Source organism: Nicotiana sylvestris, chromosome 5 (assembly GCF_000393655.2).
Source record: "Nicotiana sylvestris chromosome 5, ASM39365v2, whole genome shotgun sequence".
Lineage (NCBI taxonomy): Eukaryota > Viridiplantae > Streptophyta > Magnoliopsida > Solanales > Solanaceae > Nicotiana > Nicotiana sylvestris.
In genome coordinates, this window is record NC_091061.1 from 8,457,255 (window position 1) to 8,529,343 (window position 72,089).

At 37.0% G+C, this 72,089-nt stretch overlaps 4 protein-coding genes across 4 annotated transcripts in view; all 4 read right to left on the reverse strand.

Annotated features, from left to right (window-relative positions):
- Window positions 1–17,737: 17,737 nt before the first annotated feature.
- LOC104214370 (glycerol-3-phosphate acyltransferase 5-like) lies at window positions 17,738–19,596 on the reverse strand. Its single transcript, XM_009764027.2, has 2 exons — window positions 19,216–19,596; window positions 17,738–18,173 (listed from the first exon to the last, which is right to left on the reverse strand). Exons 1-2 carry the CDS (start codon window positions 19,593–19,595, stop codon window positions 17,816–17,818), a joined length of 738 nt encoding a protein of 245 aa, XP_009762329.1. The 5' UTR covers window position 19,596; the 3' UTR covers window positions 17,738–17,815.
- Window positions 19,597–20,087: 491 nt separating this feature from the next.
- On the reverse strand, window positions 20,088–22,469 carry LOC104214368 (glycerol-3-phosphate acyltransferase 5-like). The gene is made up of 2 exons (XM_009764024.2): window positions 21,731–22,469; window positions 20,088–21,249 (listed from the first exon to the last, which is right to left on the reverse strand). The coding sequence occupies exons 1-2, from the start codon at window positions 22,277–22,279 to the stop codon at window positions 20,296–20,298; spliced, it is 1,503 nt and encodes a 500-aa protein (XP_009762326.1). The 5' UTR covers window positions 22,280–22,469; the 3' UTR covers window positions 20,088–20,295.
- Window positions 22,470–35,251: 12,782 nt separating this feature from the next.
- LOC104214369 (thaumatin-like protein) lies at window positions 35,252–36,394 on the reverse strand. The gene is made up of 2 exons (XM_009764025.2): window positions 36,205–36,394; window positions 35,252–36,099 (listed from the first exon to the last, which is right to left on the reverse strand). The coding sequence occupies exons 1-2, from the start codon at window positions 36,389–36,391 to the stop codon at window positions 35,426–35,428; spliced, it is 861 nt and encodes a 286-aa protein (XP_009762327.1). The 5' UTR covers window positions 36,392–36,394; the 3' UTR covers window positions 35,252–35,425.
- A 33,505-nt stretch (window positions 36,395–69,899) lies between these two features.
- LOC104229734 (L-type lectin-domain containing receptor kinase S.4-like) overlaps window positions 69,900–72,089 on the reverse strand; it is a 2,498-nt gene continuing 308 nt past the window's right edge. Inside the window, exon 1 of the mRNA XM_009782423.2 lies at window positions 69,900–72,089. This exon is cut by the window's right edge and continues 308 nt beyond it. Coding sequence (XP_009780725.1) covers window positions 70,172–72,089 — 1,918 coding nt within the window. The 3' untranslated portion in view covers window positions 69,900–70,171.

Consider the following 72,089-nt stretch of genomic DNA (forward strand, 5'->3'; position numbering starts at 1 on the left):
TCACATATTTGCACGTTAAGAAAGCGATAAATACAGCAGTTTCATAATTTAATGTAGCAATAAAGGAAGGAAACAAAGAAGATAAGTCAGTTTCGCATCTTGAAAAAGAAAGTAAATGCTTAAAGAAATCTAAACAAGTAATTGCACATAAGGGAGACACAAATTCACAATAACAATTTGAAATGGTAAAAGCCTAAATATCCCCGGCGGAGTCGTCATGCTATCGCGCCCACTTTTTCCCTCTTCGCATCGGAAAATCGGGTTTATGAAATTTTTGGTATAGGACAACTCATTCCTTTTGGGAACTGGGTTTTGCATTTGAAGAGTCGTCATCTAATGATTTAAGATGCATTAGGACACCTATAGGGTTCATTTCTAAGTTTGCTTGATAACCAAAGATAGGGTAAGGGCTTGAAATTATCCCAAGGGGAAGGTGTTAGGCACCCCTCAGGATCCACTAGTGTGGTTCCCGGCCAGACAGTTTTGTAAATTTTGTACAATTAGCAAATAGACAAGTATAGGCTCAAGTAGTAGGGGATTTGAGTTTGAACACATAAGAGTTTGAAAATAATTAAAAGGAAAATTTTGAAAAAGATGAGTTATAGTTCTACAAATACTTGAGAAAATAAAAGGAAAGGAGGGGGGGGGGTCCTAGGTTTATTTATAATATGGATCACATCAATGCGATATCCAGTATGACACTCCTCAGAAGAGGGGATACACGTGGTATTAGCGTACCGGTCATCATATCTATATCTACCCTTCCCACCCCGTTAAGGTATTAAAGCATGGATTGGTCTCGAACTCTATTGCATGCTATTATCTGTCCCATTCCTATTAGTACCGGAGGAATTTATGACTAATATTCCTATAAGAGGGAGGATTTTAGGCTGACTCTTGAGTTTTTAAAGGTAAAAAGACTAAGGTGACATTCAAAACACATAGGATTGCATATTAGGGGAAACATATAAACAACTAAGAGGCTCATATATACCTTATCAAGTAAAGCATATAAATAGCATGACTTAAACACATTTAGGGTCAGAATTTAAAGTACTAAGGCAGGGTCGTTTTAATTGTTGAAGTAGAACAATTTATTACATAACTCAAATAAGAAGTCTGAATCAGGTCTGCCTGCTGGTTGTAGAAGTTGCTAATTAAACAAAGGCGGATTCAGTTTTATCATTATTACTTAAGGCTTGCCTGAGTGTGTATTGGTGATGTCCTATAATCATGATGTCTATTACTGATTAGGAATGCAGTAAAGCAGTTAAGTTTAAACAGGCGATTTGGAACCTATAGGCATGATATCTAAACCGTATTAGCAAAAGGAGCAGGTTGTTTAAACTGATTCAGAATAGTACGAGTCAAACTGATTTTAATTAAACTAAAATGGTCTCAGATCTTATAGACATGCTCTCTATTATAGCTGATTTTAATTCCTATAGACATGGTATCTACGTATTAAAAGCTGATTTTGGTCCTATAAGCATGATATCTAATTGAGCATGAAGTGAAGTATGGCATGATTTATTTGGTTAAAGCAAAATTCCTACTGGCAGGATTTCTATTAAAAATACTAATTTCAATTTTATAGACATGATGTATGATTATAGCCATTTAGACCCTATAGGCATGTTATCTAAGTGTAGAATTAAAATATGCAGAATTTTAAAAAAACAGATCCTATAGGCATGTTATCTAAGTATGAAAGTAAAACATGCAAAATTTAAAAACAGATCCTATAGGCATGGTATCTAAGTGTGGAAGTAAAACATGCAGAATTATTAAAAAATAGATCCTATAAGCATGGTATCTACCCTCCTAATAGCTAAAACATGCATAATTATACCATCCTTCGTCACTAACCAACCCCAATAATTGTTACAAATCATTACAGACCAAAAATGAATGAATTACACCAGAAAAGCAAAATAAGAAGTTACAACCATAAGAAGCATGATTCTGACTTCCTCTTTGAGTTATGGAATAAACCACCTCAAGTACCACTTGTTCAAAGCCTTTCTTAGACCTGAGTGTGTCAAATTTTCCTAAGGGTCTCAAGGGACCCCAAGCAGTGCTTACACCTAGGTTGCATAACCAGACAGAGATGAGTGCAGTGTGGAAGGGCCAGCCCTTATGTGTCCAAGTTCAGAGGGAGCTCAAGGGTCCTAAGGCAAGGCTCACACAAGAGGGGTAGAACTTAGGTTCTAAGAATATAGTGGAAGTCCAGAATATAAAGATTATTTAAAACTGGGTTGAAAATAGTAAGTGATAAGGGTGATTTGAAAACAGTAGCAATAAAACTCAAACTACACAAAATCAGCAGTTACACAAAGGGGTCAGGGGTTTTGGGATTACATTGCATGAAGCATATGATCCCAGAAAGGGTCAGGTTTGGTCATGCACAATAATAGATGATGCTGGCATGCCCATAAACCAGCCAAAGAATGCAAACACATAAAGGGGATGTGGGGTTTGGGATTCATACACATAGGAGGGCATTAATTTAAAAGGGGCAAGAAACATATTTCACATGTTAGTAATATAACTTGATTGCAGAAACATAAGCAAAAGTAGACAAGAATGAGAGAAGTTGGAACAATTAAAGAAACATGTTGTTGTTGGTGCTTCAAAATTAACTAGGACATACCAGTAAGAAGCAAAGTGCAGAAAGGAAAAGTAAGCAAATTTTCACAGCCTAGTCTTGGCTTTCAGTCGGCTAGACAAAGTAGTAGCACAAGTGGTAGTAGAGAAAAGAGAGAGTTTTAAGTGAAGTGTGTGTTCTGAACTCAGATGGTTCGTTTCTTTGAAAGAAATGAGGGTGGGTATTTATAGTTTTGAAAAAAGGTGAAGAATAAGGTAATAGGTAAAGTCTTAACACAAACATGGAAACAATCACAAGTCAGAATCAATTACCACAAGTGATTCCCTTTAATTAAGGAATCATTATTTAACGGGTAGCAACAGGTCTAATTAAGGAAAGAAAATCTGTTTGGGGACAGATTGATTGTTGCCATAAAAGGGGCAGTAAAAGCATGAAGCAAACAATCAAGTCTAAGTACGAAATATATGCTTATTTTGGAAAAGATTCAGCAAGGTAAAACATCACAGTAAAGGGAAAGGAATCAATTAATTTAAATAAGCGAATGAAATTAGGGCTCATAAAAGAGAAGCTTTTGCAATCAGTCACAAGATCAAAATCAATCAAGGAAGAAACATAATTCTGCACTTCAATATATAAATAGAGTGTATAGAAGCATCAGACATGCGAAGCCAAACATATTGGCAAAAGAGATAACACAATCATACAGTAGTGGTAGAAACAAGCTAGGATTCAGTAGTAAGAAAGATATTCGAAGCACAGTAGTCAAGTATGTCAAGTAGTCACATAGAATCAACAGTGAAGAAAACATAGCAACAGGTAAAGAGAATTAGAAACAAGTAAAGGTCTCACAGTATCAAGTGAGGAAAACCTTTTAAGAAATTAGGGCTTTGATAGTAGTCGAGTTTTTAGTGATGATAAGAACTCAAAATCAAACAATTCAAACAAAGAAAAGAGAGTCAGAAACAAAGAACAAGTATACATTTAGGCAAACAATTTCAGAATTCGGATAGGACCAAAATGGGACTAGGGTTTTAACATGCTGAAACAGATAGAAGAACGACATGAGCAAAACATAGCAAAATCACAAACACATTAAAATTAGAGAAGAGATCTTTTGAAATAACTTAAAGGAAAACCCTAATCGTCGAAAAAAATGAATATTCGTTTTAAAAGAAAAGTTGAAGAACCTTCGAGAAAACACTTAAGAAATTCATAGTAAGCATAGATCTATGGTAGATCTGAAAGAAAACCAAAAGATCTTAAAGATTAGGGTTTCGAAAGACCTAGAAAATGTTAGAAAGACCTTGAAAGTTACCGATCTAACCAAGAGAGTCAAGGATCTGACTCGAATGACCATGGCTGGCCGGAGAAAGGTCATGGATGACCGGAGAAAAGCCATGAACAGAAGTCGAGGAAGGACTGGACCAGATTACCTCGAGGTCTGGCCAATGAACCCACAGAAATAACCACCCAGGAGCCATAGGAGGCCACTACACATATCCAATTGCCATGGGAAACCATGGATTAGGCAGGGTTTAGGGTGGATTAGAGTGGGATTAGATGGCGGCGACTAGGGTTCATGAGGGTTTCAGAAAGAATTGAGAGGGAAAGGGAATTCAATGGCGGCATTTGGTGAAGAATGAGGTAGGGTAAGGGGCCGTTTAAGGTTAAAAAAAGGTAAGGGGGAACGGTGGCCGTTAATCTAAATGATCAACGTCCTAGATTTAAAAGGGTAGGTGGGGAATCCGGGTTTGGGTCGGTTTAATTGGGTTGGGGGTCGGGTTTAAAACGGGATTGGGCTGGGAAATTAGGTTTAAATTGGGGTCAGATTTAGGCTATAATTGAAATATAATTGGGTTGTTATTTAAATAGCCAATTTTTACCTTTCAAATTTATAAAAATAGTAAATTAATTTTTGGAAATAAATTGAAAGCACTAAAATGATTTATGACATATAGTTAACAATTTAAAAATATAGGACTCAATTTTATGAGTATAAAATACAATTGAATCTTAAAAGGGCTAATATTGCAATTATATGCAATTAAGCTTAAAAAATACTAAATAAATTTCTAAAGATATGCAAAAATTAAATTAGCTATATTTTAGCATAAATATAAAAGTCCAACAAATGAATTACCAAAATAATGAATTTGGAAATAATTATTGGATTTTTATTGATAAAAGGGGGAAATAAATTGATTTAAAAACCTTTAAAAATTATGAAAATAATAATAAAACATTTGAACATGCTTATATATATGCCATTTTGAAGGTACTTTATGTATTGAAAAATATATAGGACAAAATTGGGTATCAACAGGTATTAGAGCACTATGTTACATAGGTCTCACGAGTCATGAGCAGGTTTAGTAGAGTCTTGCAAATCGGTACGGAGATGTATGTACTTATCTTCAAGAGGCTGCAGAACCCTTTAGGAAATTCCACATTCTTGAATTCTTATCATGCGACATTGATTAAACTTGAAGCGTAATTCCTTGAATTCCTTCCACGCATCGTGTGCACACATGAGCACTCGGTATCTGCTGTGCATCGACAGCTTGTGATTCCCAGGATGAGGTGCGAGATGTGATTTATGTGTGTGATATTGGGCCAGTTTGGAGGACTTGAGGCCAGGTTTTGTCTGTGGCTTGAGTATTGAGATTTTGATTGTGTGAGCACGTGTATTTGGGACTTATATGTCCGTTTGTGTCCTTACTGGTAGGATTTGTGACTGGATGACTAGGGGTGAGTATGATTGCGAGATGTGTTCAAATTTTTTGAATGTGACGGGAAGAGTTTGCTGAGGATGTAGCAAGGATTATTGGGTGTTTGACTTCTGTCTTGAGTTGGCATATGGCCTCGAGCTATGGGTGTATTGAAGGACCTCTCGTGTAGTTTAATTGTGGAGCAAAGTAAATCTTCATGTTGTGTTATGAGTTCAGGCTCAGAGGGGGGTTAAATGATTATGTAATAGTTATAATTATGGAAGAGTATAGAGAGATACCAGTTTGAGGCTAAGCAAGTGGATTATCTCCTGCGGGATGTTTTGAAGTTTGTGTGATCCTTCTGTTGTTGGTTGGCAGTCCTCTTTTACCAGTAAAATATACGTGTTGCAATTTGAGTTTGGATCGGTTATAATAATGGGCTTGACTATTACGAGAGTGAATGCGAGATTTGCAAATGGTTTGAGGAATTAGATGGGTTATGTTGCATGAGCTTATGAAGGATTTAGCTTAATCTCATCTAGTTGGGGCAGCTCAACCAGTTATTGCGACATAGGCCGATGACAGGCCTGCCTTGTCTTTTGAGGCTTTGCTGAGATTGGATAAGTTTACCTAGCTATTTCCAGTCCATTTCAGTGGTACACCTTCTAAGGACCCGTGGGATTTTTTGAACTGCTTCTATGAAGTATTGCAGAATATGAGAATAGTTGAAAGCAATAGAGGTTGATTTTACTGTGTTTCAGATGACGGGTTCTACCAAGAGGTGGTGCAAAAAATTAGGTATTTACTAGACCCGTTATAGTTCCATCTGAAGATGCGAACGTATTGCGAATATCACCTAGTGAATCATGTAGGGGTGTAACGGACCTTGACGTGTGGTTGATTTATATGAGTTACAAATGTCAACATTGTGGATTATCGAACGTTGTGACCCATAACTTTGCGCCAAATGGGGATGTCTACTATCAATGAATGGATCGAATGGTCATGTGTTATATCAATTTTGACCTGAAATGCATATATATATATATATATATATATATATATATATATATACATTTACACATATGGTACTGAAAGGCTCCCCAATAATTTACACATATTTAAGGCCTGAGACATGTAGCAGATAAGGTTGGGACTTGCGGTATGTCTGCCTTTTTAATTATCAAATACTTCAGTATCAAAGGAGTTAGAAAAAAAACCTTAAATTTATTGAAGGTCCGCTTAGTGTGGAAGTCAAGGTTGCAGATTTTCGGATGCTTCAAAGGAAGTAAAGTGGTTGACGATCTTCTGGACTATGTAGTTTGTTCCAAGATTTATCTTGATGGAGCTATACTTTTGTGATTATTGTGCATAATTAGGGGAAAAAGTTACCCCAAAGAAGAATCGAAGAGTATATGAATAAATAGGTTAGCTCAGCAGTGTTGAGTCAACATAGCAAAAGAAGAAATTAGCTGCCGATGTTTGTGGCAAGCTTATGAAGAGGGCAGACTAGCCAATGCAACACCACCTACTCAGCTCCGTTCTCAGAAATGTTTTTGAAGGAGTTTGTCTCCCGGATTCTCTGTAATATGTGGTATATGTGGTCTGAACGGTTGTTTCAGGTCACCATGACAGTGTCAGAATATGTCAGCAGGTTCAATAAGTTAGCCGTAATACTCCTACTTTGGTTCCTAAGCTAGAGAGCGAGTCCACAGACTCATTAAAGGACTCAATTATGATCTTGAAATTTAGTAAAACCCGGGAAGCTACAGGATGATGCTTCATTTCGGCTAGTGGTAGAAATTTCCAAAATGTTAGAATATGTTCTGGACGAGGAAAAGAAGAAGCTAAGAAGACCAAGAGGTATCGAGGTTTCAAAAGATTCAGCGGATTCTACTCTACAACTACAAATCATTATGATAGGGGCTCGGGCAGCCCAGTCAATATATTTGATTACTCGGGGTGCTCCAGTAAGTTCTTTTAATGCACTACCAATACGAGGTTCATATAATGGTTATTCTAGTTATCTATCATAAACTCAGTATGAGCAGCTGAACCCTCAAAGGGATTGTTATGAATGTGGTAGTACTACGCACATCATGGGAAAATTGTCCTAGACTTGGGAGAAACATAATTTTTAAAAGCACTCAGGCTACGCGCCCCATTGTAGTTACTACTCCACTTAAATGACTAGTCAGAGGTAGGGATCAGGATGTTAGAGGTGGAGGTGAGACTCCTAGATGTGGAGATCCAGCCCGTTGATATATTTTTCTATTGTATGCCTGAGGTCGCAACACTAGATGGTATCGTTACAAGTATGGTCTTGAATTATTATAAGGTAATAATTTTCTTAACTTGATTCGGTTATGAGTATCGAGGCAAGTCCTCCTATTGTGCTCCCCTTATGAGTGAGCTTCGTAATTCTGAAATCTGCTTATGTGAATACTCCTGTTGGGAGATTCGATTGAGATAGCTATGTCCATCATTATGTGTTGTGATTTTGTTAAACAAAAAATATTTGAAAGAAGAAAATGAAATATTTCGCTTGGCACGAGGTGCATAATACTTGTGATTCAGAACTAAGGACGAGACCCTCACATTTTAATATATGAAAAATATTTAAACTGGGCTACAAGCTGCGGTAGATATTATATAAAGACGAGGTCCTTGTGGTGAAAAAGAAATTATGTGTTGAAATTCTCCCTTTGTGAAATTAAAATTTGTACTATAGTACTTATAGTGAGTCGTATTGAAAATTCGACTTATTTTCCAGATTTATAGTACTATTAGACTTATTTGAAAATTCTTGTATGAATATCTTTGTGCATAATTTGCCAGATTTATATTGTAATTATTGAGTTTTAGACTACGAGGTGAGTGCCCGGGAGATGTAAATTGTTACTCGTTAATCCGGATAAGTAATTATGAGATCCTCATGCCTAGTTGTTAGTAAACTGGAGGTTTGAAATGATATTTTATTAATATGAGGTTAATTGGCGATGTTATAATCTATTATGAACAACTATTAAGACTACAAATGTGGTTATGGTCATACATATAATGCGTTTTATGTCAAGATATCATTGTGATAATGTCATGCTTGTAATGCGCAGGTTAGTGTTATTGTTATATACCTTGTGGTGATTTGTTGGGTTGCGTACATGTTGTTAGGAGTTGTTTTGGTGTTACTCTGACAGATGGATAGGCCCAATTACAGGGGAGACTCTGCCAAAATTTCTGAAAAATTTGGGAGTAAGAAAATTTTGGGATATTGAGATGTGCAAAGAAAGAGATAAGTTACATTATGTGTTTGAAGACGGACTCTACTTCTCATTTGAGGACGAATGACCCTAAGCAGGGGAGAATGTAATACCCCATATTTGATGGGTGCATAGGCACGAGTTGCTATAGCCAGTCGAGACTAATATCATGTGTTGACGTGAAAATCAGACCTTTCTTGAAATGATTGGAGTGTAAGAAATTTGGTCTTCAAGTTTACAAATATGGATAAAGGAAATAATCTCAATTGAAATGGTATTGTCAGACTTATGTCGAATGCCGTAATGTGGGATCAATCACAAATATTTGTATAAAAGTAAAATCATCAATTTGGTAACCTGAGAATAATTCTTAGTACGTTCGACGATGAACGTTTGTTTTAGAGGTGGAGAATGTGATGACCTAAAATGTTATCTTTAAATTAAATAATCATCTCAGTGTTTTAAGACCTTGAAAAGCGCTATTAATTATTTTTCGATTTGCGTGCGCAGTCCGTATAATTTTCTGGAAGGTTTTTATGTGAAAAATGGATTAAGTTGTGAATTAGAGCTTTAAAACTCAACTGAGTTGACTTCGGTCAACATTTTGAGTAAATGACTCCGAATTGGAATTTTGATGATTCTAATAGCTTCGTATGGTGATTTCGGACTTAGGCGCATCTTCGAATTTAGATTTGTAAGTCTGTAGGATAATTCAGCTTGGAAAGTTTGACCGAGGGTTGACTTTTTGATATCGGGGTCGGAATCCAGTTCTGAAAATTTATAGCTTCGTTATGTCATTTATGACTTGTGTGCAATATTTGAAGTCAATCGGATTTTATTTGATAGGTTTTTTACATCGAATATAGAAGTTGGACATTCCTAATTTCATTAGGCTTGAATTGGGGTGCGATTCACAGTTTTAGCATTATTTGATGTGATTTAAGGTTTCGACTAAGTTCATATGATGTTTTAGGATTGGTTGATATATTTTGCTGAGGTCTCGAGGGCCTCGGGTGGATTTCGGAAGGTTAACGGATCAATTCAGACTTGTATTTATCTGCTGAAATTTTCTGGGCACTTTCTGCATTTTTCGCACGTGTGAATAGTGACCGCACCTGCGTGAATAGTAGCCATGTATAGTATCCATGAACAATAACACGCGTGAATAGTACCGCGAAAAATTCTGGACAATGCATAATGAGCAGTCCGAGTTTTCTTTTATTTTTGGACTCCCAAGCTTGGTTTGGGCGATTTTCATAAGCAAAGTTCACCACAAAACTTGGGGTAAGTGTTCTTGACTCCCTTGTGATTATATTTCATGAATAAATCTTCATCTTTGGTGTTAGATTATTGATATTTAAAGAGAAATGGAGGAATTTTCTAAAATTCCATAAAGATGATTTTTAAGATTTGAAAGCCAATCCGATGTTGGATTTTGGTAAAATTTATATGGTTGGACTCGTGGTTGGATGGAGGTTCATATTCCGTGACTTTTGTCGGGTTCCGAGACATGGGCCCCACAGGCGAATGTTTAGTGCAATTTTGGATTTTTAATGAAAAATGCAGAATTTCATATGGAATTAATTCCTATAATTTTTATTGACTGGATCGAATTATTGTGGCTAGATTCGAGGCATTAGGAAGTCGATTTGAGAGGAAAAGGCATTGTGGAGTAGGATTTTGCTCGGATTGAGGTAAGTAACGGTTATAAATCTGATCCTGAGGGTATGACACCCCGGACATTGTGTCGTATGACTATTTTGGAGGTGATGCACATGCTAGGTGACGGGCGTGTGGGCGTGCACAGTAGGGATTGTGACTTGGTCCGTCCCACGAGATTGTGGAATCATAGAAATTGATTGTACTTCATGTTAGAAATCATGTTTAGGCCTTATGTGATCACTGTTGAGACCTGAGAGGTCGTGTACTTGCTGAATTAGCTGCTAAATTACTGTTTGTACTTAGTCATAGCTTTTCTTGCTTATTATGCCTTTGTCTCTTACTGTTTATTGTTGACACATGATATTACTTCTGTTTGGGTTGTTTATATGATTTCTGAGAGTCCGAGAGACTAGAGAGATTGATGACTGAGTAAGGCCGAGGGCCTAGTTGTGAGATATTGATACTATAGCACGTGAGTTGTCCGTGCAACACGTGAGTTGCCCGTACGAATCCAGATATTGATACTATAGCACATGAGTTATCCGTGCAGATCCAAATATTGATACTATAGCACGTGAGTTGTTCGTGCAGCACGTGAGTTGTTTGTGCGGATCCAGATATTATATTATAGCACATGAGTTGTCCATGCAACACGTGAGTTATCCATGCAGATTATAGCGTTTGGGCTGAAGGAGCCCCTCTAGGAGTCTGCACACCCCCAATGAGTGCAGGTATATGATAGCACGTGAGTTGTCCGTGCAGCACATGAGTTGTCAGTGCAGTTTATAGCGTTTGGGCTAAAAGAGCCCCTCCGGAGTCTGTACACCCCCAGTGAACACATGTACCTATTGAGTATAATTATTGAGGGTTGAGAGCTGAGTGATTACGCTGTTGAGATGAGCTGAGTGACTGTTGCCTTGAGATGCCATATTTGTTTTTAGTTAATTGCTACACTTAGTTGGTATTTGTCCCTGTCGTACATATTTCTGGAATATTTGATATCTGGTTTATTTGAGTATACATTGATGAGACTTAAACTGTTAAATCGAAACTATGACTATTCTTATTTGAAAGTTATTGAAATAACTGTATTTGCATAGCTCGTCACTACTTCTCAATTCCTTATTTATTTCTGTTACTTACTGAGTTGGTGTACTCACGTTACCCCATGTACCTCGTGTACAGATCCAGACACTTCTGGTCATGGCGGTTGCTGATTGAGGAGTTAGACTTAGGAGACTATTGACGTAGCTGCATGGCATTTACTGACCTTGACTCTCTTTTCCTTTCATGTTGTATTGTTCTATATTTTCAGACAGTGTTAAATCAGTCGGATGTTGTTATCATTTAGATGCTCATGCACTCAGTGACACCGAGTTTTGGGGATGGATTTTATAGTAATTTTGGAGTTATATTCTATTTTTAAAAGGATTTCTTTAATATTAACTGCTTTCGCTTTTATTTAAAAGTTCTACTGTTTTGAGATGTCAAGTTGAGGCTTGCCTAGTTCCACGATAGGCACCATCACGACAAGTGAGATTTTGGGTCATGATAGAAAATTTCAACAATTGGTGATATGCTGAAGGCACAACTTTCATCTCATGTAACTATGGCCTTCCTAGGATAATATGTACCCCATGTCTCCGTCTACAACTTCAAAGAGAGTTGTCTTCATTACTACTTCAGCATTTGTGAGCATCAAAATCTCTCCCAAGGTTGTCTTCATTACTACTTCAGCATTTGTTGTCAAAATAATGCTTCCGATGAGTTTGATTTGCTCTAGTACTCCTTATTGTATAATATTAGCTGAACTTCCTGGATTCACTAGAACATGTTTAATCTTAAAATCTAATACATTTAAAGAAATTACCAATGCATCATTGTGTGGAAGCAACAATCCATCTGCATCTTCCTCCATGAAAGTGATATCATCTTCCCTGAGCCTTTTACTATGAGTTATTGAAACTTTCGTCTTCTTCGCTGCCGAAAAGGTGACCCCATTAATCTCATTCCCCCTGAAGATCATATTAATCATTTGGCGTGGGGGTTCTTCTCCTACTTTCGAGGGTTCTGCATTGACTTTGTTCCGACCATCGTTTTTTGGCTCGGTCACTCAAGAATTCTCTGAGGTGACCATTCTTTAATAACGTTCCACTTCTTCCCGAAGGTGTCGGCAGTCCCCTGTCTGGTGACCGTTTGTCCCATGGTATTCACACTATAAATTGGGATCCCTTTGTTCGGGATCGAACCTCATTGGTTTTGGGAACCGTGCCTCTTTGATGAATCTAATTGCCGACACGAATTCCACTATGCTGATATTGAAGTTGTGTTCTGATAACCTGGGGTAAGAAAGCTCTCGTGACCCTAATGTTTCTTTCTCCTGCAGCGATCTGTTATTCCGACCACGATCGGTCCTTCTATCAACGTTGAACTTATCTACTATTCGTAGGTTTCTACTATGGCCTTCAGTCTACTTGTAGGGAAAAAACTGGCCCCTCGAAGTCCGTTTGTCATAGTCATCTTTTGATTTTCCTCTATCCTTCTCTCGTCCTTTGGCCGACGACGGAAAGCCAACTTTGATCATCTTCGATTCTTATCTTTAACTCATACCGGTTGTGGACATCTGCCCAAATCGTAGCCTGAAACTCAAGAAAGTTTTCCTTCAACTTTCGGGAAATGTATGAACTTCTCGGATTCAGTCCTTTACTGAATGCTTCAGCCGCCAATTCATCCAGGATAGCCAGGAGCAACATTCTTTCCTTCTGGAAATGAGTGACGAATTCGCGTAGAAACTCGGACTTTCCTTGTGTAATTCTGAATATGTCGGACCTTTGGGCCTATACCTTCTTGGCCCCAGCATGACGCTTGATAAAAGAATCCGCGAGCATTTCAAAAAAGTCAATTGAATGCTCGGGTAATAATGAATACCACGTTAGAGGTCCTCTCGTGAGAGTTTCTCCAAATTTCTTTAACAACACATATTCAATTTCGTGAGGAGCTAGATCATTTCCTTTTTTCGTTGTTGTGTAAGTGGTAATATGCTCCTGAGAGTCTGAAGTTCCGTCATATTTTTTTGGCACTTCAGGCATTTTGAACTGTTTAGGGATCAACTCTGATGCAACGCTCAGCTTGTACGACAATTGAGTATACTTCTTCGAATTTGGCCTTTCAATATTGGTGGAGCGCGCGGGATTTTGTCCATGCGGGAGTTTACCTCCCTCATAAACTGTAAAAGTCACTCTTGAAATGATCGTTCTCATTTGTCATGACCTGGTTCGCCCTCCGTGAACCATCGCGACGGCACCTAGTCTCTACGATTAGGTAAGCCTAAAATGCGGAAAGATAAACCAATTTGCGGAAGAAAAAAATTAAAAACAAAATAGTGAAGTAAAAACAGCGTTTAAAAGTGCCGCTCGACATACACAATATCAACTCTCAAAACTAATACATTTTCCTAAAACCCGGAATCTCACGAACACAAGCCTTTGAATATATACCAGTAGATAACTCCAGAATATCTAACAAGGAGAGAAAAATACAGAAGGCCTAATACTTAAAAGGGAGAGTAGAAAGGGACTCTTCGGTCTGCGGACGCGGAAGATATACCTAGGAGTCTCTACAAAATGCCTCGTCTCAAGCGTGGAAAGTCTGAATGGAGGTACCTGGATCTGCACATGAAAACATGCATAGAAAAGGGCATGAGTACACCACAGCGGTACTCAGTAAGTGCCAAGCCTAACCTCGGTCGGGCAGTGACGAGGAAGGTCAGGGCCATACTGAGATTAAATAAAATATAAGGGATGACAGAATAAGATGAGCAGTACAGTTGAAAGCAGACAATAAGAATTGAATACAGGATGCTAAGGAAATACAATAACGGGAACAGAGATGAAAACAATCCCAAGGAAATACCACTCTTCGCAAGGATAATAACCGAGGATCTCTCAGTATCACGAAGATCTCTTAATACTCTCAATATATGCCAGAGATCTCTTGGTATCCTCAATATATGCTAGGGATCTTTTGGTATTCCAAAGATCTCTTGGTATCCTCAATATACGTGCCAGGGATCTCTCAGTATCCCGTACCTCAGCTCAAACCATAAATATGTACAGGGGATCTCCCGGGATGTCGTCCCGTAGTCCCAAAGTAAAACACACAGCCACAACACAAAGAATACTCAATTAAGCTCAATTTCGTACCAAGTAAAACATGTAATTCTAACCTAACATGCATCATATAATACAATTAAGGAAGTTTAAGCAAATAAACAATTAAGTCAATTAAACATGCTTTTTCTAAGCTAACAACAGGCTTAAATTGCAAGTAGTATTTAACAGGAAAAAGGAACACAATTGAAATTACTTAAGGAAAATCAAATTTTCAACAATTAGCTCAAGTACGCACTCGTCACCTCACGTACAAAGCATTTCAATTATCAAATATACCAAATCCTAAGGGGAAGTTCCCCCCACAAGGTTAGACAAGTCACTTACCTCGAACCAGCTCAAAATCAACCTGAAACCACGTCTTTGTCACGAGTACTCGACTTCAAATGGCCCAAATCTATTCAATTAAATTTCATAATGTAAATAACACTTCAAGTAACTAATTCTACAATTAAATTCTAAGTTAATACGCGAAATTAGGTAAAATAACCAAAACATCCCTTAGGCCCACATCTCGGAATCGGGTGAAATTTATATTTTCAGATCCTCATACTCTCACGAGTCTATACATAACAAGAACACTGAAATCAGAGTTCAATTGACCCCTCAAGTACCCATTTTAAGGTCTCTTAGTCTCAAGCCCTAATTACCCATTTTCTCGAATTTTTCACCACTAATTAGGTCTTTAATCACATATAAATGAGTTTTAAAGTCAAAAATATTACTTCCAAGTGATTCCCCTTTGGTTCCCTCAAAAATCACCCTCAAAAGCTTCAATCCCGTTCAAAAATGGTGAAAACATGAAGAAGGGTCGCAGATGGTCTATTTAAATACTACCCAGATATTCCTTCTTCGCGAACGCGGAAGGCCCCTCGCGTTCGCGAAGCACAATTTCACTTGGGCCCAATTTCTTCATCGCGAACGTGATGCCCAGGTCGCGAACGCGATTCAAAACTTCCTCCTCCTACGCAAACACGGGAAAACCATCGCGAACGCGTAGGTATAGAACTCCCAGCTTCGCGAACGAGAAGCATAAATTCCTAACCAGCCCCAGCTCCTCTTTCTGAACGCGAGACCCCACTCGCGAACGCGAAGAATTAAACCAGAACTGATGCTGCAACATTTTCTGCAATTTTCTAAGTTCCAAAAATGATCCGTTGAGCATCCGAAACACATCCGAGGCCCCCGGGACCTCAACCAAACCTACCAACATATCCCATATCATCATTCAAATTTGTTCTAACCTTTGAAATGCTCAAAACACCATCAAAACACCAATTTAGCATCGGATTCAAGCCTAAGAACTTCAAAAACTCTAAAAATACGCTTTCGATAAAAAAGTCTATCAAACATCGTTCGAATGACCTGAAATTTTGCAAACACGTCACATTCAACAAGACGGAGCTACTCCAACTTCTGGAATTCCATTCTGATCCTCGGATAAAAATCTCACTATCGAACCGGAAACTTCAAAAATTCAACTTTTGGCATTTCAAGCCTAAATTAGCTATGGACCTCCAAAACACAATCCGAACACGCTCCTAAACCCGAAATCACCCAACGGAGCTAACTGAATCATCAGAATTCCATTCCAAGTACGTCTTCATACTGTTCCGACTACGGTCAAATTTTCAAAACTTAAGCTCTCATTTATGGACTAAGTGTCCCAAAACTCCAAATAAACACTCCCGACAACTCACAATAGTAGAAACAAATACGGAAAAGGCAGTTAATAGGGTATCAGAACGTTAATTTTTAAGACGACCGGCCGGGTCATCACATCGTTATTGAGACCGGACCTGCTCCCCCAGCCCTGTCGGAACCAACCTCACTCCTAGGAATGTTGTTACCGACCCTCTGCGTTGTTTGATTTTAGGGGGGAGGGGGTTTACCAGGAGGAATTGGATCTCATCTGTTTGCATTGTTTGAAGCACCTGATAGTGCTTGCTTTAACTCCGTCATAACTTTATCCTGCCGCATGAGATGGCCTAAGATGATCTCTTATTGCTGTTGTAAAAACCTTACCGCGTCAACAACATATTCCTCATCAACATTATCGGGAGTTGCCTCCCGAACTTGTCGAGGATACTGCCTATTATGAACTAGTGTGGCATTATTCTCCTCATTACGAATGTCACTAATTGAGTCCTCAAAGTGAGGCTGATCTCCTTAAATCTCGGGGTTGTGTGTGTTATTGATGGTGTTATCTACCATTTTTATGGTTTTTCCTTAAGACAAAAAATCAAATTACGTTAGTAAAAAAGACAAGGATCAATTTAATTGCACGGCTGTCTAGGTCCCACGGTGGGCGCCAAACTATTTACCCATAAAATTGTACAGTTAAATTTATACGTGATTTCTAGAAAAATGGACTAATTTGATCGAGAAATAATAAAGTAATTGGAGAAATAATATGATACTTAGCCTCAGAATGTAGATAAAATAGCATAAATAATGATTCCGGGAGCAAGACTTCCGGTTAAAGCAACGATGAGATCAAAAAGCAAGAAAGTAAATGATATTAAGCTTTGTATAAAATGTAGTATAAGTTTACCAGAAAATTTATGTCCTTACAATGATAACTGAGCTCTCTATTTATAGCTATGTCTTGGGAAGGAGGTCGTAGGATTGTGCCATCCTTTAATGTCAATTTTGAGAGTCATTGATGAAGGTGTAACAATGAAAATAAATGCCAAATTCCTTGTAACGGGTTGTCATTCTTAATACTGCAGATTATTCTCTATTAAATACTACCGGACGCAAAGCATTTAATACACCTTTATGAACATTCTCTCCCGATGACAAGCGGAAGAGCTGTTATAATGATCATCTCTGTCTTGGATTCCACGTATCCTTCCTTTAGGTGACCACATGTCATATCATATTTTCTCTATACAGTGTTGTTGTTAGTGCTCGAAATATTACAGTGCGAACTATTAAAAAAAGAAAAGAAAAAGAAACCTTCAATAAAAGAAATATTAAATCAAATATATATTACTTGAACGGATTATTACAGTGGATACTAGCTAGGTTGATACATAATAAATTCGTTGATTACTTTAATCTGACTTATATTATTAGATCAAATTGCAAGATGGCGAAGCTTAATTAATTAGGGAACAAAAACTTATTAATGAAAAAATAACATCAATTAGTCAAAAAAGAAAAACATTACAAAAATCTCTCTCTTAATGAAAATAGTTAAAATAATTACACACTAGCAGTAGCAATAATGTACATTATTCAACACTTGGGGGGGGGGGGATAATTGAAATAATAAAACTTAAATCTTACAAAGTAAAATATATATCACTAAAACAAGCTCATAATCATCTTCTTTCTTGTGCTCGCCACATGTAGAAACGTGCTTAACAATTTCTTAATCCCATATTTAGTGCTGGAATTTTGTCATACAATTCCATCATTACCAGCAAGAATTCTGTACGTATCTTTCCTTGTAAAATTTGTACACTCAAACCCTAATGATGCAGCCAAAATCCTTTGAACATAATTTGCAACATCATGTGGACTTTTCCCAGATGAACACGTGGCTTCCATTGGCAACTGATTTAAGAATGTTACCTCATAAACTAGTGTAGGGTTCATAAAAGAGAAAATTAGGTCCATTAATATTGCTTTCCATCCTCTAGCTGTTGTTGCATGAAAAAAATGAACTCTATAATTCATAGCCACTGACACTATACGATCAGTTAATTCTGCAAAAAGTGCACTAAATCTTAATGGAAGTGGTTCCCTACATGTTGTTCTTTAGGACAAACGGCTAATAATGACGGTTGGTGGTAGTAGTTGTGACTGAGAAAGGTGGTGGGTGAGTGATGGTAGGTTATAATAATGGGCAGTGTCGGTTGTGGTTGTTGATGGTGATGGGCTGGTCAGTTGTAGTAATTGAGGTGGATGAGTATTGATTGTGGGTGAGAATGATATATGGTGGTCGGAGTGGTGCGGATAGTGGATGGTAATGGTCGATAATAGTGGCGGTTATGATTGGGGATGATGATGGCGTAGTGGTGGTGGAGGTGGTGGTGGTGGGGATGCTGGTGGTGGTTGAGTATGGTAGTTGTGGTGGCGACATGGTGGTAGTTGATAATGGTAGGCGGTGACGGCAGTTAATAATGAATATGTGATAGCATCTTAATGAAATTAACTTTCTACTACAGATCTTAATCATAGAGACCTATTCAGACCCATTAAGTGGTTGTGAAGTAAAAAAACAAACACACTTATTGATTAAGATCTGAATAATTAAGATTCAGACTTTTAAAACAAACGCACTTAATGTCTTAGATCTGAATAATTAAGATTCAGACCTCTATTAAGTGCAAACAAATGAGGCCTAATTGTCACTAATTGTTTACACTATTAGTGACAAAAACTAAGGTCACAATTAAATATAAAATTTTATCGCTAAATTTTAAAATATTTAACTACAAATTCTAATTCGTCGCTATAATAACAACATATTTTTTTCGACGAAAATTTTTCGTGTAAAAAATTTAACTAATTTTAAGACAAATAGTGGTTCGTAGCTAGTTGAGCACATCAATAGTGACAAAACAATACGTTATCGATAACTTTAAATTTGTGGCTAATATTACTCAATAAATGGCACCAACTCATTTTTTGGTGGAAAACTTTAGTGGACGAAATTTTGCTACGAAAGTTTATGTTTCGTCACTAAAAGTATGTGGTTCATATATTTAAAGACGACTTATAATTTTTGTCACAAAAAGTGAATAATTAGTGACGAATTTTGTATTGTAGCTAATAGTTTCGTAGCTAAATTTCATATTTGTTGTAGTGAATGTTCTTTCACAAATCTCTCCACCATAATTCTTGGAGTTTTTGTAACCAAAACTCTCTTATCAAATGAACTGAATATCTTCCAAGCCTCCATATTAATATCATCAAAATAAAACTTAGGTAAAACAGCCCTAGCCACTGCTTCAATCTCAGATATTGTTATACCTACAATGGCAACAAAAATAGTAAGTTTTAATCCAACATCTCCTTTTACACATAGATCGAGAACTCGAATTATAGGCCATAACATAAGCAAAAGAGCACATCGAATTAGCCCCGACGCCTCGAAAGCCATTAACATGAAGTAACAAAAAGGATCATGATTTTTCAAGAGAATTCCTTCGAACTCAGAAACAACAGACTCCATTTTTAACTATCTGAGTATTCGATGATCTTCAAACTTTTTAGTGTTAAATTTGTATTTTTTCTAAGGAAACTTTGAAATCAAGAAATGGTTTTGGTTGAGTAGAAGAGTAGTGAATATAAGGATTGTAGGTTTTGTAAAGTGAACCTTTTTTTGACTATGATCTAATGAGAGAATGAATTCGTTTATCTGTTTACAACTACAGTTTAATGCATAGAAAACCCTTATTTATATTCATCTATAAGCCCAATTTGCATTAATTTTATAAGGTGGACAGATTTACGTGGAATATTAGGGTTATACGCCACGTTTACATGCAATGATTGGTTACTTAACTCTACCAACTATTTTAATCTTTCTACAAAAAAATTTTAGAAATAATTTGTGGGAGTGTTTATATAAATTGGGGTCCATGTATCCACCTCATTATTAGGTTACTTGGATCACTTTTAGGCATAGATGACAGGATTAGTAAACTATATAATACACGTGGAATATTATTTGTGGCCATTTGTTAGGGCCACGTGGAAATTTTATATGTCATTAATTGAATAATTAGTTGCTTACAAAATCTCACTCTTAATGTAAATAGTAAAATAATTACACACTAGCAGTAGCAATAATGTACATTATTCAACACTTCCGGAGGGGAAAAATAATTAAAAGAATAAAACTTAAATGTTACAAAGTAAAATATATATCACTAAAACAAGCTCATAATCATCTTCTTTCTTGTGCTCGCCACATGTAGAAACGTGCTTAACAATTTCTTAATCCCATAATTAGTGCTGGAATTTTGTGATACAGTTCCATCATTACCAGCGAGAATTCTGTACTTATCTTTCCTTGTAAAATTTGTACACTCAAACCCTAATGTTGCAGCCAAAATCCTTTGAACATAATTTGCAACATCATGTGGACTTTTTCCAGATGAACACGTGGCTTCCATTGGCAACTGATTTAAGAATGTTACCTCGTACACTGGTCTAGGGTTCATAAAAAAGAAAATTGGGTCCATTGCTTTCCATCCCCTAGCTGTTGTTGCATGAAAAAAACCAACCCTATAATTCATAGCCACTGGGACAATTCGATCAGTTAATTCTGCAAATAGTGCACTAAATCTTAATAAAAATGGTTCCCTACATGTTGTTCCTTCAGGACAAACGGCTAAATCTCCTTTTTCGAGTTGACGTTTGATCCTCTGTGCGTCTATATCTCGAATTCTTGTCAAACCGATTGTTGGTATTGGTGATAAAATTTCGGTAAATCGGGAAATTGAGTAAGTTACTGCTGGGATTTTACGTTGAAGGACGGTGGACAGGACGACAGGGTCCATGAGAGTACGGTGAGTGCATACAAATAGCACGCCCGAGTTGGTGATTGAGGCAGGTGGTGGTGGTTTTCCTTTAACAATAATTTTTCCACCAAATAAAGGAGTTAAATAGGGAACTATCCAAAATGGAAATATTAAGCCAATGGAAATTCGAATTATAGCCAATATAATGCCAAATGGAATCCATAGAAGGATTAGAAGTGATGAAAATGGTGTTGGACGAATAACAAGACGACCGTCATGAAAAATTACTGGTAATGGCTTGATAATAATTTGGTGGTGATCTTGATTTTTGCTGCTCAAGAATGGTGGTTGTAATTGTTCCTGTTCAATACAACATTTTAAACAATGAGTTTAACTTCTCTAGTGTAAAAAAAACACTATTAGGGCATTAAAAATATTACTTCGTAAAAAGTAAGACTAGTCACTTACAAAATAAAGGCCGATACTTACTATAACATGTTAAATACAGTATACTATAAGTTATATTCCTTAAATTATGAGTTGAACTTCAATATATTTGTAGTGTAAAAAAAACTTTACACAATTAGATCACCTATGAAATAAATATGTTACAGCCTGTAATAAGTAAAGTTAGCAAAACGAAAAAGTAAGTAGGGTAATCTACAATAATAGGTTAAATTACATAACTAATATAAAAAATCATAATATTGTTAGCGTATTTAAATTAAATCCTATATTTACGTGACCAATATAATTCTTAGCATATTTCTATCATTTTGTGATAGCAAATTTTGGTAAATATAATTACTACTACCACTATAGTAGTTTTTTCTTTACATACCTTGCACAAAGAAAGGAAGGAATAATCAGATTTTGGCCTACAAAGGCCTAAGCTAGGTTGTTCGTCACCAAATAGTGCAGCAATCCGATCTGAAATCGAGTCAAACTCATTTTTAATAAACCCCGTGGCAAAACCAGATTTGCTAACAACAAGTTCAGTACCAAAAACATCATCAGCTCGTAAATGTTCTTTCACAAATCTCTCAACCATAATTCTTGGAGTTTTTGTAACCACAAATCTCTTATCAAATGAGCTGAATATCTTCCAAGCCTCCATATTAATATCATCAAAATAAAACTTAGGTAAAACAGCCCTAGCCACTGCTTCAATCTCAGATATTCTTACTCCTACAGTGGCAACAAATATAGTAACTTTTAATCCAACATCTCCTTTTCCACATAGCTCGAGAACTCGAATTATTGGCCATAACATTAGCAATATAGCAAATCGAATTAGCCCCGATGCCTCGAAAGCCATTAACATGAAGTAACAAAAAGGATCATGATTTTTCAAGAGAATTCCTTCGAGCTCAGAAACAACATACTCCATTTTTAACTTTCTGATTATAAACTCTTCAAACTTTTTTGGTGTTAAATTTGTATTTTTCCTAAGGAAACTTTGAAATCAAGAAATGATTTTGGTTGAGTAGAAGAGTAGTGAATATAAGGATTGTAGGTTTTATAAAGTGAACGTATTTTTGACTATGCTCTAATATGAGAATGAGTTTGTTTATCTGTTTACAACTACCGTTTAATGGATAGAAAATCCTTATTTATATTCAGCTATAAGCCCAATTTACATTAATTTTATAAGGTGGATATATTTTACGTGGAATATTAGGGCAATACGCCACGTTTACATGCAAAGATTGGTTACTTAACTCTACCAACTATTTTAATATTTTCTACATACATTTTTTAGATATAATTTGTGGGAGTCATTAGAGTGGGGTCATGTATCCACCTCATTATTAGGTTACTTGGATCACTTTTAGGCATAGATAACAGGATTAGTAAACTATATAATACACGTGGCATATTATTTGTGGCCATTTGTTAGGGCCACGTGGATAGTTCTGTGTCATTAATTGAATAATTAGTTTCTTCATATTGAAGCAGTAGGATTTGTGTTTCACAACATTCAAATCGAAGATTTTGATTCAACTCTCTCGTCAGCTTGACTATAAATTGCTCCTTATCTATGCACACACGTTGTGTCTTTTTGTTTTCCTTTTTTTTTTTTTTCATTCTTTAGATTTATAATCATTTTATTTTTGGCCCTCCTATGTGTCAAGTTTTGCAGATAGTGGCGAAGCTACCTTATCCAAGACACCTTTTATCAAAAAAATTATATTGTGTAGTTAGATAAATATTTTTTTATATGTATATGTTATTATACATTGACTTTTTTTTAATTTATTCGTATGTTTATTTCTTTATATTTTGACACCTATAATAAAATCATAGCTCTGTCGTTGTTTGCAACATTGGTAATTGACAGCCGTCGCAAATGGAATGCTCATGCCAACCTAGACTTTCAAGATATTTTGAGGGTTCTAGCTTTAAATAGACTAGCATTTCTTTCTTTCTTTTGTTTTTTTTTTCATTTTTTTTTCGTTTTTTTAATCTTTCAGGAGACGTAGTGGATGTGAAAATGGTTGACTAGCAGCTTTGCAACCCAACTAAATAGCTTTACCTAATTAAAGTGCTTAGATTAATTATATCACACTTAATTATGACTTAAATGAATTCATTAAATTGAGTTTTAATACCACTAGTTAAAGTAGTGTTTCGTGTAAAAATTACCAACTGCTAGCTGCTCGGCAGTTTCCCTTTATAAAAACTTTGAATTTGGAAAATCCAACCTTATTAAATTTGAAGTTAATTAAGCTCAAACCTTGGTTTCCGTTTGTGGAGAATAAAAAGCTGTAAATTAATGAGAGGTCAAAAAGTGAAAGTTCGTCCACCAAATATTCATACCGAGTATAAGTTTCTAATCTCAAGCTATACTGGTAGCTCAACTGTTTCTCACCACGTTTTTTTTTTTTTTTGGATTTTTAAATAATCATTGGACTGCCTATGGAATTTTCTTTCTTTCAAGATATGCTCTTTGTTTTACGGAGGGAATTATAACAGAAAGCTGACTATTTCAATATTTGTCACACTAGTTAAGAAAATTTGGTACAACTGTTAACTTGCAAAATCAGACGTGATTGAAGATTTCATTAAGCCAGAATAGCCTAAATGACACTTATACTTGTGCCACTTTATCATGCCGATCCCCAAACTTATTATTTTGCCAATTGAACATTTACTCTAGTCCAAATCGTGTATAATAAACGCTCATGACAGGATGTTACCAGTGCGTGTAATACAATCTCCTACACATAGGACGCCACATCATTACTAGTGCCACGTAGGAAAATAAACTATTGAAAAATAGGACTGGCCGCTACACAAATACCGAACCCATAGAAAAGAAATGTAATAGGTTCTTTCTTCTTTCGTTTATTAGGAACCACACACATCTTATTTCACAAAAAAATAATTCTAAACCTGAATATACCCAGAAGCTTCAAGCGAGCTTTAATGGCGTCTCTGCTTGTCCCTCCGGTTTTGATCCTCAAACACAAATGTTTATCGCATTTTCTAGTCTAAATTTCAATACCCAACTGAGTTTTAGTACTAGGTAAGCAACAACTTGAGGTTTCAAACTACTAGATTCGTTCTTCGCAAGACCAGCAATGGAATTTCGAAAATTCTCAACAAACAAACCTTGAATCTCCTCTCCAAAATCCGAATAAAGATCCAAATAGCGTAACACAGCAACAATAACCAAAATAGATCCGTTCGTCAACCTAAAGAGTCGTCAGAATCAGTGACGTTACTACCATGGCTAGGACAGTACTGAAGCAGCGTCGTAGGGGAACGAAACTCGCCGGAACCCTAATTAGTTGGGTTTTGATTAAACAGAAAAAGAAATAAGAAATTTAAAGGATTCTTTTGTTAAAGAAATAGAGAAAAATAGTATATTTCTACCTAATTTTGTGATTTTGAAGGCTCATCCATTGTTTACAGTGGTGTGGAGGGGAAAAGAGGGAGGGGGAAAGAGGGATTGGGGGCGAGAAGAAAGGTGGGAGAAACTGAGCAAGAGAAGAAAATTAGGAGGGTGAGGGTGGTAATTTCGATTAGCTTATTAACTTTACTTTTTTTTAGTTTAATTCATTTTTAATCAAAGTTACTAGTATCACTCTCTTTACGCACGCGCGTTACACATAATTTGTCCACCTCAGCTATGTCAAAGCCACATAAGGTTGGTCAATGTTTAGAGAGATTTAGAAAATTATTTTTGAACGAGTGTAAGTGTTCAATTGGCAAAATGATAAGTTTGGGGACCGGCATGACAAAGTGGCACAAGAATAATTGTCATTTAGGCTATTCGGTTAAGGTTCGAGAAGCTTCTCATCAGAGAAGATTGAGACCAACAAAGAAAATGGAAAAATAAAATAAGTCGGTCAACCCATTAAAGTTGGGCCTTCTTCTTTACAAAAATACCCAGTAACCCGGTCCACCACCATATACAATATATCAGTCCACAGCTCAAACTAAAAGAAAAGGAAAGGCTATTCTATTAAGAAAAGATGCTAGTACAAATAAATATGTATTGGGGCGGAGTCTAAGCTTTCATGTTCTCTACTTTGGGCCTGAGGCCAAATACTCAGATAGCCCAACAACCCCCCACCCCACCCCATTCAAGTTGAAGGGGGATAACACCTTCAACTTGCCCAGGAATGAATGATGGAGAGCACCAGGCAATGGTTTGGTGAATACATCAGCAAGTTGGTGAGCAGTAGGTACATGATGTAACTGAATCATCCCTTCAAGCAACTTAGCCCGAATGAAGTGACAATCCACCTCGATATGCTTGGTATGATCTTGAAATATCAGATTCCTGGCTATGTGAATGGCTGCCAAATTATGATAAAAAACAAGAATAGGATATGAAACAAGAACATCAATATCATGCAAAAGTCTGAATAACCATGTTAATTCAGCAACTACTTTGCTCACAGCACGATATTCAACTTCAGTTGAAGACAAAGAAACCACTGGTTGCTTCTTAGACTTCCACCCAATAAGACTATCACCTAGAAAAATACAGAAATCAATGACAGATTTGCGTGTGTCTGGGCAGGCAGCCCAATCACTGTCAGAGTAGGCATGCACAGAAAGATCAGAAGAATCAGAAGAATCAGAATAAAACAAGCCAACATCAGTAGTACCCTTGAGATATCGAAGAGCAGCAACCCTATGAGGAAGTCTATGGGCTTAAAAATTGACTTAAGTGTTGAACCCTAAAAGTAATATCGGGTCTTGTGTGTATTAGAAAAGGTAGCTTGCCAAAATGACTCCTATACTTTTCTACGTTAGGCAGAACATCACCAACATCAACATGTAATTTGTTATTCAATTTTAAATGGATAACCACAGAACGCACTTTGCCGAGATGATGATATCATCAACATGTAATTTTGGCAAAAATCTCCCAGAGATGATGATAAAATACGGGGTAACAGAGTTTCACACTTTGCCGAATACAAAATAAAACTGGATTACAACCCTAGAATAATCTAAAAACAAGAAAGAAAAATCAAAGCCCACTACCAAGAATCCCTACGGGTAGGAAGGGGAGTAGCCATCCAATTGTTGATATTGGCCCTAGGCCCCACAAACTGTATGTCTGCCTTACTGGAACCTTCTCCAGCTTCTATCATGTTGACATCAGCGAACAGCCTTTCGATTGAGGATTCGAGAAGTTGGAGGTTGATTCGAGGCAAGCAATCAATAGATCCGTAACGAGGGTGGTCAGGGGTGCCTTGGTGTGAGTTTGGGACTGTTGGGGTGGGTTTCAAGTTTTGCTCCTGCAGGTTGATTCGAGCAAAACGGGTGAGGGATTTGGATTGGGGGTGGTTAGGAGCTTCAGGGGTGTTATTTTGGTGGCCGGCGGCGTCGTTGCCTCCGGGTTTCAAGCGAAGGAATGCTATGGCAGCTAGGGTTTTGGGGAAGGGTTTCGTCTCTGAGAGACGATGATGAACAGGGGTTTGGACTGGGGGGGCTGGGTAGGAGGTTTCATTTATATAGTGGGGGTGGTTTGATCTTGACTGTTCGATCAAGAGAGATCGAGGGTCCAGATCAGTTCACTTAACTCAAACGGTGTCGTTTGGAGTAGTACTGGGGCAGTCCGGGTATTGAAGTGACGGGTCGGGGGTCAGGTTTGGTCAAGGCTTTGGGACCGTTTGATCAGTTGAGATCAACGGTCCAGATTGAGATGCCTGAAATGGCATCATTTGATAGAGGCTGGAGACGGGTTGGATTGGGGCGGGTATTGGGCTGACTTGGGGTGATATTGGGCCTGGATTTTTCTTTTAAAATTGGCCCAGTCCGAAATTTTTTTAGCCGAATATGACATTTGAGCGACCGTGCTAGAACCACGGAACTCGGGAATGCCTAACACCTTCTCCCGGGTTAATAGAATTCCTTATCCGGATTTCTGGTGCAAAGACTGTTAAACAGAGTCATTCTTTTTCTCGATTCGGGATTCAACCGGTGACTTGGGACACCAAAAGAAGGTGTGACACCGGGTACAACATTGACTTCAATACCCAAAAAATAGTGTAAGGACCTCAAATCTTTAATCTTGAATTCATTGTCCAGAAAATATTTCAAAGAAGCAATCTCATGCAAATCATCACCTGTGAGGATTATGTCATCAATATACTGCTAGAATGACTAGATGACCAAGAGACCTTTTAATAAATAAAGAATCATTAAGGGAATGATTGAAACCTCTAGAGCAAAAGAGCATGGGACAATTTAGCATATCATTGTCTTAAAGCTTGCCTCAAACCATAAAGAGGCTTCCTTAGTTTACAGACCAAGTGAGCAGAAGTAGAAGTAGAAGATAGAAGGAGTAGATAAAAGAGAAAGGCCAGAGGGCAGTTTCATGTAGACCTCTTCATCCAAATCACCATGAAGGAATGCATTATTAACATCAAGTTGAAATAAAGACCACTTAATCTTAACAACAACAACAACAATAAGGCATTTAATAGTAGATCTAATTTTACCATAGGAGAAAATGTTTCATTAAAGTCCACCCCCTCAACTTGTGTATCTCCTCGAATAACAAGCTTAGCTTTGTATCTCTCTACACTACCATCAGCCTTATACTTAATTTTATAGACCCATTTGCACCGAATGGGCTTCTTACCCTGTGGTAACTCAACAATATCCCAAGGGCGATTTGCTTCTAGAGCTTCAAATTCTTTTCTTATGGCATCCTGCTAGTGTCACGACCCAAGTTCTCCATCCGTGAATTATCGTGACGGCACCTAGTCTCTACAATTAGGTAAGCCTAATATTGCGGAAATGAAATAGAAACACAAAGGTAACAGCTAACGAATATAGTTAATAAGCAGAAACGATGCCGCTCGGCATATACAATAATCACTTTTCCCAAAACTCAGAATGTCACAATATCACAAGCTTCTAAGAGTTTCTAACTGCTCTATACATTTATGTCTGAAGAAAATAAGCGGAAAATCAACACAAGGGGATAGAACGGGACTCCAAGATATGCGGACGCGGCAGATATACCTTGAAGTCTCCTAAAGCAGTAACCACGCAACTAGACTCGAGCCTGATAGCTAGTACTTGGATCTGTATATGGAAAACATGTGCAGGAAAAGGGCATGAGTACACCACAACGGTATCCAGTAAGTGCCAAGCCTAACCTCGATCGAGTAGTGACGAGATCAGGTCAAGGCCCTACTGGTATAAATATAATAAAATTTAACAGAAAGAGATATCGCAGTAAAAATAAATACTGAAATTTAACTTGGAAATAAGCATAGAAGAACAACAACTCAGAAACACAAGGGTAACAACAGGGAATCTCCGGGATACCGTCCCGTAGTTCCAAACGTAAATGTGCAGGGGGGATCTCCTGAAATACCGTTCCGTAGTCCCAAAGAAAATATGCAGTGCCGGGGGATCTCTCAAAATACTATTCCGTAGTTCCAAAGTAAATATGCAGAAAATGGGGATCTCTCAGAATACTGTTCCGTAGTCCCAAAGTAAATATGCAGCTCAACCGTTATAAACAACAGTATAACACAAAAACCTACAGTTTAGACTAAGTTCAAATCAAAGGAAAAGCAATAAATTTCACTAAACATGCTGCACAGTATTTCAAATAGACAGTTAAAAATACGTAGGCATGCTTTTCTAATCTAAACATGATAGTACATATGCTAGTGTAGTTCAAACAAGGAGAAAACATGTTATGTCTAAGTGGGAAAAATGGAGTTTTGCCACAAATAGGCCGTGTACGTACTCATCACCTCACGTACACGACACTCATATACTAAACAGTACCAAATGCTAATAGGTGCTCCCCCACACAAGGTTAGGCAAGCCACTTACCTCGAACAAAGCTCAATCAATCCGAAACTATGCTCTTTCCACGAATATCCGGCTCTGGATGGCCCAAATCTAGCCAAATCAATTATATAATGTAAATATAGCTACAATCAACTAATCTAGCTAATGAAATCAAAGCTAATGCAAGAAAATAGAAAAACGCCCAAAAAGCCTCCCAGAGCCCACGACTCAGAATCGCGTAAAAGTCACAAATTATGAACATACTCACGAGTCTAACCATACCAAATTCACTCAAATACGATACCAAAATCACGATCAAAATTCCAAAATTCGGCCTAAGAACTCTCAATTTTCCCCAATTTTCACCCCAAATTCGAAATTAAATGATGAAATCAAGCATAGATTAGTGGGATATAATCATAAAGATGTTAGGAATCATTATCCACAAACTTTCTCCTAAAATCTCTCCAAATTTCGCCTTCTATCGAGCTCTCAATCAAATTTTGTTTTATGAACTCAAACTCTCATTTTTTTAACTTTAAATCTGCCCAGGTACGCCTTTCTTCGCGAACGCGACCACCACTTCGCGTTCGCGTAGAACAGAAGTCCACTGCTCAATTTTTCCTCTTTCGCGAACGCGAGTTCCCTCTCACGAACGTGTAGCTTCATCTGCCAAGACCATCGCGAATGCGACCCCTTATTCACGAATGCGAAGAGCAAATTCCTGAGGTCCCAGCTGTTTCGTTTCCTCTACGCGAACGTGATGCCATTCACGTGTCCGCGATACATTAAAGTCCAAACCTTCGCGAATGCATCCCCTTATTCGCAAAAACGAAGAGCAATTTCTTCTTCTGCCCCAACTCTTCTTCGCGAACGCGGGCTTCTCTTCGCGAACGCGAATAACAAATCTCTACAACAAAAACCAGCAAAAATCTGTTATCCTTTGAAGTCCAAAAATGACCCGTTGAGCATCCGAAACACACTCGAGGCCCCTGGGACCTCTACTAAATATACCAACCAATCCTAAAACACCATACAAACTTAGTCGAGCCCTCAAATCACATCAGATATTGCTAAAATCACGAATCACCCTCCAATCCAAACTTTAAGAACTTTAAACTTTAAAATTCTACAACCGATGCCGAAACCAACCAAACCACGTCCAATTGACTCTAAATTTTGCACACAGGTCATATTCAATACTACGGACCTACTTCAACTTCCGGAATCGGATTCCGATCCAAATATCAAAAATTCCACTACCGGTCCAAAACTCCAAAAAATTGACTTTCACCATTTCAAGCCTAAATGAGCTAAGGACCTCCAAAACATAATTCGGACACGCCTATAAATCCAAAATCACCCAACATATCTAACAGAATTAACGAAATTCTATTCTGAAATAGTCTTTATACTATTCCGACTACGGTCTGAATTCTAAGACTTAAGCTTCCATTTAGAGACTAAGTGTCCCAAAATACTTCAAAAACCAAAACGAAACCTCCTGGAAAGTAACAATAGCAGAAAAAGATAAGGAAAAAGTAATTAATGGGGGAATCGGGGCTCTAACTCTCAAAATAATTGGCCGGGTCGTTACAGTTAGGCTAGGATAGGAGCTGTGTGGGAATATGTGTAAGGTTCAAAATCTTCATGTTGAGTAACGGAATAAGAGAGAAAAGAGGGAAGTTAGTAAATATAATCCTTCATATAGGAGGATGAGAATGAATTCTACTGGATTTTCTTAAAAGTGGTGAGGCAGAAAAGGTTATATTAGGAGAGACAGCAGGTACAATGGCAGGATTGATATCAAGATTGAAAGAAATAGGAGAAAGAAGAACCTCAGGAATAGAGGTAGGTAAGATAGGAGCAGGACTAGTAACAGGATTAGAGGCAGAACTAGTAGCAAAAGGTAGGGATTGTGATGCAGCACCAGGAACATCAGAAAAAGAATCAGGATTAGTAGCAGAAGATGGAGATTGTGATGCAGGTGGTAGAGAATACTTGGAGGAAACAGGGAAAGAGAAATCAGAAGAAAAAGGAAAATGGTGTTCATGAAAGACCACATCTCTAGAAATGAAGCATTGTTTAGACTGCAAATTATACAATTTGTATCCCTTTTTAGTAAATGAGTAACCAAAAAACATACAAGGAAAATCTCTAGGCTTGAATTTGTTTCTTTTGGAGAATTGGAACGGTGGCATAGCAAAGGCACCCAAAAGTTCTAAGGTGAGAGTAACTTGGTACTTTACCATACAACAACTCATAAGGAGACTTATTGTTGAGTAATCTAGAAGGAAATGTGTTGATAATATAGGTAGTTGTTAATAGACAATCCCCCCCCACCCCCAAAATCTTATAGGAACTTTGGATTGAAGCAGTAAAGCCCTAGAGGCTTCAGGTAATGTTCTATGTTTTGTTTCCACCAAACCATTTTGTTGAGAGGTGTGGGGGTTGGGATGGTAATGGGGGAGAGCGGGGTGGTTTTACTCATATACGGGTGCGGGGCGGATTAAAATAAGTTTTAAATTTTTTAAAGCGGGACGGATTGTGGGTTAAATGCGGGACAACTTTGAATTTTATCTTTTTTGGAACAAAGCAATCATTTCAACTACAATTTTACATTCTTCTTCACTAGCACGAATATTATTTTGATTTATAATTAACCAATTTGCATAAGTCTCACCAAAATGATATTACATAAGTCAAGATATCGTATTAGTAATAGGAAATGAAAGTAACCCATTTATTTTGGAAGATCATCATAATACTCTCTCAATTTTATGTTTATGTGATTCTATTAAACTCTTCATTTTATAAAATAATAAAATGTCAAACTAGTTTGTTTTAGAAAAAGAATTAAGCGGGACGAGGCGATTTGAAATTTTTGTGGGTTTTTCCAAACCATCCCCGAACCCGCACCTCCCTATTGCCATCCCTATGTGGCGACAACTACTCTGATGAATAATCCCATGTTTAGAGAAAAGGAAAATAGCAGCAAGAGCAAAGCCTAATTCTAATGCATTATCAGATCTAATGTTCTGTATTGTAACATGAAACTGAGTCTTTACCATAGCAACAAAATATTTAAGCAAGGAAAAGGCATTACTTTTAGACCCTATGAGATGAGTCCAAGTGCTTCTAGAGAAATCATCAACAATGGTGAGGAAATCTCTAGAGCCAGAATAAGTAGGAGTATGGTATGGTCCCCAAGTGTCAACATGAATGAGTTAGAAAGGTTCAGAAGTGTGAATGGAACTTTCTGGAAATGGCAGTCTAGTTTGCTTAGCCATAGGACAAATTGTACAAGGAAAGGATTGTGTAGAAAAAATATTGGAGGAGATTTCAGAAATGCTTTTCATTTTAACAAAAAGAACATGATCAAGTCTGTTGTGCCAAACACCATCCATTTTATTCATAGCAGCTTTATTACAGGTGGCAGAATCTATATGTACAGAAGAAGAAGGAAAAGAACTAGAGTTACACAAAGATGAAAAGTTGCTGCTGTTTGAAACATTTGTCAAAGGGTGTTGGAGTTGAGATGACTATTCCCAAACAAACTTGTACAAGACGTTATCCAGTTTACCAAGATCCAGAGGCTTCTTCAGAGAAGAGCCTTATATAATATATGAGATTCTAGTAAACTGAACTATGCAGTCAAATTATTCAGTAATTTTATGTACAGAAATAAGATTATGTTTAAATTAAGGCAGATAAAGAACATTGTGAAGGATAATGGACTCAAGTAAAATAAAAGATCATGTACATGTAACTTTAACTTTGTATTCATTTGGAAAAGAGACAAGAAAATGAATAAGTAAAGGTGTGATGTTAATGAGATAGTCTTTATTAGATGTCATATGGTCAGATGCACCTGAGTCAACTATCCAGGTTAAAAAGTCTGATTTACTTAGCAAAGAAGAATTAAAACTATATACAACATTCTTAGGCAGTAAAGTACCAGCAAAGTTGGCAGAATTTAAGGTGCTGAGTTGAGGTCCAGAATCATAAACATGAGTCTGCTAAAGCAAGGATATCAATTGAGCATACTGCTGCAATGTCAATCCATGTACCATAGATCCTTGATCAACCTGATTTTGAGTGGGATTTGACATAGAATTGGTAGAAATATTCTGAGAAGAAGAGTTGCCAGATTCTACTACATTTGCAGTTGTCTTTCTGCCTTTCGTGAATTTGAAGTTTGGCGGAAATCCATTGAGTTTGTAGCACTTATCAACCAAGTGCCCTGACTTCTTGCAATATTTACAGAAAAGACCAGAGTTAGGTTGATCAAAGATCACCTTTTGATTATACTATCTCTGTTGTGGCTGAGGTTGAGTGAACTTGACATTATTAGAATTGACATTGAAGGGAGCAGATTCAGGGTGAAACTGAGGATTTGTACTTACTTGCCTTTGTTTTTCATGTTGTAGAAGTATGTTATAAACACAATCAAGAGATGGTAAAGGATGCATCGTCAGCAAATTGCTTCTAATATCCGCATAGACCTCATTTAAACCCATGAGAAACTGATGGAGAAGACAAAGTGAATCTTTTTGATTTGGTGTTATTTGACTAAATTGGTGTTTGAATATTGTTTGTATTGGTAATTAAAAGCTTTGTTTCAAATTCGAGATTATTTGGAGCAGGTTTGGGGTGGATTGATCGAAATTGAAATTGCAAGTTCGACACTTTGTTAAAACAACACAAAAAAATTATGCCAATTGGATAGACTTTAATGAACAACTTAACAGATATGTAGAGTAAATATAGCATAAACTCTATCAATCCAGTAGAAAAATACTGAAGAGCAATTACTGTGTGCGAGTTAGGGTCTATTTTTTAAATACCCTCAATTTTGAGGATATTCGGCGAAGACCAGCTCCTTACAGGGCCATTCCTATCAATCACCCCTAACTATGGGGAGAAATTTAAAAATAGCCAGATTTACAAGTGGTCATTCAAAAATAGTCACAGTTTCAAAAGTAATCAAAATTTAGCCACTTTTCATGTAAATATAAATCTGAACGAAAACACTGTTCAAAATCTGGAAAATACTCCAGAATAATATATTGGAATTCCATTATAATATATTGAAACTCCTGTATAATATACCGGTCCAGCATAATATGCTGGAAGTTCATACACAGGTGCTCCAATCTCCAGTATATTATGCTGGAACTTTCCGCGTGTTGGAGTTCCAGCATAATATGCTGGAAGTTCATATATAAATGCACCGATCTCTAGTATATTATGCTGAAACTTTCCGTGTTGCAGCAAAATAGTGGTTATTTTTTAATGACTTTGCAAACGCTGGTTATTTTTGAATAACCAGTCCAAAAACTGGCTAGCCCGTGCTATTTTTACCTAACTACTCCCTCCGTTTCAATTTATGTGAACCCATTTGACTGGGCACGAAGTTTAAGAAAAGAGAGAAGACTTTTGAACTTGTGGTGTAAAATGAAGCACATATATTTTGTGTGGCTATAAATCATTGCATAAAGGTAAATTGTTTTCAAATAGGGAAAGAGGTCATTCTTTATGGCACGGACTAAAAAGAAAATAAGTTCACATAAATTGAAACGTAGGGAGTATGTGATACAATGGGCACAACTGAAGATTCCCAACCAAAGGGCCCGTTTGGCAAAACTCCCAAAGTTTGTGATTTGAGTGACTTCTTTTCAAATGGAGTTTCAGTCTTTGAGAAGAGGTACTTAGAAAAGTAGCAATTTATATTTGGCTAAACTATTTAAGAAGTGTTTTTTCTGAGTATTAGAGAAACAATTTGTCTTCAGGCAATCTTTTCAAAAAGTATTCTAACAAACAAATTACGAAAAAAGGCATCTAAAGATTAACTTTGCAATTAATTAGTATTACTCAAATAGAAATAGGATTTCCTGTGAGAATATTTATACTGTCCCATTTTTTATTATTATTAACTAACTTAGTTTTAGAATTGAACTCCATCTTGGTAGAAGCTTTATTCATCGTTAAAGCCACTTATAGCCATCGGATTAGGAAAAGAGAAATAGACAACAAGCCTATGGGCTAATGCATGACAATATGACATACTAAAGCTGTGTAAATACTAATTCATATAGAATTATTTGCTGATAAAACACAGAATACACAGACTAATAAGAAAAACATAAGAAATTACATACAGTGAATTAACACTTGAACGTACACGTTAGGCCCAAGGTCTATTTTCTTAAGCAGAATGCACTATACCGCGACTATAGAGATGCTCGATCCATTAATTGGGAGGACAAAAGGTAATGAGATACCGCGGCGCCTTACAATTCTTAAGTCCAGTAGATTCATCAAAAGCATAGCTATATGCCCTAGGGCAAATAGTCTTAAAAAGCCGCGAAAACGCGGTTGGTTTGCATGTATTTTTATTAGCATATTCTCCTGTGCAGCAGTATTTTGGAGAGTTCGTAGCAAGACAAGCACTTTTACATCCAACAACTTTACCTTTGCTCTTTATCGCTAAATATTCAGGACAACATTGATTCAGATCAGCTTCACAAGCAGCAACACCACAACCAGCAGTACCACCAATCGGAATCATAGAAACAGGAATATTAAATCCATCAACTAAACTAACATCATAATAATGTCTTGAATTAGTTGGGGTTCCTAATGTCATCTCAACGAGCGTTGCAGGGGGGATTCCTCCGGCCCCTGAACAATTCAGAAGGCCGGAACAATCCCCTGTTTGACACGTTCCTTTACCATTTTTGTCGAAACAACAACCTTGTCTACCCCATAATCTACCTGACCATAGCTCAGGAACATCAAGTGTTACTTGTTGGCCAAGGTTGAGATGGAATCCGCCGTTGCTCGGCGTCTCGTGCCCTGCTGTTGCAAGAATTCCAGGCCATATGCTTTCTTTGCAATTGTTCACTATAATTAGTTGAGTTCCATCTGCATATAACATAAACAACATTAGAAAAGTCTAAATATTTTAATAAATTCTTAGCTATAGAAAACTTAAAAAACATTGAAAAAATATAGGGAGTGAATTATTACTTGAAAAAGATAGATAAAAGGACAAACATAGGAAGATCAAGAGATGTGAATAAGTTCTCATATTTTTCTGAATGTTATTCTTGATTTGACAAATTGAGAAAGTAAGCAAAAGATGACTATGTAAACGGAGGAAATATGAGTTCAAACGTGTGAAAAATTCTTTGTTATTTATATAAAAAAACTGCATAGGTCATGTAGAAGAGGTGGTAGCAGTTAAGGGGAGGTACTCGATATGCATTTTCTCCATGTTCCACTTTTCAAGGAAAAAATATGATAATTTTCTCTGGTTTTTTAATAGATATTTAGCCATAATTAAATTCATCTTTGCTCGTTATTTATATGATCTTTACAGGATAATCTATCATGATCATGTCTACTTTTGCTTATTTATTTTTTTAAATCTATTTATTTTATCTGGGAAACCTTGAAGTAACGGTATAGTTGTTTTTTTGTGACTTATAGGTCACAAGTTCGAGCCGTGGAAGCAGCTGCTAATGTTTGCGTTAGGATAGACTATTTACGTCACATTCTTGGAGTGCAGCCCTTCCCGTAAATGTGGGATGCCTTGTGAATCGGACTGCCCTAATTTTTTTATCTGGTTCAGCTGGCAGTCACATTAAATTTTAAGGATATGGATGGAAATGATTTAGCTAATTTTTCCACTTAGTTTAGTGAAAAAGTTAAAAATAAATTCCTAAATAACTTCTTGCTGGGTCATCCACTGAAAAAAGTGATTAATTTTTCAAAGAAATCCAATGACACCTCTTACTTTTTAATTTAAATAGTCCGAGTGTGGTAGGTTCTCGTTAATAAAGGAGCTTTTTAGTGTGCAAGTGCAACTATGTTTTGAGATTGATAAAGTTATTTTGCACTTATTCCTACAATTATAGATCTCGAGGAGAAAAAGAAGAGCAATTCTTGAATCTCCAAATGAGTAGTCTCATGGCAACCAACTTGTAAACTGAAATCGGCAGCCCACATTCACCTTTTTTTTTTTCATGGAAAAGTGACTCTATATAGCCGTTGTTAAAATAATAACCGAAATATATATATTTTTTATATATATATATCATGTATATTATATACAAAAATTATACAAATTTTATATACTTTTTCGATTACCAAATATAAATAATTTATGGCGCGAGCTAAAAGTGATAATACCCCATTTTTCACGTTATGTTGATAATAAAATATTGCTTGACCAAGTTCATATAAAATTTGGACTAAATCTTAAACTCAAGATACTTTGATTCAAGTGAATATTTTGAGTCAATAAGTTCAGATAAATTATTTAATTCATACTCCCTCCTGTCCATTTTGGTTTTCGTGATTACTAAAAATAATTGATCTAAAATATTTATCATTTTAGAAAATTAAGATAATTTTTTTTTATTTTGTCCTTAGTATTAATTGTTCTTGAAAGTAAAAGTATTGATTACATAGCATAAAAAGAACTAAATGGGAAGAGTGAATAAGGGATAGTAGGTAAAACTCTTTTCATTCATATTTTCTTAAGAGACCTATAAAAGAAAAATATGACAACTAAAATGGACCGAAGAGAGTAATTGCATGAACTAAATGAAATCCAATGGTTAAACCAGTAAACTGGGGTTACTCTTCACTAAGCCATAGCTCACATATATAAAATAAAAAATAAAAATAAATAAAAATAAAAAAGGTACATATTCTCTTGAAGAAGCATATTAAAAGTTCTATAGACTCTTAGGAGATTCAGAAAGAGATCAAAAGGCGCTGCTTTAGCCCCGGATTCAAGGCAAATAGCTTAGAGAGAATAATAAAAGGATATACAGAATCGTGCTCACAACAATTTACTAATAAAATTATAATTTGTTTGTGATTACATTTTTTTTTCATACTCCAATTTTTTCGCGAACACATCCAAAAACCATGTGAAATGAACATACTGTTAGGGATATAGTAGATATGTCCTAGATCCAATATCATATTTGATGATTTGAACATATTTTTGTGAACGTCATTTGATATAAAATATATATGGCATTTGATATTCTTTTATCATTGTCAGTAATTGCTTGATTAATTTTATAAGGTCCTTGATTAAATTTTGAGACATGACATTGTGATGGAGATCATGATAATGAGAGTAAAGTTTCTTATAATTTAATCTAAATTTGTTCTTGATCGTAGGATTATTAATTTGGACATTAGTAATCCGGTTAGATCAATATTTATGTGATCGTCTTTATGGGATAAAGATTAGTTGATCTCATTAACTAAATTACATAGATAGATGATGCATATAGAGATATGATCATTGAACCGACTCATTGGATAATTCCTAATGGTTAGAATTACCATAAACTGTCAATAGGATATTCTCTTGAAGAATGTGATGTAAGATTTTCCTTTGACCTGAGATCGTCATAGTAATTGACAAGTTATTTGTTGTACTTTAATACTAGACACCTATGGCCCTAGGGCGATAGTTGAAAGGATATTGGGCACGATTGAATACTTGTAGGATTAGTGATTGATCAAGATGGAATCTGTCAACTCTTGGTAATGAGTTTAAGCTCCATGTTGTCATGAATTATAAACGGCCAAATTAAGACCTTGGCCAGGGCAATTGAATGAAAGAAGAAATGAGTTTCTTAGGTCATTCAATGGTCGATTATACTTGACATGAACACAGAGTTGATCGCCTATTGGGATTTGACAGTTGAACCATATCCTAGGGTGATCCAGAGCTATAAGGACAAAAGGAATTACTACATTATTCTTCTACTGGTTCTTGAGAGTAAATTGTATACTTCATGATATCCGGTCGTTAAGGAGTGTTGCTAGACGCCACCTTTGATTAGTATATTGATATGATCAATTTACTACCGGTTTAGTATTGAATCTATGGGGTCGCACACTAACGAGTGTTCTAATCTTTTCTAAAGGATTAATTACTTTATTATTTGTTAATTAAATTAAAGAATTTAATCAGTCAAATAATTTAGTTATTAGTCCAAATAAAATATTATTATATTCTTTGCTAGCACAGAGGATATAATTAATATTGTGAACAAATTAAACTTTTCTATTTGGAATAGAAATTAAATTATATCTCTTGGTTGAAATATATATGTGTGATATATAACACATATTTATTTATATAAAATATTAATGGAAGTTTTTGATTGAATCCAATTTCGAATTGGATTAGCAAAGTGAACGTCCATAAAGGGACTCGTCGGCAACATGATATCCTTTTTTGGAATGAGAGGCTATTTTCCTATAGAAATATTTTTCAAAGTCTAACTTTGAAATTAGACTTGTGCACTAAGTAAATAGCTTCGGACCTTTTCTTAGTCTAATAGGAAAAGGGATCATATGTGATGATATATATGGTGATGAACGAAGTGATGTAACAAGTTTTACATGAAAAAGAAAAACCACTTTGTGCAAGTAAAATTGCAATACAAAACCAAGAGAGAAAATACAATTACAAGAAAAGTGCTTCTTATTCTTCTAATTTGAGTTGAGATTTTTGTGAAAAAATTCAGCACAAGTTTTTCGTTCAATTTGTTCGCGGGTTTCATTGATCAAAGTGTTGATAGCAAGGATCGGTCTCGGTGTGGATACGCATAGAGTCTTCGCACTATCGAAGAATTTGAAACGGGGCTCTCTTCGCCAGGTACGTCTCAGATTCGATCTTTGACATGTAAATAAATTTTAAACACGAAAAGATCTATCTAGGGTTGTTATTGTCTTTCGCTGCTTGTTACGAACACCTATACGCAATCCTTCAGTGGTATCAGAGTCGTGGTTTGTTGTGTCTAAACTTTATTTACAAAATATAATATTATATTTGAAGAGTTCAAACCATAATGCATGTGTCTTGTGCAATAGTCAAATCGTTTGAATGCTGATATTATTTTATTGTGGATAAAATATGTATTCATATAACTATTGATATAGTTCATAACTTGAATTTAAAATTTTGTATTAGATACGACGGGAATCTATAATAGGTTACATGATTCTATTATTATTTTTAATTGTTATTAGTTCATGAGATGTTAATTAATAATGATATTCTGGCATTAATTACTTTTTTGTGATATATGTGATATAGATTAAACATGTTAGAAGAATGTTGAATTTTGTTTTTATGTCACGTGCTTGTTCGTTACTTAATTTTGAATTATTTATTACATGTGATGTAAATCAATTTAGGACTAAGCATGTAGACAACCTGAACTAAATTCACATGATATAAAGATTTGATCTTCATGTTATTAAAAGCTATTTTAGTAACAATTCCCTCTTACTAAAATTTGGGTTCTTAAATAATAAAATATAAGATATTTTATTATAGAGCTATCCATCAAAGTAAATAATTTTACTTATTTCTTGTTTATAAGGAGCGGTCTGACTACCTGGAGACTTATAGTTCGAGAACATGTTAAAATTATTTATTGCATTAGATGCATGGATTGAAAGAATTATTCAATTTTTTACTAGACGCCTCGACTACCCGTGGAGTATAAAATTTAAAAAGTTCTTTTGCTATCATGATGGTTGAACTCAACTATGCCAATATGATCGACCTGACTACCAGGGGACTATTTGACATAGAGCTATTTAAGAAAATTGTATGTGAATACAATTGGTAAGAGTACCTACCTTTAAAATATATGTGAGAAACGACTTGACTTCCAAGGGGCTCATATATATTGTTAAAGGATTCCTTTACTCCACTGACAGAAATAAAGATTTTGTAATCTATAATGAGGGTATATAGCTTAAAATAATTAGTTAAAATATCATTTAGATAAAAGTCCATGTCTTTATGATATATGCAAATATGTTCTTATATCATTGCCTTTTCTTTTCTATATTTTAGATTTCTCAATATGTCAGTTATATCACTGCGTGAAATACTTGAGACCAACAAGTTGGTAGGACCAAACTTTGATGACTCGTATAGAAATTTGAGAATTGTTCTCATGCATGAAAAGCTCATTGATGTGATCGATAAGCCTGCAAAGATAATTCCACCAGAGAATGATGTTCAAGGCACCAAAGTTTATCAGAAACGCTTGGAAGAATGCCTTGCTATTAAACACATCATTCTCGCTTCTATGAGTTCTGAACTCCAGTAGAAACATCAGAATATGGATCCGACTGCAATCATTGAATATCTTAAGAAGATGGTTGATACACAGTTGAATATTGAAAACTCTCCAGTTGGACCCCTTGTCAATCATATGATTGTTCTTACCGAAGAACCTGAGAAGTTGGGGTACAAGCTGGGTAAAGAGATTTCTGAAGATTTGATCTTGCAGTCAGTATATGTTCCTGAATGTTTTCAATGTAAGAAGAAAGGGCATTGGAAGAGAAACTACTAGGAGTATCTTGCAAATCTAAAGGACAAGAAACAAGGCGAGACATTAATGAAAAATGTTTTCAAGGTTTCTTTAGCTACTACTAATTCTTCACTGTGGGTATTAGATACTGAAAGTGGTTATAACATATGTAATATGTTGCAATGGTTCAAGATAAGGAGGAGGCTAAAGAAAGGAGAAGTTAATCTATAAGTTGAAAATGGTGCAAAAGTTGCGGCCGTAACTGTAGGATCAATTTCTTTAATAATGCCTACGGGCAAAGTACTTATGTTGGATGATTGTTATTACGTTCCTAAATTTGTTTCGAACATAATTTCAGCTTCTATGTTAGACAAATGTGGTTTTCGCATTATTATAGGCAATGGTATTTGCTCTATTAATTATAGTGATAATTTATATGTGAATAGCTATCTCCAACATGATGTTTATGTCTTACCTAATGTGAATGCTAATTCGATTATGCATGTTTCAAGTCTTAAGAGGAAAAGAGACGATCATATAAATCATACATATCTTTGGCATTGTAGGGTCGGTCATATTGTAGAGAAAAGAATTAACAAGTTATACAAGGAAGGGTACCTTGACAAGTATGATTTTGAATCATATCCAACTTGTGAATCTTGTCTCAAAGGAAAAATGACCAAATCTCCATTTACTAGAAGTGGAGAAAGAGTTTCTGAATTATTGGGACTAATTTATATAGATGTTTGTGGGTCCATGAAAATTCAAGCTAGAAGTGGATATTCTTACTTCATCACCTTCACTGATGATATGTCAAGATATGGATTTGTGTATCTTATGAAACACAAGTCTGAATCTTTTGAAATGTTCAAAAGGTTCCGTAGTGAAGTTGAGAAGCAGACTGGTAAAAGTATCAAAGTACTAAGGTTTGATAGAGAAGGAGAATATCTTAGTGAAGATTTTACCAGATATCTCAAAGAGAATGGGATTCTCTCACAGTGGACACCTCCAGGAACACCACAACACAATGGTGTGTCTGAAGGAGAAATCGAACCTTATCAGATATGGTGAGATCTATGATGGGGTTCATTGATCTTCTAATAAATTTATGGGGATATGCTTTGAAAGCAACAACATACTTACTTAATAAAGTTCATACTAAGTCAGTCTCTATAATACCATATGAGATATGGAAAGGATGTAAGTCTAACCTTAAACATATTAAAGTTTGGGGTTGTCCAGCTTATGTTAAGAGACTACAGTCTGATAAACTTGACTCAAGATCTGATAAGTGTAGGTTCATTGGGTATCCCAAGGAAACAATGGGATATTAATTTTATCACCATTCTGACCATAAAGTGTTTGTGGCCAGAGGAGCGACCTTTTTGGAAAGGGAATTTCTTTTAGAAGGAAATTATAATGGAGAAATAGAACTTGATGAAGTTCAAGAAACTAATGAATCAACACAATATAAAGATCATGAGACCCAAGTTGAAGAACCTTTATTGGATGTTTTGAAGTTGCCAAGGAAGTTGCCATCTTCAACGGTTGAAGTTGAAGAACTAAATGAAGTTCAAGAATAGGTTAATGAATCAGTTCCAAACCAAATTGAACAACAACCAAATCCAGCACAAGGTGAACAGGTTGTACACGTACCTCTTAGAAGGTCTACACGAGAATGTCATGTACCAACTAGATTAAATTTAATGGTACAAGATGATGTATCAAATGAGGTTGATCATAATGATGATGACCCTAAGACCTATGAAGAGGCTATACAAAGTTCTGATTAAGAGAAGTGGCAAACGACCATGGAATCCGAAATGGAATCTATGAAGGAAAATAGAGTATGGACTTTAGTTGAACCTTCAAAGGATATAAAACCTATAGGTTGTAAATGGGTTTTTAAGAAAAAGATTGGAGCAGACGGAAAGGTGGAGACCTAAAAATCCCGTCTTGTTGCCAAGGGATATCATCAGAAAGAAGGAGTCGACTATGACGAGACGTTCTCTCCCATGGCAATACTCAAATCTATTCAGACTTTGCTTGCTATAGTAGCACACTATGATTATGAAATATGACAAATAGATATGAAAATAGCTTTCCTTAATGGTGAGCTAGAAGAGGATGTGTACATGACACAACCTGAAGGTTTCACATCTTCATCTGATCATAATAAAATTTGCAAGCTACAAAGATCCATTTATGGACTAAAGCAAGCTTCTTGAAGTTGGAATATTCGCTTTAACAAGACAATTGAAAAGTTCAATTTTGTTAGATGCGAAGAAGAACCTTGTGTGTACAAAAAGGTTAGTGGGAGAACAATTATATTCTTAGTGTTGTATGTTGATGATATATTGCTCATAGAGAATGACATACCGGCATTACAAAGTACCACGATTTGGCTATCTGAACAGTTTTCCATGAAAGACTTGGGAGAAACAGCTTATATATTAGGAATAAAGATCTATAGAGATAGATCTAGGAAGCTGCTTGGACATTCCCAGTCTTTGTACATTGATACCATCTGAAAGAGGTATAATATGGATAATTCCAAAAGAGGCTATCTACCGATAGGCACTGGAATTACTCTCAGTAGGGAGGATTGTCCTGAAACACCTGAAGATAGAGAATGCATGAGTAGGATCAGTGACTAGACGATATTAGGAAAATCCTGGTGAGGACCATTGGAAGGTGGTGAAGACCATTCTTAAGTACTTAAGAAGGACTAAAGACCAATTCCTCATCTATAGAGATTCTGAGTTAAAACTTGAAGGTTATACTGATGCAAGTTTCTCTTCAGATAGAAATGATAGCAAATCTATTTCTGGTTATGTATTCACCTTAAATGGTGGTGCAGTGAGTTGGAAAAGTTTCAAAAACAAGCTACAGTAGCTGATTCAGTGACTGAAGCAGAATATATAGCAGCTAGTGAAGCTGCTAAGGAAGTTGTATGGATGAAAAAGTTCTTAACTGAACTTGGTGTAGTTCCTTCAATAGAAGGTGCGATTCCACTATTGTGTGACAATACTGGAGCCATTGCTCAAGCAAAATAACCAAGATCACACCAAAAATCGAAACACATTCTGTGAAGGTATCACTTGATAAGAGAGATCATTGAACGTGGAGACGTCGAGATTCAAAAGGTTAACGGAAAAGAAAATGCTGCAGACCCATTCACTAAAGCTCTTGGCGCAAAGGAGTTTGACAAGCACAAGTGGAAATTGGGAATGAGGTACAAGAGCTATTGGCTCTAGTGCAAGTGGGAGATTGTTAGTGTCACGACCCCAACCCTGGTCATGATGGCGCCCAACACACTGCTAGGCAAGCCCGACCATTCAACAACATTATCCCAAATTCTTATTCAGATTATAGATAAATATCACAGAGAATTTACTAAGTCATTTCATTCAAGTGTATAATTAATAATAAAATCTGCGGAAGTTCAATTAAAATACCACACCATAGCCCAACAGAATCCGGTGTCACGAATATGAGCCTCTAATACAGAATATCCACCTATTACAAGTATGTCTAGGAAAAATACGGAATAAAAGATAGAGATAGAGGGGAGAGATCAAGGCTGCGAACGCCATGCAGCTACCTCAATACTCCCGGATACTGCCTGCTCAGCTAAACAATTCCTCACTTAGCTTGTGGTGTACCTGGATCTGCACGCAAGGTGCAGAGAGTAATGTGAATACTCCGACCCAGTGAGTAATAAACATAAATAAAGGCTGAGAATAAGAAATCATAAAAAAAATTACAAAGTAAACTATAACTGGCAGTTTAGAACAAAAATAGTGAAGCAACAAGTCAATTAAGTCAGAGTAGCAAATACTGAGACAGGTATAACAGATAAAAAAAAACAAATGCATGAGTGCAATGCAATACATATGATCGTACACTCTAGTACCCACTGCGGCGTGCAGCCCGAGCTATCCATTTATTTATCGTCGACGGCGCTCACTAGGGGTGTGTGCAGACTCCGGAGGGGCTCCTACAGCCCAAGCGCAATAGCAAGCCATCTCATGGCATCAAATCTAGGCTTTCGGCCTCATATCAATCTCAGTATAATCATATCATTGTACTCAACTAGGCTCTCGACCTCAATATAATTGTAATACTGCTGCGACACGCAGCCCGATCCATGCTCAGTCCAGAAACCATCATAAGCCCCTTGGGCATTTGTAAAACAGTAGTTCTCAGCCCGAAATATCATTTAAAAATACCATTTAAGTTTTTAAATCTTAAAAAGATGGCTGAGTTTGCAAAATAGTATTTAAAAACCTTGGACTGAGATCAAATGATATGCATGTATGCGAAAACAGTGATGTCAATCCCTGAAGGATTCAAATAATTGTCAAGAAGCCCAAATGTAACAGTTAAATCCAAGTAAGGATGATTCTCAATTTAGTTCAAGTAGAAAACACGGTAAAAACATCTCTCGGGACAGACCAAGTCACAATCCCCAATGGTGCTCTACCCCACGCCCGTTATCCGGCGTGCAAGTCACCTCAATATAGTGTTACAATGTTAATTCCGGGGTTTTAAACCCTCATGGCATCATTTACACCAATTACTCACCTCGAACCGGCTACTTCTTTAGCTCGCGACGCCTTTGCCCCCTCGAATTGGCCTCCACGTGCGTCGAATCTATCCAAAATCAGAACGAATATGTCATAATATGATAAGGGAACAAAGCCCAATCAAAATAATCGAAAAATACCAAAATTCTCGAAATTAGCAAAAAGCCCAAGCAAAATACTACTCCACAATGCCTTTTCCTCTCAAATCGACCTCCGAATGCCTCGAATCTAGCCACAATAATTCGATTCAATCAATAAAAATTATAGGAATTAATTCCATATGGAATTCTACACTTTCCATTAAAAATCCGAAATTGCACTCAAAATTCGCCCGTGGGGCCCGCGTCTCGGAATCCGGCGAAACTTATAAAATCCGACAACCCATTCCGATACGAGTTCAACCATACCAAAATTATCAAATTCCGACAACAACTCGACCTCCAAATCTTATTTTTTCATTTTTGGAAGATTTTGCAAAAATCTTGATTTCTTCCATTTAAATCCGAATTAAACGATGAAAATAACCATGGATTTATGTAATATAAACACTTTCGAGTATAGGACACTTACTTGAGTTGAAATCGTGAAGAACACCTAAAAATCGCCCAAGAACCGAGCTCCAAAAATCCCAAAACGAAAATGAAGAAATCAGCATTTTTGGTCCTTAAGTTTCTGTCCGCCCATCACTAAAAGTCCAGTTTCGTCACTAAAAGTCGTCACTAAAAGTCCACTAGAGATAGCTTTACCAGCCATATTCAATCGATCATAACTTTATGTACAAATGTTCGAATGACAAATGGTTTAAATTTCTGGAACCTAGAATACAAGGGCTACAACTTTCATGTTTTATACATTTTCCGATTCCATATATATTCCAAGATATAAGCTTCTAAATTAGCCTCCTCGCATCAGAAATTTCTGGGAAATTTCAAAACAGCTTTACTAGCTCTTATTCAATCGATTATAACTTTCTGTACAAATATCCAAATGATGAATGGTTTATATTTTTGGAAACTCGAATACACGGGATACAACTTTCATGTTTTATACATTTTCCGATTCCATATATATTCCGAGATATAAGCTTCCAAATTAGCCTCCTCGCATCAGAAATTTCTGGGAAATTTCAAAACAGCTTTACTAGCTCTTATTCAATCGATTATAACTTTCTGTACAAATATCAAAATAATGAATGGTTTATATTTTTGGAAACTCGTATACAAGGGCTACAACTTTCATGTTTTATACATTTCCGATTCCATATATATTTTGAGATATAAGCTTCCAAATTAGCCTCCTCGCATCAGAAATTTCTGGGAAATTTCAAAACAGCTTTACTAGCCCTTATTCAATCGATTAAAACTTTCTATACAAATATCCAAATGATGAATAGTTTATATTTCTGGAAACTAGAATACAAGGGCTACAACTTTCATGTTTTATACATTTTTCGATTCCTTATAGATTACGAGATATAAGCTTCCAAATTATGCTCCTCGCATCAAACTTTTCGAACCTTGCTGTCAAAAATCCAGCAAGTTAAATTGGCCTAAAAATGGCCCAAAACCATTCCGAAACTCACCCGAGCCCCTCGGGACTCTAACCAAATATGCCAAAATATCTTAAAACATCATCCAAACTTGCTTCAATCATCAAAACACCTCAAATAACACTAAAATCATCGAATTACATCGAATTCAAGCCTAAGTTCTTTTAAAACTTCCAAAACACGCATTCGATCAAAAACCCAACCAAACCACGTCCGAATGACCTGAAATTTTGCACACACATCACAAATGACATAACGAAGCTACAGAAACTTTCGGAATTCCATTCCGACCCTCAGATCAAAATCTCACCTATCAACCGGAATTCGCCAAAATACTAACTTCGCCAATTCAAGCCTAATTCTACACCGGACCTCCAAAATTACTTCCGATCGCACTCCTAAGTCACAAATCATCCCTCGAAGCTAACCGAATTATCGGGATTCAAATTCGAGCCCTCTAACACATAAGTCAACGTCCGGTTGACTTTTCCAAAACAAACCTTCCTTAAAGAGACTAAGTGTCTCATTTCCTACTAAAACCAATCCAAATCAACTCGTTCACACCCAACACTGATAATGAAGCATAAAGAAATAGGAAATGGGGAAAAAGGCGCGGTAACTCATGATACGACGGGTCGGGTCGTCACAGTTAGGGATATAGTAGATATGCCCTAGATCCAATATCACATTTGATGTTTTGAACATATTTTTATAAAATATATATGGCATTTGATATTCTTTTATCATTGTTATTAATTGCTTGATTAATTTGATAAGGTCCTTGATTAAATTTTGAGACTTGACATTGTGATGGAGATCATGATAATGAGAGTAAAGTTTCTTATAATTTAATCTAAATTTGTTCTTGATCGTAGGATTATTAATTTGGACATTAGTAATCCGGTTAGATCAATATTTATGTGATCGTCTTTATGGGATAAAGATTAGTTGATCTCATTAACTAAATTACATAGATAGATGATGCATATAGAGATATGATCATTGAACCGACTCATTGGATAATTCCTAATGGTTAGAATTACCATAAACTGTCAATAGGATATTCTCTTGAAGAATGTGATGTAACCGTTTCCTTTGACCTGAGATCGTCATAGTAATTGACAAGTTATTTGTTGTACTTTAATACTAGACACCTGTCACACCTCCTTTTTGCGCGCCCGGCCCCGAAGGGTAAGATGCGCGGGTGGAGTTTTTCCAATTTAAGTGACAATATTCGAAATGGGATTATTTATTTAATTCAGAGTCGCCACTTGGGAAAGGTTTGGCTTTTGGTGTCCCAAGTCACCGGTTTATCTTGAATCCCAAATCGAGGAAATTTTCGACTTTTCCAAATGAAGTCTGCGAACCAGAAATTCTAAGTAAGGAATTCTGTTGACCCGAGGGAAGGTGTTAGGCACCCTCGAATCCCGTGGTTCTAGCACGGTCGCTTAAATTGTTATAATGGCAAAATATCGGATTTAAATACATGTTGTGACTTATGTGCTTTTATTAAGTTTAAACCGCTTTTATTATTATCACTTATTTTTATAGAATTGCAACGTCGTGAAAATGCATCTCGAACCACGTCACAATCAATGCGCCCGTGATTGTCAACACATTTGGACTTCGTTGAGATTTGGATTTGGGTCACATCAATGTGCACCCGAATTTAAGAATATGATTTAATTAAGCCGCGCCTAGAGAGTCTAACACGTTATTATTTTGTAGAAGGCCATGAAATTTATTAAATGGCTTATCCTGAATTCTAAATAATTATTATGGTTATTTATTGAGGGCCCCGCAATTTTACATTTTTTATTTGGCGAGGCTCGTCTCTATTTTAGAAAGGATATCCTAAAGTGGCTACATTTCTAATGCATTTGTCTCTAAAACTAGAAGAAAAGGTACATGCTAATTCAACTATAAGCTTTTACCTAATCTGGATTCTTATCAATTTTTGATTAGTTATTTACAAAGTGGAGAGGCGTCATACCTTGTGAGACATGCTTCAATTGGACAAAGAAGTTACATTCGAGATTGACCCAATGCTATACGTGCGTCCAAAACCTTTCTTGAATTGAATTTAACTAGATTTATTTAGGCTGGGTTAAGGGAACTAACTACTACGTCTTATTACTAATAGGGATTCGAACGTGCTGCTATATGCTGCCTAGCGGGTTCTGATAAAGGAAAACTAAAAAAAATAACACCAAATATCATTGCGTAATAACGGAAGTTCTCTATTGTATGCATCTCATTATAGTTAAACAGGAATCCGGTCGAAAATTCTATGTCAATTATTCATGCATTCTACATATTATACTATTGCATCTTGTACTGGCAAACAACTATGAACTAAGATGCAAGAGGCTAAACTTGATTAAGTATTATCTAACTAATCTTTCATTACTGAATCAAGCTAATCAATTTATACAACAGAAATCAGTATATCACAAACATTACGAAACAGACATCTAAATATTCTTCAAGAACTCCTTTCATTTCATGCTTTTGAATTGTTACAGTTAACACCAAAATTGGATCTGAAATGTGTACTGGAGAACACTGAATACTGAAATGCAAAGAAGAAATGAAGCAGAAAGGTCAGCAGCAGCAGGAAACCAAATAGCAGCAGCAACAGCAGGTAACCAAATAGAAGCAAAACCCAGTGCAAGAATGCAACTTAGAACCAATGAAAGATGGCAGAATGTAGCAAATTCCCAACAATATGGAATCAGATTTTAACCAGAATGGGTCCAGAACTGGACTGACACTTCACACAACCAGTAATCTCAAACAAGACTCAGGATAAGTCAATATGGAACAGGCACATCCAGACCAGTTGAGAATCAAGACAAAAGATGAGAAAAATGCAGTTCCCCTTTTTGTGTTAGGCCTCTCTTTGTTCTATTTTTGTCCGTGTGTTTTCAGACAACTCTCTTTTCCTGTTTTCTTATCAAATCCCTCTTCTATCAGTGTATTCCCCTCCCTTTATTATCAATCTCTATCTGTGTGTGTGTGTGTGTGTGTATCAAAATTTTTGTATATATCAATCTCCCTCTCTTTGTGTATTACTCTAATATCAGATGGTATCCCTTTTCCTCCTCTCTTCTTCTATCAGCCCCTTTCTAATTCTGTATATGTCTATCTCTAATCCCTCTGTATATCTATGTCCATCTCCCTGTGTCCCCCGGTCCTCCTCTTATAAGCCTTCCCCTTTTAACAGCCTGTTTAGAGTATATCAAACACCCCTCCCATGTGCCTTTTTCTTTTCAGTTCCACTTTAGCTAATTAAGTATAAAACCCCATCAACATTCCTTGGCAAATTTAACTTTTAAAAGGTTTAAATACTTCTTTAAACTAAAGCCAAGTATGGGCAGTAGAATGTATCTGACAGCATATGCTGTCAAATTGTTTAAAACTTAACAAAGACCTTTATGCAGGCCACAGGCTGTGCACAAAGCACATGAGGTGCACCAATGCACATGCTGTGCACGAGTGCACATGCCTCCCAATTCAGAATTTAAACCAAACATCCCTTTTTACATTACTGATCAATTCAACAGCTATAAGTAAACAAAAACTGGTTCTTAATTGACTCAACACATGCTTAGCAGAAGTAAGTCGATTTGTTATTGTTCGGACAGTTGAAACTAATTGACGACACATGTCGACTCGACTATATTAGCATTAACATACACAATCGTAACCAAAAATCCGACATTTAACAGTATCGACCCATAATTCGAATTATACTGACTGAGCAAAGTGGTACTCGAGGAACCAATTGCTCAGTCAACATTTGAAGCTCAATTATTGTACAACAAATACATATGTCTTATCAGAATAGGAGGGGGGAGTTTAGACAAACAAACAGAGGTTCAGGCAAAGCGGTTGAAACACAGTTGATAGAAGTCAAGGACAGAAAACGAACAGACCCTTACAACAATCAAACGAACCAAAACAAACTAAGAAAAGAAAGAAACTCACCTTAAACCGCAAAAGATCAAAACCTTAACTCGGACTTGGTCAGGCCTTTCTTAAGGATGAACGGACTTTAAACGAAGTGTTTCTCAAATGAGAAACACTTTGATTAAAGTCCATTAGACCTTAATCTCTTCGGTTGAACCAGTGATGGAGGAACACAAAACTTTCAAAACTTAGATCTGGGATTCAGGCTTCCCTGATCAGATTCGGACCAAACCAAGTATGGTTTGGTCACGAAGGGGGTCTGGGGAGTGTCTGGTATGAAACTGGGGTTAAACTGAGTAGATCGAGTTTTGACTCGAATCTTCAAATGAAGATTCGAGAAGGTGGGGAGGGATTCGAACTACATGGTTGATAGATTTGGGTTCAGGATGGCAAGGGCGTTCTAGGGTGTTAAGGGGAAGGTCACCGGCGTTCATGCCGCCGGCTTCCATGGTGAAGGATACAGGGGCGGCTCTAGGGTTTGATGGGGGATGAGGTTGAAGACGGAGGCTGGGGTATTGGATAGGGGGGCAGGGTAGGATTATGGGCTTATATAGTTAGTGGGTGGACGGATCTCGACCGTTAGATCAATTTAGATCTACGGTCTGGATCTGATGGTTAAGTGGGACGGTGTCGTTTCAAGTGTTGAGGGTTTGGGTTCGGTCCGGGTGTAAACGGGTCGGGTTTGTTGGTGGGTTACGGGGAATTGATCTTGGCCGTTGATCACTCTGAGATCAACGGCCCAGATCAGGCACGATCCAAACGACGTCGTTTGGACACCCTGGGTACTAAGTGGTCTGGACCGGGCAGGCCTGGGTTTTGGGCATTGTTTGTTTGGGCCAATTTTATTAAATTGGCCCAATCCGGAAGAAGAAGGGGTCCTTTCTCTTTTTTTTTCTTTTTTTTTTATTATTTTTATTTTTTTTCTTATTTATTTTTTCTTTATTATAAAAATACAAAATAAGTAAAATCAAATTAAAAATAAACACCTAGTACAATTATTTGCACACACATTAAAATAATTCAAAACAGGTAAAATTAAACAAAACAAAATCATGGACAAAGATGCTTGTTTATGCTTTTCTATTTAAACCGTGTTACGGTTCAGATTATGCATGACACGTACACACATTTTTTTTGAATTTTGTTTTAATAAAGTAAATAAATAAAAACGGGCCAAAGTCACAAATAAATCAACAAAGTGCCGCACAGAAATCCAAAAATTGTACAGCAGGACCAATTTTATTCTTTTGGAGCGACTGTCGCGCAAAAACAAAAATCACGTGCTCACAGCTGCCCCTCTTTGTTCGGAAACACGAAGAGTTTTCGTGCAAAGATAAAGTGAGCGTATATGAGCGATTTTTGCCTATGGACTACTCCGTATGAAGCATGTATTTTTTTTGAAAGATCTGACCGAATCTTGCTTCAAAGATTTCCTACATATCCTGGGCTAAACAGGAATCAGGTCAATGTAGTTCGAGAAGTTTTGGTAGCTGGGACTACCATGGGACTGCAATGCTTGCTGCTACTGCTGCTGCTGTTGTCACTGCTACGTCACTGACCGCCTTATTACAACCAAACGAAAATTGGAAACTGAACTAACTACTTATATGCATGTCAACTGCTAGTTACAAGATTCCTATCTATGATTCTTTTACGACTTGATCTTGGGTCTTAGCTGATTCTGCTTGTAGACTCCGATCTGAATCTTGATGCTTGCGAGTTGCGGCGACTTGTTTAACCTCTGGGATACTGAGTGAGACGCGATTGGCAGGGTTCAAGACCTGAGTCGATCTGCTCTCCATTCACTCTGATATCTCGGGATGTCTCCTTTTGTCTTTTTCTTCTTTGATTCTGAGTTGAGACTCATCTCGTGGGTCATTTCGATCCGTGTGGCTCGAGGTTAGACCTGCGGGAAAAAACAAACAAACGAACGAAATTTTCTGCCCCAGTTTCACTAGGAAAATTTCGTTAATTATTTACCAGGAAGTTCATAAAATTGATGAAAGAGGATATGCATGCTCAGTTCAGGGTTGGAGCCCTAATACCGGCTAGCTGGGGAAAGGTTCAGTTTAGGGTTTAAAACTCTAAAGCCGAACAAAGGAAGAATTCAGTTTAGGGTTTAAAACCCTAATGCTGACTAAAGGAAAATTCAGTTTAGGGTTTAAAACCCTAATGCTGATTGCATGGAAAAAGCTCTCGGGTTATGCCGAAAAGATTTATTGAGTTATGCTGGGAGGATTCATCGGGTTATGCCGGGAGGCTTCATCGGGTTATGCTGGGGAGATTCATCGGGTTATACCGGGAAGATTCATCGGGTTATGCCGGGAAGATTCATCGGGTTGTACCGGAAAGATTCATCGGGTTATGCCGGGAAGATTCATCGGGTTATGCCGGGAAGATTCATCGGGTTATGCCGGGAAGATTCATCGGGTTATGCCGGGAGGATTCATCGGGTTATGCCGGGATGATTCATCGGGTTATGCCGGGATGATTCATTGGGTTATGCCGGGAGGACTGATCGGGTTATGCCGGGAAGATTCATCGGGTTATGCCGGGAGGAGTCATCGGGTTATGCCGGGAGGATTCATCGGGTTATGCCGGGAAGATTCATCGGGTTATACCGGGAAGATTCATCGGGTTATGCCGGGAAGATTCATCGGGTTATGCCGGGAGGTTTATCGGGTTATGCCGAAAAGATTCATCGGGTTATGCCAGGAAGATTCATCGGGTTATGCCGGGAAGATTCATTGGGTTATGCCGAAGAGATTTGGGTAGATAAAGCCCCTTGGGTTATGCCAGGGAGATCCATGGTTTTCAATCAAAATGCATGAAAATATTATGGGAAACTTACCTTTGGCCGTTTTCTGCTGCAAGGTTGTTTCAATGCTTGCGCGCTTTATCTCTTTTGGGCTACACCTGCTTCTTGCACAGCTGCTTTGTGTCGCACCTGTCTCAATTTTCCTAAACAAAGAAAGATTATTAGTTTGAAAACGGCGGTTGGTTTGGGGGCCTTGATTGTTCCAATTGCTTTGTCTTGGCCCAATTCTTGTTGAGAAACTCTGCTATTGATTGGATTTCACATGCAAAAACCTTTGGACTACTCAGACTTGCGTTTTCAAATTTTGTGATGATTTGCCTTATAAGGCTTTGGTTTTTCCGTCCCGTTCTGCTTGGGGATTTTTGGCGGGATTTTATCAGGGAGATTCTGTGGGGATTTGTACAAGAGAAACCCCGTGGGGATTTGTGAGGATTTTTTTTTTTTAGCAAACTTTGTTGGGGACGTGCTGGGGTGGACTTCTTTGGGGATTTGTACAAGGGGAGACTCCATGGGGGATTTGTAACAAGGGATACCCTGTGGGGATTTGTCGATTTTGGGAGTAATCAACTAAAATGGCCAGTCGGGATGGGACTGACGCGCCACTGAGGTCGTACATTTATTTGACTCTTGCCAAACGGAGCCCTATAAAACCGGTCCTGCCACCTTTCTTTGTGATTATTACGGAATTAAGGGTTATATCAAAAAGAACTCAAAGAAAACTATGTAAAGGAGAATATATGAGTTTAAAGAGAAAGGCCCCTTTCGGGGAGAAAAGAAAGACTTATCTGGAGTGTATGCTGGCTTCAACTGACATGACATGCCTTTTGGACTGGATGCCCGATCTCCGAGAACTTGCATTTCCTCATGAATCAAATAACGGGAACCTTGCCCGGACTTTCTGAGGTGGAATCACCTTTTCGGCTGACAACGCCCTTTGCGGGTTTTCGCTAGTCGACCTCTCTCATTTCTCTTCTTACTGTCGCCTGCTAGTACTCTTTGCGAGTTTTTACTAAACAAACTCTCTCATTTTCAATTTCTCTTCTCGCGTCGCCTCATGGTGCCCAAAGGTTTTCACCGACAAGACTCTCTCATCTTTATTCCCTTCATTTTGTTGTATCGGGTCCAAATAATTCCATCTTCCTATTTTGAAATACTTCGCTGATTGATCAGAAGGACTTAAAAAAGGTTTGGGGTGAAAAGAATTTGGATTGAACTACAACTTTGGAACCTTTCGGGTGTGATTATTGCCGAATTATTATAACTTCTGCCCCAGTTTTTACTTTCGGGGGAATTCCTGGATTTTATTGTTGGTGTGACTGAACCCCAAGGAGAGGTTGCCTACGTATCCTTTCGGAATCAAGTCAAACGTAGTTCAGGCTACTTTTGTTTTTGGATTTTTGTTTTTGTTTTTGTTTTTGTTTTTTTTGTTTTTGTTTTTTTTTCACTTTATTTTCAACAATATTTTCAGGTTCCAAAAAGGGTAATCAAAGAAGAGTAACCAGCTCAAATGGGTTTTGCAAAGGGTTGATAGTGTTTGGGTAGCGAGAATGAAAGCCTTCGTCATCTCAAACTGTGCAAAGATATCGCCAGGGTGATTTAGACATATTGCCGCACCTGCTTTCCAAGCAAGGTTGACGTCGTTTCTTTCGACGTCGCCCCAGATAAAAATGCTCCATTTGGTAACGTTCTTCAATGACGTATTGGACCATTCTTTCCGGGTATAATTGCTCGTGACAAACCGCAGTTATTAAGGTTATCATTCTGTACGGGTCTAAACCCATTTACTGCTCTCAAACTCTGCTTTAGTGACGGACATTTTCCAAACCATGAACCAATTTTCTGTGGTTGTTCTTACTTTTCAAATTCTTTATATCTCAAATTTTGACTCATTCTTTGAAGTCTGATCGGAGTTCTCGTGATCCGGGCATGAAGTCCGCAAACATGTCATGTTATTGAAAGCTGCATTTATCAGAATTGAAGAGAACACAAAAGAAAACATAGAAGAAGAAAGTGAGTAATCAAGCATGATTTCATTTCTTGGCATTTTGGGGAAGATAAGGAAAAAGGTCGACATTCAGGAAATTTAAAAACATGAAACTGAAGAAAAACATCTGAGTCATCCTCGGGGGTTACTCGTGATGCAGAAAAAGTGGCAAGACAGGTTCATTAGGACTTCTGTTTGATCAAGAATGGTGTAGCCTTCTAGTTTTGAAGCTTGGTGCTTGGTCCCATGTACGATACTTCAACGGTGCTAGGGCCCTCTCCTGGCTAGACCACGTGTATTTCGCATAGCTTTTCCCTTGTCGCCTCACATATTTCCTTGCTCTCGTCGAGCGGGGATACCTCATCATCTCCCTTTTTGTTGTATTTTGGCTCCTGTGGTATGCGTCCGTCAAACACTGGCTCGTTCGGCCGAGGTGTTTTGACCGTCCCCCATACCATGGAGGCCTGCTTGAATACATCACTTATTCCTTTTTCTTGTTCCGGAGTTACCCTGGGTCCCTTTTCTGTTTCAGCAATAGCAATTATGGCTTTCAGTGCCAGATCGACTTCCTCGTCTTCACAAATCATCCCAACTATCAGCCCATTGTCGTGGGCGGGCAACAGATTATTGGTCACATTTGGGATATCCTCGTCTCTCAACACAATCTTCACTTGGTCTAACAGATTCTATACAGCTTGTTTCAATGTCCAACAGTCGTTGGTGTCGTGCCCTTCTACCCCTGAATGGTATGCACATCTGACACCTCGCTGATATGATGGTGATCCCGGGTTCTGCCCGTTTGGTGGTATGGGCTGCAACAAATTCATTTGGACAAGCTTAGGGAATAGGGTGGAATAGGGTTCACCGATTGGTGTGTAGTTGGGTCTCCTAGGTGGTTCCCGAGGACGGAAATTATTCTGAGGAGGTCGAGGATTGTAGTGGTTTCGGTGAGGAGGCTGATTCCTAGGATGTGGGGCCCGCCCCCGATTGACTGGTTGTGACCGCTGGATATAAGGCTGGGTGTTCATAACCATGTAAGGCTGAGGAGCGTAGGTCGCATTTTGGTGGGGGAAATAATGTTGCGAGGTTCTTTCCGAAGAACAAAGCCCGGGATTATGATATTCTCCCACCTCTGACACTACCATGGATGTTTCCTCTTTCTTCTTCCCTCTTGCTATTCCTCCAGACCCGCTTTGGACGGCTTGGGAGGTTGCCTTTATGGCTGCCTGACTCAAAATTCTTCCCGTTTTCAAACCGTTCTCCACCATCTCTCCGATCTTAATCGCTTCTGCGAAAGGCTTTCCCATGGCCGACATCATGTTTTGGAAATAGTCGGACTCTTGAGCCTGGAGAAAAGTAGTGACCATCTCTATCTCGTCCATGGAAGGTTTTACCCTTGACGCTTGCTCACGCCATTTGATGGCGTATTCTCTGAAACTTTCCGAGGGTTTCTTCTTTAAGTTTGACAAAGCATTTCTGTCTGGTGCGATGTCAATATTATATTGAAACTGCCCTACGAAGTCTCTGGCAAGATCATCCCATATATGCCAGCGAGATATGTCCTGGTCCATATACCATTCTGAAGCGACTCCCACCAAACTTTCTCCAAAATATGCCATTAGCAGTTCTTCTTTTCCGCCGGCTCCCCGCAATTGGTTGCAGTATTTCTTAAGATGTGCAATGGGGTCACCGTGCCCATCGTATTTCTCGAACTTTGGGGTCTTGAAACCCGTTGGCAGGTGCACATGAGGGAACATGCACAAGTCGGCGTAAGAGACGCTCTTTTGTCCGCTCAGTCCTTGCATATTCTTCAAACTTTGTTCAAGGCTTCTCATTCTTTTGGCAATCTCATTTTGTTCTGCAATCCTGGGGCTCTGATCCTGCCTGGGCGCAAGCTCGCACTGAGGCGGTAGAGGATTAGTGCTGGTAGCGAATCTAGTTGGTTCCATTGAGAACGATGGTGCTTGGAATGTAAAAGAGGATGAGTCAAAGCTTGGCTTGTACGTGGCAGGCTGTGCCGTAATCGGGCAAGGCGATGCAGTAAAGATGTTCATGCTTGCATCGGTGGCTGACATTCGGGGATGAGGGTCAGAAGGCGATCCAGCAGAGAAGGCTGAGGTGGCTGGGTACCCGAATGGGGTAGCAGGATAATTTATGGGAACATTTGAAGTCCCACTTGACCTGGAGAATAATTCAGGGAATCCGGGGATGACACTTGGCGGCTCTTTCCCATTATTCCAGTCGTCCAGCATTTCCAGCATGCAGAGCCGTAGGATTCTATTTTCCTCCGCAGTTGCGGATTCAGGCGTGAGGATGGCTGAGATCGAACTCTCCTCAGAAACAGGGGTTGTTTGCAACGGAATTTCTGAAGACATTTCCACACTTCCTTTTGACCTGGTGAAGTAAGTGTGAGTACTGCTTCTGGTCCTAACAACAGGCAGTTGAACACTTCCCCTCGACCTTGTGAAGTATGAGTGCGAGGCCAGACTTTCACCAAACCAACCGTCTTTTCAAAAACCCTGGATATACTCAACGACAAGCGCACGGTTAATTTGTAGCAAATAACAGATAGTTAATCTCACGTTAGGCATGATGCACCTATATAGTTAAGTGGACTACTATATGTTTGCTACGAGAGCATGCGTCGTTCCGGTATTTCCCTCTTATTAGTTTTTTTTTCCTTTCCTTTTTTTTTTTTTTTTTATTTTGCAGTAAAAGAAGTGCGACCGGATCCGATGAGGATTGCCTACGTATCACGATGCCTATGTGAATCAGATCATTACGTAGTTCGAAGCTAACAAGTACAAAAATAAAGAAGTAAGTGCTCATCTAGCATAGGACTCAAAAGATTTGACCATTCTTTATTTATTTACTGGTTCAAATTTTTTTTTTATTTTATTTTATTTTTTGAAATTTTTGAAAGAAATACTTTAAAAAGAAGAAAGAAAATTTTGTTTATTTGATTTTTGTTTTATTTTAAAGAAAGACTCCTAAAAATTTATTTGCTTCTGACTTGAATTCTGGAAATTAAAAAAAAATATGTTTGGGTTTTTTTTTTTGTTTTACCTTTCCTACGGGAGAAAGAATGTATATGACGTTGACTCTTAAATTTTGAAAGAGGGACTTTTAAGAAAATGATGCAGAATTCTGAGTTTACAAAAGCACTTCTAAAGAAAAATCCTAATATTTTGAAATTCAATTTCCAATTTTTTTTTTTTTTGACATTTTACAAAAAGAGACTAGAAAGCAAAGAGTATTATTTTTTTTTTGATTTTGTTGCTGCTTATTTCATTTTTCATATGAAAGACTTTAGAAAGAAGAAGACTATTTATTATTTTATATATTTTTTTTATTTGATTTTAAAGAAAACTTCTATTTTTTTTTATTTCTTTTTTTTTTGTATTTTCTAAAGAAAAATATATATTTTTTTTTGGATTTTAAAAATTGGGGCCGGAACCGATGGGGTTTGCCTACGTATCTCACATCCGGTGAGAATCAGACCCGCGTAGTTCGGTCTATCGTGAATAGAGAAAATCAAATAAACCTAGAAATCAAGAAGATGTACTTTTATTATATTTGAAAAGAGATAAAGATTAAAGAAACTATTTATCTTTCTTTTTTTTTTTTAGGAAAAATTTGGACTATTAATCTGAATTCATAAAAGGGGTACTACGAAAGAAACAACATATTTTTTGAATTATGAATTTTCCGTTTTTTTTACTTTTAAAATAAATACCCTTTTTGTTTTTTTGATTTTGAAAGTGATAAAAGAAAATTTTTATATTTTTTTTTAATAACTCTCAATAAAAAGACAGTTTTTTTTTTTAGAAAAATTCCGGCGAGGTTCTGACACTACTTGGACATTGGTTTTATTTTCCAAAAATAAGTAATTATCTCCCCTACGCTGCTATTTTCCCCTTTTTTTAGGAACCGGTCGACATGCCGAACCGAAGCAAATAAATGCACAACACAGATAGGAATGCAGCATGATGGTCTTTTTCATTTCAGGTTGCCTGTCCTAGACGGACCCAACCCCTGTGTTGAGTCCCCTAAGTCAAATGCAACATGATGCAAATAAGCGTTCCTACTAGGGATCCGGCATGAAGTCAAGTTATTCTAGGTTCGTAACCTGGGTATTTGTTCTAGACTGTGTACCCGAGCGGACAACTCGAGTCGAGGAGGGGGCTACGTACCGGGGACCCGCGAGATCGTCCGGCTTTGTAACTTGTCCGACCTCTTTCTTATTTCAGGTATTGACACTAACAGAATAGGGAGTCTCGACCAGCGAGCTTCTCCCCGGAGGTAAGAAGAGAAGGGTTTCGGCACAGTTTATATACAGTTCAGATAATATCAAAGCGGTAAAAGACAACATTTAGCACGTTATGCAAAAACATGTAATAAAGATCAGATAATAAAGCCAAATATAACAATTATTCTAAGCTCGAATTCTTGAACCCTGAGCCAGTGGTTCTGGGTTCGAAATCCCCAGCAGAGTCGCCAGAGCTGTCACACCTCCTTTTTGCGCGCCCGGCCCCGAAGGGTTAAATGCGCGGGTGGAGTTTTTCCAATTTAAGTGACAATATTCGAAATGGGATTATTTATTTAATTCAGAGTCGCCACTTGGGAAAGGTTTGGCTTTTGGTGTCCCAAGTCACCGGTTTATCTTGAATCCCAAATCGAGGAAATTTTCGACTTTTCCAAATGAAGTCTGCGAACCAGAAATTCTAAGTAAGGAATTCTGTTGACCCGAGGGAAGGTGTTAGGCACCCTCGAATCCCGTGGTTCTAGCACGGTCGCTTAAATTGTTATAATGGCAAAATATCGGATTTAAATACATGTTGTGACTTATGTGCTTTTATTAAGTTTAAACCGCTTTTATTATTATCACTTATTTTTATAGAATTGCAACGTCGTGAAAATGCATCTCGAACCACGTCACAATCAATGCGCCCGTGATTGTCAACACATTTGGACTTCGTTGAGATTTGGATTTGGGTCACATCAATGTGCACCCGAATTTAAGAATATGATTTAATTAAGCCGCGCCTAGAGAGTCTAACGCGTTATTATTTTGTAGAAGGCCATGAAATTTATTAAATGGCCTATCCTGAATTCTAAATAATTATCATGGTTATTTATTGAGGGCCCCGCAATTTTACATTTTTTATTTGGCGAGGCTCATCTCTATTTTAGAAAGGATATCCTAAAGTGGATACATTTCTAATGCATTTGTCTCTAAAACTAGAAGAAAAGGTACATGCTAATTCAACTATAAGCCTTTGCCTAATCTGGATTCTTGTCAATTTCTGATTAGTTATTTACAAAGTGGAGAGGCGTCATACCTTGTGAGACATGCTTCAATTGGACAAAGAAGTTACATTCGAGATTGACCCAATGCTATACGTGCGTCCAAAACCTTTCTTGAATTGAATTTAACTAGATTTATTTAGGCTGGGTTAAGGGAACTAACTACTACGTCTTATTACTAATAGGGATTCGAACGTGCTGCTATATGCTGCCTAGCGGGTTCTGATAAAGGAAAACTAAAAAAAATAACACCAAATATCATTGCGTAAAAACGGAAGTTCTCTATTGTATGCATCTCATTATAGTTAAACAGGAATCCGGTCGAAAATTCTATGTCAATTATTCATGCATTCTACATATTATACTATTGCATCTTGTACTGGCAAACAACTATGAACTAAGATGCAAGAGGCTAAACTTGATTAAGTATTATCTAACTAATCTTTCATTACTGAATCAAGCTAATCAATTTATACAACAGAAATCAGTATATCACAAACATTACGAAACAGACATCTAAATCTTCTTCAAGAACTCCTTTCATTTCATGCTTTTGAATTGTTACAGTTAACACCAAAATTGGATCTGAAATGTGTACCTGGAGAACACTGAATACTGAAATGCAAAGAAGAAATGAAGCAGAAAGGTCAGCAGCAGCAGGAAACCAAATAGCAGCAGCAACAGCAGGTAACCAAATAGAAGCAAAACCCAGTGCAAGAATGCAACTTAGAACCAATGAAAGATGGCAGAATGTAGCGAATTCCCAGCAAAATGGAATCAGATTTTAACCAGAATGGGTCCAGAACTGGACTGACACTTCACACAACCAGTAATCTCAAACAAGACTCAGGATAAGTCAATATGGAACAGGCACATCCAGACCAGTTGAGAATCAAGACAAAAGATGAGAAAAATGCAGTTCCCCTTTTTTGTGTTAGGCCTCTTTTTGTTCTATTTTTGTCCGTGTGTTTTCAGACAACTCTCTTTTCCTGTTTTCTTATCAAATCACTCTTCTATCAGTGTATTCCCCTCCCTTTATTATCAATCTCTATCTATGTGTGTGTGTGTGTGTGTATCAAAATCTTTGTATATATCAATCTCCCTCTCTCTGTGTATTACTCTAATATCAGATGGTATCCCTTTTCCTCCTCTCTTCTTCTATCAGCCCCTTTCTAATTCTGTATATGTCTATCTCTAATCCCTCTGTATATCTATGTCCATCTCCCTGTGTCCCCCGGTCCTCCTCTTATAAGCCTTCCCCCTTTAACAGCCTGTTTAGAGTATATCAAACACCCCTCCCATATGCCTTTTTCTTTTCAGTTCCACTTTAGCTAATTAAGTATAAAACCCCATCAACATTCCTTGGCAGATTTAACTTTTAAAAGGTTTAAATACTTCTTTAAACTAAAGCCAAGTATGGGCAGTAGAATGTATCTGACAGCATATGCTGTCAAATTGTTTAAAACTTAACAAAGACCTTTATGCAGGCCACAGGCTGTGCACAAAGCACATGAGGTGCACCAATGCACATGCTGTGCACGAGTGCACATGCCTCCCAATTCAGAATTTAAACCAAACATCCCTTTTTACATTACTGATCAATTCAACAGCTATAAGTAAACAAAAACTGGTTCTTAATTGACTCAACACATGCTTAGCAGAAGTAAGTCGATTTGTTATTGTTCGGACAGTTGAAACTAATTGACGACACATGTCGACTCGACTATATTAGCATTAACATACACAATCGTAACCAAAAATCCGACATTTAACAGTATCGACCCATAATTCGAATTATACTGACTGAGCAAAGTGGTACTCGAGGAACCAATTGCTCAGTCAACATTTGAAGCTCAATTATTGTACAACAAATACATATGTCTTATCAGAATAGGAGGGGGAGTTTAGACAAACAAACAGAGGTTCAGGCAAAGCGGTTGAAGCACAGTTGATAGAGGTCAAGGACAGAAAACGAACAGACCCTTACAACAATCAAACGAACCAAAACAAACTAAGAAAAGAAAGAAACTCACCTTAAACCGCAAAAGATCAAAACCTTAACTCGGACTTGGTCAGGCCTTTCTTAAGGCTGAACGGACTTTAAACGAAGTGTTTCTCAGATGAGAAACACTTTGATTAAAGTCCATTAGACCTTAATCTCTTCGGTTGAACCAGTGACGGAGGAACACAAAACTTTCAAAACTTAGATCTGGGATTCAGGCTTCCCTGATCAGATTCGGACCAAACCAAGTATGGTTTGGTCACGAGGGGGGTCTGGGGAGTGTCTGGTATGAAACTGGGGTTAAACTGAGTAGATCGAGTTTTGACTCGAATCTTCAAATGAAGATTCGAGAAGGTGGGGAGGGATTCGAACTACATGGTTGATAGATTTGGGTTCAGGATGGCAAGGGCGTTCTAGGGTGTTAAGGGGAAGGTCACCGGCGTTCATGCCGCCGGCTTCCATGGTGAAGGATACATGGGCGGCTCTAGGGTTTGATGGGGGATGAGGTTGAAGACGGAGGCTGAGGTATTGGATAGGGGGGTAGGGTAGGATTATGGGCTTATATAGTTAGTGGGTGGACGGATCTCGACCGTTAGATCAATTTAGATCTACGGTCTGGATCTGATGGTTAAGTGGGACGGTGTCGTTTCAAGTGTTGAGGGTTTGGGTTCGGTCCGGGTGTAAACGGGTCGGGTTTGTTGGTGGGTTACGGGGAATTGATCTTGGCCGTTGATCACTCTGAGATCAACGGCCCAGATCAGGCACGATCCAAACGACGTCGTTTGGACACCCTGGGTACTAAGTGGTCTGGACCGGGCAGGCCTGGGTTTTGGGCATTGTTTGTTTGGGCCAATTTTATTGAATTGGCCCAATCCGGAAGAAGAAGGGGTCCTTTCTCTTTTTTTTTTTATTATTATTTTTACTTTTTTTCTTATTTATTTTTTCTTTATTATAAAAATACAAAAATAAGTAAAATCAAATTAAAAATAAACACCTAGTACAATTATTTGCACACACATTAAAATAATTCAAAACATGTAAAATTAAACAAAACAAAATCACGGACAAAGATGCTTGTTTATGCTTTTCTATTTAAACCGTGTTACGGTTCAGATTATGCATGACACGTACACACATTTTTTTTGAATTTTGTTTTAATAAAGTAAATAAATAAAAACGGGCCAAAGTCACAAATAAATCAACAAAGTGCCGCACAGAAATCCAAAAAATGTACAGGACCAATTTTATTCTTTTGGAGCGACTGTCGCGCAAAAACAAAAATCACGTGCTCACAACACCTATGGCCCTAGGGCGATAGTTGAAAGGATATTGGGCACGATTGAATACTTGTAGAATTAGTGATTGATCAAGATGGAATCTGTCAACTCTTGGTAATGAGTTTAAGCTACATGTTGTCATGAATTATAAACGGCCAAATTAAGACCTTGTCTAGGGCAATTGAATGAAAGAAGAAATGAGTTTCTTAGGTCATTCAATGGTCGATTATACTTGACATGAACACATAGTTGGTCGCCTATTAGGATTTGACAGTTGAACCATATCCTAGGGTGATCTAGAGCTATAAGGACAGAAGGAATTACTACATTATTCTTCTACTAGTTCTTGAGAGTAAATTGTATACTTCATGTTATTCGGTCGTTAAGGAGTGTTGCTAGACGCCACCCTTGATTTGTATATTGATATGATCAATTTACTACTGGTTTAGTATTGAACCTATGGGGTTGCATACTAACGAGTGTTCTGATCTTTGTTAAAGGATTAATTACTTTATTATTTGTTAATTAAATTAAAGAATTTAATCAGTCAAATAATTTAGTTATTAGTCCAAATAAAATATTATTATAGTCTTTGCTAGCACAAAGGATATAATTAATATTGTGAACAAATTAAACTTTTCTATTTGGAATAGAAATTAAATTATATCTCTTGGTTGAAATATATATGTGATATATATAACACATATTTATTTATATAAAATATTAATGGAAGTTTTTGATTGAATCCAATTTCGAATTAGATTAGCAAAGTGAACGTCCATAAAGGGACTCGTCGGCAATATGATATCCTTTTTTGGAATGAGAGGCTATTTTCCTATAGAAATATTTTTCAAAGTCTAACTTTGGAATTAGACTTGTGCACTAAGTAAATAGCTTCGAACCTTTTCTTAGTCTAATAGGAAAAGGGATCATATGTGATGATATATATGGTGATGAACGAAGTGCTGTAACGAGTTTTACATGAAAAAGAAAAACCACTTTGTAAAAGTAAAATTGCAATACAAAGCCAAGAGAGAAAATACAATTACAAGAAAAGTGCTTCTTGTTCTTCTAATTTGAGTTGAGATTTTTGAGAAAAATGTCAGCACAAGTTTTTCGTTCAATTTGTTCGCAGGTTTCATTGATCAAAGAGTTGATAGCAAGGATCGGTCTCGGTGTGGATACGGATAGAATTTTCGCACTATCGAAGAATTTGAAACGGGACTCTCTTTCGCCAGGTACGTCTCAGATTCACATGATATAATGTTTTCTAGAAAAAATTTAGTTTGAAGAATTAGTGCTTTTACAAGTTCCACTTTCTCCCTTAGCTAGGAGTGAATTACTATTTCTTTCCTCCTTAAGATTCTTTTGATCTGGAATATTGAACAACAATTTTTGATAATATCCAATGTTAATCCTCTAAAAAATCTGTTGAAGGTGTGCTGCATTTATTGAAAAATATAGGATTTAGAGTCGGCGAATTCTTATATTGTATAGAGTCTGAGCTAGTTACAGTCAGGGGTGGAGGGAGAGTAGAAGCTACGGGTTCGAACTAATCTAGTAGCTTTGATCCAAATCATATATTCGTCTTAAGAAATTCATTGAATATGTACAAATTATTAATTTAGAATTTGTGGAAACAGCTTCTTACAGAAATGCAGGGTAAGGCTGCATACAATAAACCCTTATGATCCGGCCCTTCCCCGTACCTCGCCCATAACGGGAGCTTAGTGCACTGAATTGCCCTTTTTAATCCAATAATTTAAAAGATCCTGGGTCCGCCTCTGGTTACAGTAGGTTTTGAAACCGCTACGTCTACTCTAGATCCGCCACTGGCCGAGCATTGATACTAATAAGATTGAGCATTAACCTTCTTAACTTGGCTCTGGTCTGTTACATAGATCTTAGCTTCATTGATGTGATCCAAAACATGCTTATTGACTATAACAAGTTAATTCTGTGCACTAATAATTTGTATTATTGACTTGCCAATTTCTTTTTTTTTTTTTGTTTTTTTCTTTCATGAGTATAATGAAGGTGTTGAACAGAGAGAAGAAAGAATAAATAGAAAAGCTATAGTGCAAGAGAGCTTTCATCATGTAATTAGTTGAATTTTGTCCTTACATTAAAAAAATGTGCTTTTGATGTTAATTAGGTGAAATCACAAGACGAATCCAGGATCTCAACATTATGTTTCTAGTTCAGAATTCAACCCAAAATATTTGATTTAGTGGGTTCGGAATCTATTATTTGTACTTAGATATTTGAACACGTGTACAGGGCCTTAACCATAGTTATTAAATCCGGATAAAGTCATATGTTATACACTAGATCTGCCCATGGGTGAAGTTTCAAAAAAAATACTTCCTACGGTCTATTTTAATTAATTTTTTAGTTGTTTTTATACATTAATGAATTCATATTTTAGTATTAATTAACAATGAAGTTGATCATATTAACCTTAATTTGTTCATTGGAAATATAACAAATATTCCTAGGTTCTTTACTCCAATGACAACTTTGAAAAAAAAAAGCTAATTCCTTCTTGATATCTGAAAAAATTAAATATTATGGACCACAAAAAAATAATTAAAAAATCAATTAAAGTGGACCGGAGGAAGCACGTTGAAGTCCTTCCCTTAGTATTAAAGTGGACCGGAGGGAGCACGTTGAAGTCCTTCCCTTAGTATTTCTGAAATTACATCAAAGTTAGGAATTGGCAAATCTGAGCCAGGAGATTTGATAGGTGTGAACCTAGATTTTATCTTCATTTTTGTGATCCCAAATGTGCTTTAATTGACCATAAAAGGCTTATCCTACAATAACTACTACTACGCCCTCAGTCCCAAATAAGTTGGCGGCAATATAAATTCTTATTTCTTTCGTTTAGCTCAACTCATTTTATCTATCTTAACCAAAATTAACTAAAAGTGCAAGTAAAAAGATAAATATATAGTAATAATTTGCTGGTAATATATTCTGTCACAAAATGCTATAATCAACTTGCTTCTCTCTGTTTTTTTCTCTAAGGGGTCGTTTGGTATGCTGAATATGGTGTATTAGTTATGCTTGCATTAGTTATGCTTGCATATTTCTTATTCATTGTTTGGTTTGATGTATTAAAGTATTGCACAATTTCTAAAAGAATTATTTGTTTACAAAAATGCCCTCAAGTCTAGTCCACACTCTAACTTTTTAAAAGAAACATATGTTGAGAAATATTTTTATATGAAAATTTTTTAAAAAAATTATTTTATTTGTCTACCTATGTTGTAAAATAAAATTAAATATTTATTTATAAAAAAGGAAATATGCTAAGTATTTATTTATTTACTAGGGATATAATTTTATTTTTCACTATTTGGATTATTTTGAACTTGCATTAATATACTAACTAGTATATTTTAATAAAACATAAATTTTGATGGACAATTTTGTCTTTAACTAAGCTAATGCATGCATTAAAATCCATTGCATTGCTAATACCATTGTTTTCTATGCATTAGTTATGCAGAGGATAATACCAAATAGGATGTATAACTAATGCATATGTTTAAAATGTCTACCAAACAATGTATTATTAATACACAAAGCTAATGCATGCATTAATTTATCTAATGCATCCTACCAAACGAGCCTTAAGAGTATGATGAAGGTTTTGAACAGAGAGAAAGGAGAATAAATAACAAAGCTGCAGTGCAAGAAAGCTTACATACGTATAATTTACAGTTGGAGATTTTGTCCATATATAAATATGATTGTCACCTTTAGTATAGTATGATTTATGCTGCTGGCTTGTCCATATCATTTCATAGGTGGGCTAAGAAAAGATTTAGAGACACTACACAACATTGGACATTACAAGACAACAACAACAACAAGCCAGGGTACTCCCAAAAGTGGGATCTACGGAGGGTAGTGGGTACGCAGCCTTACCCCCACCTACCAAGGTAGAGAGGCTGTTTCTGATAGACCCCGAGCCCCGACTCAAGCAAAGCATATTCATAGCAGTTCTAAAAAGAAATACAGTAGTGAAAAAAAAACATGAAACAGAAGCAGTATCATAGGTAGAGACTTCATATATATGATAATTACTACAGCCAGAATATTTACTTCCATAATCTCATCGGCTCTCACTGCGAATAAAATCTACGAAACAAGTAGAAGTATCGTAAATCTCACTTAGTAACATTATATGTTCTAATGAACTGATTAGAATACATAAACATGAAATTATATAACTAAAAGACTGAGATTTTCTTATGAAATCTGTGATACTTCACATATAGTAAGTACTACATACATTTTTACTATCTGTATAATGAAGAACGAGAGATATTACGAAGAAAGTATCAATACTAAACATCTGCGAAAAATAACCGGCTAAGCATGCCATAAGAATTAATAATCCTACTTGTTTTATGGGGTTAACCAGTTGCAGTCTATGTTGCTCGGACTCTCTGAAAGTTTCGCCAGGCATGTGGTGGATCCTCCAAAAGTAGTGCTTTTTTGAAGATCCGACACGGGTGCGGCCAGCATTTTGGAGAGTATACGCAACATAGGTTGCAGTGCGTTCTCGTCATTCTCCAAGAATGTGTTGAATGTTGCAGGAGGAGGAGCAATTTGAATCTTGTTATGCCAAATGTTAACAGCTCAACCAAAAACTCCCACAGGCAGCAAAAGACATCAGCCTAGACCCATTCCACAAGTACTAAGAAAACTACTTCTGGCATATGTAATGATTTTCGACTTCAAAATAACATTGCAATCTCCTTTAACTTGAATTTGGCTATAACATTCTACTTGGACCAGTTCACCACATTATAATCAAGATTCAGTAACCATTACAGATCAGTAAAAGAGAACAAACAAAGGAACCAAATGAAGTTAGAATATTTTCAATCACAAAGTTATAATCAAGATTCAAAGAGAACTGGCTTCTACTATATATTCACATCCTACTAACACCAATTTTCTCAAAAACAGAGAATGGTTGATATTAATATCATTTTCTTTTCAAGATCCATAATTTACATTTAAGACTAAGAATCAAACCGAAAAATTAAGTACTAAAATATGGAGGGAGTTTGGGAGAAAAGGTGGAATGGTCCCTCCATTTTGCATACGCTACCTGCTGTCCTCTCTGCCAGAATCCGTTAACGGCGTTATCGGATTAGCTTCAATGTCAATATCTCCTTCACCATCATAAACCGATGACCACGTGCTTACTTTCTCGAAATAAGACGAGGATGGATATGAATGTTCAAAGTCCTCAAACCCCATACCACTAGCGCCGCCTTTTTTCCCTTCATATTCATCGGGCACTGCCAGTGTCTCCGGCAGCGCTACTTCCCCTTCCAAGTATCTCACCACTAACCTCATGCTAGGTCTCTTAGATGGTGTATTATTTGAACACATTAGTCCTAATTTAAGCACCACCACAGCCTCCATCTCATCGTACTTGCTGTTTAACCTCGGATCAACCACTTCAAGAATGGCACCTTCCTTCCATTTATCCCAAACCCAATCAACTAAAATTAACTCCTCGGGCAATGCTTTTGCCTCAATTGGCCTCCTTCCACAAGCAACTTCTAGCAGCAATGCACCAAAGGCAAAAACATCCGAGCTTGTTGTAGGCTTTCCGGTCTTGGTCAATTCTGGAGCTAAGTAACCCAACGTGCCCACTACTCGTGTTGTGCTAGGATTTGCCCCGTGCTCATATAACTTGGCAAGTCCAAAATCTCCAAGTCGTCCATTCATTTCCGCATCTAATAACACATTCCCTGCTTTGATATCTCGATGGATTACAGTTTGTTCCCATTCCTCATGTAAATACAGCAGCCCCGAAGCCACACCTTTGATAATCTTGAATCGCTGATCCCACGTCAAAATGACTCTTGGTTCATCATAGATATACTTGTCTAAGCTTCCATTAGGCATAAAGTCATAAACAAGTAACAAATCACCTTTTCGTCGACACCATCCTATAAGCTGAACCAAATTCCTATGTCTAAGGCGACCAATAGTAGCGATTTCAGACACAAATTCTTGGAGACCTTGTTTTGCATCATGATTTATTCGCTTAACAGCAACATCAGTATTAGTCTTAGGCAACGTTCCTTTATAAACTCGACCAAATCCACCAAATCCAAGTAACTCCTTATCTCTAAAACCCCTTGTAGCTTTCTTTAACTCCTTATACGAAAACCTATGTGGACCTATTTCAAGTTCCCAAGGCTCAATCACGTCTATGTTCTTGATTTTCCAAATGATGTACAAGGTCAAAACAACACCAAATGCAAGAAAGACGACAGCAGATAAAGACGTTGCTACAATTAAGGTTGTTTGATCCTTCTTAGGTCCAGGTAAATTAGGCAATAAATCAAGATCCAAAGATTGAGCTTTTCCATTCATTTTGAAACTCCAACCAAATATATAATGTGAACTAGCAAGCAAACCAGTAGAAGCAGAAAATCCAACATACATAAATTCCTCAAGAATTGGTGAAAGGTCAACTGGAAATGACAAAATTGAATAATTTGGTTTTACTGAAGATAGTGAGAGTGTAACATTCAGTACATTTCTATTTGAATCATAGTCAATCCAAGCTTGAATTGTCTTACCACACTGAAGAAAAAGCTTTTGCTTAGTAGAATTTCCTTCAGAAAAATAGCTAGCATTAACTGAAGCATTAGACTTTAAATTATTGATATCAATACCAACATGATTATCACTAATATCACCAAACTCAAAATCTTGAACAGTATCAAATTCAACAGCAAATAAATGATTTGAAAAATTACCAATATTTCTTGAATTTAAAAGACCTAAATACTGACTAGGAAGAGCACCTTTCATGTCTTTAGACCTTGAAATTGTGAAAGCAAAACCATGGCCACCTAATTTAGCATATTCTGGAACAATCCCAAAAGCAAAAGCAGTAGAAAATGAAGAAACTTTCCTATTTGAGAAATTCTTGAAATTGATTGCACTTTTATAAAAGGCATGACCAACACTTCTTGATGTTTCATTTGTTAGCCTTAGA

What these genes read in the sequence shown, in the direction of transcription:
- LOC104214370 (XM_009764027.2), bottom strand. Translation starts at nt 19,595, where the DNA reads ATGGAGTCTGTTGTTTCTGAGTTCGAAGGAATTCTCTTGAAAAATCAT. An exon ending in GAACATTCACTACAACAAAT is followed by an intron (nt 18,174 to 19,215) that starts ATGAAATTTAGC and finishes TTTGTCCTAAAG; the next exon opens with AACAACATGTAGGGAACCAC.
- LOC104214368 (XM_009764024.2), bottom strand. Translation starts at nt 22,279, where the DNA reads ATGGAGTATGTTGTTTCTGAGCTCGAAGGAATTCTCTTGAAAAATCAT. An exon ending in CCTTCCTTTCTTTGTGCAAG is followed by an intron (nt 21,250 to 21,730) that starts GTATGTAAAGAA and finishes TGTATTGAACAG; the next exon opens with GAACAATTACAACCACCATT.
- LOC104214369 (XM_009764025.2), bottom strand. Translation starts at nt 36,391, where the DNA reads ATGCAGTTTTTTTATATAAATAACAAAGAATTTTTCACACGTTTGAAC. An exon ending in CTTTTATCTATCTTTTTCAA is followed by an intron (nt 36,100 to 36,204) that starts GTAATAATTCAC and finishes TGTTATATGCAG; the next exon opens with ATGGAACTCAACTAATTATA.